Genomic DNA, 72089 nt, shown 5'->3' with positions numbered 1-72089 from the left:
CTCTGGGCATGTCTAGCTGAATGGAACCGCTTGTCAATCTGTAATCGTTTGCAAATTTGTAGGATTACAGTGGCAATAAAGTGTGGCCCATTATCAGACCAGATGACTCTCGGCAGCCCGAACCTAGGAAAAAACTCTTTCAACAGAGTCTTTGCTGTGGTTATGGCCATTGCATCTCTAACCGGGAAGGCCTCAACCCACTTACTAAAGGCACAAATAACAACCAATACATATTTAAGATTGTTACACCGTTCCATTTCGATAAAATCAAAGTGAATAACCTCAAACGGGATAGAAGGTGGAGCAAAACTTCCTCTAGGAGTCGAGGTACCTTTTCCTACATTGTGCTGCAAGCAAACCATGCAGTTCTGGACAAAACGCTCCGCAGTTTTGAAAATCTTATCATTGGCCCATACACTGTGTAGCATTTTTTTTAATTTCCGCGCACCAACATGTGTTGGACCATGAGCCATAATAACCATCATTGTAATGTAGGCGTCAGGGAGTAACCATTTCCCTTCAACATTGTCTACCCAACACCCATCATCATCCAATCTCTCTGCACCCTCGATCCATCTCTTAGTTTCCTCTATGGTAGCATCTGCTTGAATATCTTTTACAGCATTAATACTTTCACCCAAAGTGCAAACATTTACAATTTCTTTTACAGCGTACATTTCTGAACTGCAATCAGTGGCAGTTTGTTTAGCTATCTGATCGGCGAAGGCATTCCCTTTTCCTACATCATCTGTAACTTTTTGATGTGCTGAACATTTTATGATAGCTAACTGAACAGGGAGTGCAAGTGCTGAAAGCAATCGCACTATTAAAGTGCTGTGCTGGATTTTTGTTCCGTGCGAGGTCAAGAAACCTCGTTCTTTCCAAAGTCTACCGAAATTGTGGGCCACCCCAAAGGCATACTGACTGTCAGTATATATATTCAATGTACGCCCTTCAGAAAGCTCACAAGCTCGAGTTAACGCTCTAATTTCTGCGACCTGCGCAGAGTTATGCATAATTCTTTTAGTTTCCACAACCGTGCTGAAAGTAGTGACAGCATAAGCAGCCGTGGATGTACCGTCTGGAAGTTTAAAACAAGAGCCATCACAAAATAGCTCTCCTTGAGGGCTATTCAAAGGCGTGTCTTTCAAATCGATTCTGCCTTTAGTCTCTTGTTCTGTCATATAAAGGCAATCGTGTGATGTATCGTCATCATCGACAGTATTTTGTGAGACAGGTAAAAGTTCAGCCGGATTTAATACGCAACACCTCTGAATTTGAATGTGAGGGGCAAACCAGATCAGTTCATATCTGGTCAATCGTGCAGAAGTGAGGTATTGCGTTTGAGTTCTATTCAATAGAATATCTACAGAGTGAGGTACCATTAGGGTTAACGCACGACCCAGGACCATTCCCTCACTCTGTTTTACAGATGCAGCAGCAGCAACAGCGTGCAAACATCTTGGCAAAGCACATGCTACAGGATCAAGGGTGGAGGAATAGTAGCCGCACTGCCTATTCTTCCCTCCATGTTCCTGCGTTAACACAGCCAAAGCACATCCATCACGTTCATGCACAAACAATACAAAGGCCTTATCATAATTCGGAGTTCCTAAAACCGGTGAAGTGGGAGAATGGAAGACCAGGCTCCCGCCCTTCCCCTCTCGCGCTTGGCCTAAAGGATCACGGCCCAGACACCCGCCACGAGAAGAGTTTGCCTATCTACCGGATGACCAAATACCCTGGTACAGGAACATACGGATGTGTCCATCTGCCTGCCCAGCAGTCCGCCCTGTCCATGCCGACACCTGCGGCACGGATCAACTTGACTAAAACTACACGTCGTTAGAGATGCCATGACGACCTAGCCAACGGTCAGCACACCTGTGCAAATATACACACCGGACACTCCCGCACCAATCTACATGAAGAATATACTCAGTGCTATGACGTAGGTGACAGACATACTCACGGACGTGCATCTTTATTATTTTCCACATAGGCTCTCAAAATGCAGAAACGCAAGACGCATCATGAACTTATATAAAAAGGCTTGCTCACGCTTCTTTCAAGAGCCATGTACCATAATGAATAATGTAACAGGGACACGATACTGAGGATAAAGCAATATGATACCGTAACCTAAAGCACCCTGCATCAAACGGTTCCACCTATGCACCAGGCCCAAGTAGGCCGCAGTCAAAAGCTTCCATGGACACTGAATGAGCAAGAACTGGGTTGCTGACCCTGCAAAATAAGCCCGGCGAAGGCACCCCGCCAAGGGCACGATGTTGCAATCTCGCACGCTGCAAGCCAACGCCAAGGTCGCACCTGCAAGATAACCCAGGCACACAGTAGGAAAAACAATATTAATTGTGTTGAATTTTGCCTCAAACACGGTCCCACCTCACGTGACAAAGCCAAACCTGACAAGATGCCAAGCCCAGAAGGAAGGAGACGCCTGAATCCCACGTTTCAAGACACAGGCAGATACAATTAAAAGACTCATTGGACATCTGCAGCAGTGGGAGTATTCGACCTCCCAACATATGAATAAATCCTCACATTGTTTACACCTACCCATATTAAAACATTGTTGCAAATGACAGGTGCACCGCGAGCTGGGAACAGCGATAGTCCCAGACTGGGAGGCTCGCGAGCGGACCAATTAGAACATGGGGTTCTTATCACTGACGCCATTCACATTGACCAATCCTCAGAGGTCTTCATGTAACAATTTTCATGTATCAAATTGAAGGGACAGCCCAGGTATACCACCTGACTAACCCTCAGCCACTAACACCGTTCTCTATATGTGCGCTATACTAACCCTACCACTCGAGTAACCAATCCAGAGTGAAAATAGGTTTTTTATTAAATTTTGTAAGATGACGCAAGTAGCGCGTCACACTAAGCTAAAAAGGGCCTGCGAGCCCCACGATTGTGTGTGTGTCAGGACGGACGCGTACGCTCCTTGACCCATCCCTGCCGTTTTGTCTAATAAACAGCAGAGTCACTTTGCTTCTTGCGTGTGTCTCATACTCTATCTCTTTTGGGATATACGGGAGGAGTTGGGGCCTCCCTGCCCGGAGGTCTGCGGACGGCCCGGCAGACCCCGGCAGAATTTCCCCCCCGACAAGTTGGAGGCACTGCTGAGATCTGTTTAAGATCTGCTTTTTTATTTTTACTTTTTCCAGGTAATCGCGTTGTGAGGAGGCCCGGCGGCGCGGCCCCCTCTGCCGTTGCCCCCTTCTGAGGACTACAGGACCATCGCGGAGCTGCGAGAAGACCGGACAGCGCAATCCGGATATTGGCCCTCGGGAGCCGGTTGAGAAGTATCCCGCCCGCGGTTGGCGAGGGTCCAGACGAGGGGAGGTGGCGAGCCGCTTGGAGGGGTGCACGCAGTCGAGCGGCCCCGCATCAAGAGAACTTGGTGAGCATGCCACGCACAACAAGCAATGTGAAATTGTGAGGGAGGGGGGAGGAATTAAATACGGGAGGTGGGAGGTGTTGCACAGGTGCGCGGCGAAGGTTTGGCAATTTAGTGTTGGCAATGGAATGAATGGTAGCCGAACAAGTGCGAGAGCAGTCGGCTACGTTGCGCGAGAGAGGGGGGTGGAGCACGAAAACATCACGTGCGGCCACTCGTAGACACTGATTGGCCTAGGTCGCGACTACGTGTAAGGGTGGGTGTGTGTGTGGTTTCCTACGATTTGGCATTTATTGATCAATGAGTAGATGAGGATCCCTATTGTTCGAGCAAGAAACTCGATAGGTAGATGACGTTTCCCTGTAGGCGGTAGCTAGTTAGTTGCCCAATACGGAAGATAATTGGCTGGTTAAGCCCTCCTGTCGAGGGGCGTATCACACGCGAGGCGACGCAGTGTGCGCAGTCCGATTATATTATTGATTACCTTGTTCCAGGAGTGACAGGAATACAGCTGTGAGGTTAAAGGGGGTAGATTGCAAGTGTATTTTGAACTTAAAGAATATATGAAGAACTTACCAGTAGCTCGAAGAGATCGGTGACGTCACCAGTAGGGCTTTCATAGGATATCCCGAGCACAAGGCATCTTCCTTTCTGAGAGTGTTGGGGAAGAGAACTGTGGTAAGGGAGTGGAAACGGAGATAAACGGTAAATGAGTCGATCGGGGAAAGGTGAAACCGGGGACGTGGCTGCGCACGGAGAACGCCGGCCACGGCAAGTGTAGAAGAAGGAGGAGGAGCAAGTGAAAATAGGACGACTGTATAGGAACGTCATAAGGGGTACGCAGCCGCAGGGGGCTACGTGCGCCTCGGCCGCAGGGGGCCGTAAGGGTGTCGTGTAAAGAAAGAAAGACAGAAGAAAATATACAAATGTAAAATACTATATTTTATAATTTTCCTTAGCGGACTATCGCAAGTCCCCAACCTTACGGGGCCAGGTAACGATATAAGGCTGTATATTGCAAACTGCTAGTGAGATAACCGCTACCAGATAGGGGAAGGGTAACAAGTGGCGCGCTACTATGTCATACGGGACAGGATCGGGAGGGTGGGGGAACACCCTCACTACCCCACTACAACACATATGTACAACACTGTCACCCCATAGGGAGAAACTGATTAAGTATAGCATAGAATGGACCCAGGGGACGGATAACAAAATGATAACACCGTGGCCGCCTAACGGTAGCTTCGATCCATATGCACAAAATTTACTATTAAACCATCTGCACAATACATACAAAGGGAAGAAGTTGGCAAACCACGTGGAGGTGTTTAACTTATGGAGGATGTTCCAAGGGTCCCGACCAGGACCAAATGGAATGTTCACTGTGGGGGAAATATCGGAAGAAAAAGAGATTGAGGAGGAAGGAGAGGATGGGAAAAAGGGGAGTGAAGACCCAAAGAACACGGGGAACGGACAAGAGGGAGGAGAAAAGAATAATACATCAGATGAAATAAATAAGGAACAGAGCAACGATATACCCCTAGCAAAGGGAGTGAACACAGAGGGAGGGGGGTTGTACCCTTTAAGGGAGTTAGGAGAGATAGGAAGAGGTCAGCTAAGGGCGGCTGAGGGGTACTCGAACCCGGCATACAGCCCTCCACCCTATGTGGCTCATGGGAAGATGCCAGCAGGGGAGGGGAGGACTGGAAAAGAACAAACTGTGGAAGTAGGAAATGATGAGTGGGTAGCTGCACAGATATTATTAAAACTACGAGGTTCCTTAACAGGAGAAGAGAAGGAGATAGTAAGGAAAACAGACGAGGATAATACCAGGGAGAGTGAAATGAGGGGGGAAGAGCTGTTACGACAAAAGGAAGAGATTTTGGAGGAACGACTAGCAGAATTAAGGGATGAGCAGAATGAATTGATCAAACAGCTCGACAGGGAGGAAAGAGAGAGAGCGAGGAAAAGGAAAGAAGGTAAGAACGAATTGGAAAAAATAAGGGAACGAACTGAGGAGCAAAGGAGAGAAGCTGAAAGTGTAAAAGCAGCAGCAGAAAGGGTATCAAGAGCAGTGCTGCGAGAAAAGAAAAGGGAAGAAGAAGAGAAAGAAAGAGAAATGGCAATGTGGAAGAGGAGATTACTATCAGAAACGACTAAGAAATACGAAGAAGGGAGGGTGATAGAGAGTATATTAGAAAGGGAAAGGGTGAAATGGGAAAGGAAGAAAGAGGATGAAAGAATACTGTAACAGATGAGTAGTGAAGTAATGGAGGAATTAAAAAGGAAAAGAGATGAAAATGGTAGGGAGATGGAGGAGAGAAATGAAGGAGAAAGAGAAGATAGGAGAAGGGAGAGTAAAGTATGGGGGGATGTATATAGAGACACAGAAGTAGCAACAACATCAGCGCAAAGGGGAGCGGTTGATAAAGGAGAAAAAGGAGAACTGGACCTAAAAGACTTACAAACAGTAACAATCAAGGGGAAAAAGACCGAGTGGGGGGTGCCGTTTATGACTGACTTTTGTAGTGAGGAAGAAAAGGAGTGGAGAAGGAAGGAAGAAACAGTGAAAGGGAAAGCCTAGATAAGCTATACATCACCCGGACCAACACAGACTCACCATGGATCCGTAGGAGAAAGGATGAGCTGGAGAAAAGTGAGGAGGGAGAGCAAGGAATAGCTGAAAGACAGACACATGAGGCCGCACCGTCCCCATCACACCCTCTCCCATCGCACCCTACATGCTCAATCACCTCACGCTCGTTACGCACAATAAAACTTGCGCCCTTCACAGACGAACTGACACCCTATGCATATCGGCTTATGGACCTCCCCAGACGCAGGCAGGAAAGACGAATACACATGCCCACACTAAATACAGGAAATGATGGAAGAAGGGGAAAAGATGGAGAAGAAAGAGTTACGAGCAGGGGAAATACGGATGAAATTGACGATGTAGAAGAAAGGGAAGAGGAGGAAGGGTGTGAGGACTCGATCTTATGGAACACAAAGGGTAAAACGAGACATAACTTAACGCCACTTCTGGAGAGAGGAGGGGTTAGACCACAGTATGTCCCTTGGAAGCATACAGACAAAGAAAATATAAAATGCAGGCTCCCATCATTAAGTGGAGGTTCGGGTAAGTGGATATATGAAATGGAAAAACACACCGCAGGACAGAAACTGGCAGTAGGAGATGTAAAGGGCCTTCTAATATCGATATTAGGGGATGCAGCGGATGACATTTGGAAGAGAGCGGGATTCCCTGGGGTAACAATAACAAACATATCGCATGATGGGGCACCATTCGCAAACTGCAGACATGCACTATGGCAGGCACTGAGGGTACAGTACCCAGACACATCAGACATAGGAGCAATTACCTCCCGCAAGATGCGTGAGAATGAAGATCCTGTTGATTATATCCAGGAAATCCAAGAGAAGTGGCGCATGAAAACTAGAGAACAATGGGACAAAACACCAGCAATATTTTATCATATACTAGTACAAGGGCTCCCAGAAGGAGTTCAGAAACAACTAAAGAAAGTAGTGGGAATGGAAGCAAAAGCATGGCCGGAATTACAACTGACAATAGTGCATCATTGCAGAACATGGCAAGGAAAAATGAAACAAAAGGAAGAAGACAGGAAAAAGGGAGAGGCTAAACTAGTACAGAAAAAGCTTACTAAATACACAATGAAAGGGGCACTAATAACTATGCCTACAACAATGACCCAAAGCCCCACACAAGTAGTGGCTGCACAAGATTCCTCCCAAATACCACCTTCACAGACTATAACACAACAGGTGCCGCCACTCCAACCATACACGACCAACATGGGAGGAGGATACCCAATGCAAGGAGCTGGGTATTATAATTATAACAGGGGGAGAGGAGGAATTATGAGAGGGAGAGGATACGGATATAACACCCAACAGCAGGTGGGAGGACTTAGAAATTCCTACCCCACAGGGCAACCAGTATACCAGGACAACACAGGGAGCTTTCCATGGCAGAGTAGGGAACCACCGGTGTGTTGGAGTTGTGGATTAGTAGGGCACATGTCACGCACGTGTAGAGTTAGACCAGGAACACCATCATGGAGTGAACAGGGACAACCAAGGCCCTCACAGGAACAGCAGGGCGTACAGCAGCAGCAGACGTTGCAACAGGGACATGAACAGCAACAACTAATAACACAACAACAGCCACAGACATATTCACTGCCACAACAACAGGTAGCAACAACACAACAACCCCAAGCACAACAAACACAACTGGGTAGGGTGACGGTCTTGGGACACAACCCTTACACAGGAAATGGCCAATCGTTGTACCCTCAATAGGACAGCCCACAGACTGCCTTGGTGTGTCCCACCCTGTCAGTAACACCTAATAGTGCGGAGGAACCACGCATAGAGGTAACGATAGGTGACAAAAAATTATCATTCCTTGTTGACACCGGGGCGACCCGGTCTTGCATAAGGGAAGGTAAATTTAAGATGTCGGGCGAAGCCATGAACACCCAAGGATTCTCTGGGGCTAGAGGGTTGGTTTCTTTTACTGATAACATTCCCTTATCTATTGGAGATTATGACCTGTCAGTTCCACTTCTATATTATAGTGCCTCACCAGTAAATATACTGGGGAGAGACATAATGAACAGGTTGAATATGACGATCTCCTTTACTGAGGACGGCATAATTTGCTCTACTCCAGGGATTAACATGCTCACAGCACGACAGATTATGCAAGCATATTGCGGACAGACAGCGATTAGGGCGGAGCCAGTAGATGGCGAACTATTCCAGTACGGGACAGATATGGCATTTGCATGGATGCCAGGGATAGAAGGAAACATCTGGAGGAGGCCAGCAGCCTATCTGTTCAGACCAGAAACACCTGTTAATGAACCAGAAGGAAAGGTGGTTCCAGTGGACATTGAGAGCATTATAGCAACAGCTGATTACATTGCTGTACATGCCCAAGACAGAGAAGGAAGAGCATGGAGGGCACTAGCAGAAGGATGTAGGCTCACCCAGGTGTCAGATGAGGAGCAGTTCTCAGAAGAAAAGGAGGAGGTGAAATGGTGTTTATGATGAGTGTGGAAATATGGCTAAGAGTGGCGTACAAACAAGTAGCACAGAAAATTGCAATGGCACTTGAGGCACCCGCATGCACCCCAGTCCACTTCTTTAAGGAGGATATGTCAAAGGTACCCACATCATTGTGGACTACTAGCCCCTATGACGTGGGGTGCATAAAAAGCATAGGGGGAGTAAGGATAAAATTGAAAAAAGGTGCAATACTCCCCAGAGTGAAACAGTACCCACTATCAAAAGAGGCAGATGAGGGCATATATGAAACCATAACGGCCCTTATAAATAATGGCATATTGGTCCCCTCAGTAACACGGCTGTATACCCAGTGCGCAAGGCTAAAGGGGGGTCTTGGCGCTTCATACAGGATCTCAGGCCCTTGAACAACATAGTAGAAGCAGAATATCCCATAGCAGCAAACCCGGCCACAATATTGTGTGGCATTCCAGCAGAAGCATCACGATTTACAGTGATCGACCTTAAAAATGCTTTTTTCTCAATACTATTGCACCCAGACTCACAGGATCTGACAAGCTTTACTTACAGAAACACAAAGTGGAAGCACACCAGATTGCCACAAGGGTATTGCGAATCACCCTCAATTTTCAACAGAGTAATACAGATGGATTTGGGTAACATTGAAGTGGAAAGCACAGTGTTGCAGTATGTGGATGACATAATAATTTGCAGTACAAACGAAAGAACATGCAGAGAGGACTCCTTAAAGATGTTGACAACATTGGCTGAGAAAGGTTACAAGGTAGACATGGAAAAGCTACAGTACTGTCAAGAACAGGTACTTTACATTGGTCAGCTTATATCCCAACATGGAAGAAAGATTGCACCACAAAGAGCACAGGCCATTTCAAACACTCCAATGCCACAAACAGCGAGGGAACTGCAGCAGTTCCTGGGGCTGTGTAACTACTGTAGAGCATGGGTATTTGATTACAGTTCATACATAGGACCCCTGCTTGAGGCGTTAAGGGAAGCTAATAAAGGGGAGAAAAGCTGGGGTGGACGATGGAAATGAAAGAGGCTTTTGATGAATTGAAAGATGCGATATCAACTGCTCCGGTACTGGCATCCCCAGACTATGAGCGACAATTTTTTATATTTTCACATTGCGACTCAGCAGTAATGAAAGCAGTATTGGCTCAAAAAACAAGTATGGGCTACAAACCAGTAGCATTTTACAGTGGCCACTTAGATCCTGTGATGTTGGGTCATTTCCCTTGCGAACAAGGTCTCGCCGCAGCTGCTTTTGCGGTAGAAAAAGCATCAGCAATAACCATGGGGTGCCCAACTACACTGTTTGTGGAACATGCACTATTTGCAATATTGAATAAACCTAAGTCCACCCTAACCACGCAGAGGTTATGAGATCATCCTATCCAGAGCTGAACTATCAATTGTTAGATGTAGCATGGTCAACCCTGCAAGGTTCCTGGCAGAAGTACTTGAGGAAGGAGATTATGCCCACGATTGTACGCAAATAACTGAAATGTACTCATGTACTAGAAAGGTTGAAGAAAACGCACTAGAGGGAGGTGAGCTCCTGTTCATTGATGGGTCATCAACTATCGACCAAAGGGATGGTATAAGGAGGACTGGGGCAGCAGTGGTAAAAATGATGGAGGTACCGGTGTGTGTGGCCATGAAATGTGTACAATTACCACAGCATTACTCCGCTCAAGCAGCGGAATTAGTTGCACTGATCTTGTCGTTGAAGGAAAGCTTTGACAAACGAGTGACCATATACTCCGACAGCGCGTATGTTACATCCACTGTCCACTCAGGGCTGTCGAAATGGAGAAGAAGAGGGTTTAGGAGAGCTGATGGCACTCCAGTGCAACATGCCCTCCTATTGGCTGAACTAATTGAGGCAATAAATGACCCCCAAGAATTAGCTCTAGTCAAATGCACCGCACACACCAATGGTGAAGACCACATCTCAAAAGGGAATGCAGCAGCAGACGCACATGCGAAGTATGCTGCATACTTTGGTGAGATATGGAACACCCCAGAGTCACAGAGAGGGAGAGGGAGGGGAATGGCTAAGGAGATGTTCATAAGAGAAGGGTACACCCATCTCCCAGCCACACAGATTATGGAGCTACAAGCGGCTGCACCAATGGCCGAAAAAGAAATATGGGTAAAAAGAGGATGCACAATGTCACCAACCGACGCACTATGGCGCCAGGGTGACACTGGAAAGGTTGTAATACCATTGGCACTTTTGAACACCGCCCTGAGCCAACTACATTACCCAGCCCACACAGGCAAGGAAGCAATTGCAGCACGAATTAGGGAAGACTGGTTCTGCCCCGAGTTAAATTCTCATGTGTCAAATTTTATCAGCAATTGTCTCACATGTCAACAGTTTACGGCCGGCCACACCCTGAAGGTGATAAGAGGTACTATACCCCGGCCAGAGGACCGTTCCGACATCTCCATATTGACTATGTTGATATGATCAACGTATGTCAAGGAAATAGGTATATGATTGTAGTAGTATGCCCATTCTCGAGGTGGATTGAAGCAGGGCCCTGTTCACACCCAGATGCATTTAGAGCAGCTAAATTCCTAGTGAGGGAGGTCTTCCCCAGGTGGGGAGTGTGCGAGGTACTGAGGTCAGACAATGGCCCACATTTCGCAAACGAAATGTTCCAGCACATTACATCCTTGCTGAACATCAAGCATAAATTTGCATGTGCATACCACCCACAGGCCAACGGTATATGCGAACGCCTGAATGGCCTATTAAAGGAGGCAATTGCAAAGATACAGCAAACAACAAAGAAGAGTTGGTTATATTGCCTTCCATTAGCCCTATTTGAGCTAAGGAATAGACCAGGGTCCGACCACCACCTCACCCCTCACGAGGTGGTTACCGGACGTCAAATGCGCCTTCCCCTAACGCCAACATCAAGAGCATTTACCGACCACGAGAGTACTGCGAGTGTTTTTGGTGATGAAATGTACCAATATGTGTCTTCTTTGATTACTAGTGTAGTGTTTGTGTCTCAACAGCTCGAGCGCACGCGGGGCGGGTCTAACAGCAATCAACAAGAAGACGTGGATAAAGAATTGGAAAAGGAAAGAGTGTGTAAAATTGCTAAAGGTGACCACGTACTACTTCGCAATTTCAACAGGAAGTGGAACAGTCCACGATTCACTGGCCCCCATCTGGTAGAGGAGGTATCAATGAGAGCAGTAAAGCTACAGGACAGGCGTGCCTGGAACCACCTACACGACGTAAAGATCTACAAACTCCAGACCCGCCCCAGCGCCACCGACAGGGCCACTGGAAGAACAACGACAGCGTCACCAACGGAGGAAGAGACTTCAACCACAACTAATGGCCTAAGTGTCCCTATACCCTGCCACCCCCCAGATTTCCCAGAGACAACTATTAGAAAACAAAGGGGTGATCCCCATTCCACCCACCCCATGGTTACACGATCAAAGGGTAAAGAGACTTCCACCAGCTGAACCCCAAACCCCCTGCCCACTGACCCCCTGCCCACTGTAGTAACAATTGAATTGAAGGACACTGTTTTTGCACATATACACATGTAAACACCTGAATGTTCTTTCTTTTCTCTCGCACATGCAGGTAAAGCGTATTATTGCACTGTTAAGAAAGTAGATAACTAACTAATTCACTGCCCAGGAGTAGATGGTACCCTCAGACGATAATTACCTGGAAGAATTGTCACACCAATTTGTATATGAAATAAAACGGCCAACGTACCTGAAAGGAAGGAGGGTACGTGTCTACTATACAACATTCCTCTTGGCCATAGAACATTCAATGCCCCACCTCCAACCATACTTGCCTGCCCTAAGAGAAAGATCGCTTAGATTGGCGTGGGAACAGCTCTTCGCCTGGGCACTGAATGACTACTTGATAGGGAGAGCTTAATAACAATAACTAACTTTAATAACGAGCATATTAAGAATTTTCAGGCGGGCAACTGTAACGTCGCAAGAATAAGCTGCCGGACTGCAGCAAGGTAAGAGCAAAATGCTGGTGAAATTAGCATTTGTAATAAAATTGATAGGGATTTTAATGATCACCGAGTTCTTGGCTGCCTCTGTATGGCAGTACAGCTATGCTATTGATTTTATTGCTGTACCCAAACCTAATATACCCCCACCCCCAGCTGCAACAGGTGTTATGTCAGGTGGTACTAGTAAAACCCCGCACCAGGAAAATAGAGTTAAACGCAGCACATACTCAGATAACAAAGGCATTGACAACTATGTACAAGATTCAGCACACGTCTCTAACAACATGTGGTACCAACACATGACCATAATAGGCAAGCAGACAACAGGAGACAGCTGCTACGTTTGCTCATTGATCCCATACGCCATGAGCGCGTCTCGAACATTTGTTGCTACGGAGATAGATGGAAAAATAGCACGATGTATAATATACCTGGCACTGTTCCAGACGAAAGGAAGATTTCAAGGCACAATGGTGCAACTGGTGTGGAAAACACGAGATACATATCCATATGAAAATAACTTCCTCAAGACTTATTTGAGTTACCACAAGAGCAGTTTACATGCTGAAGGATTCAGATACATAACAAGTGGTCCTGAAAAAGGAGAAACAAAGAAAGTAACACTGCAGTACCTACCATGTGATTGGTACGCCACTGAAGTCCCTGGTAAAAACGGATGTTGGGAAAGATCACTGATTACAATAACAGGGAAGGTGTACATGAACAACAAATGGGACATAGGAGTGGTTGGCAGCAACATGGTAACAAGAGAAAATATTTCAACTATTGATGGACATAACCATAGATGTTGGATGACTTGGATCAAGTACGTACCCATGCTCACGTGGATGGAGAAGGATGAAGACCCAATAACAATACTGCCTTTAACTGCGCCTAAGGTATGCTACCAACATAAAGGAGAGGTGGATGTAGGATACAATACCAACTGTGAAAGCGTGATGGAGTTACCTGAGGGGGGAGCAGGAACAGCAGTAGTAATGGACCATTACTGGGCCTGTGGAGACAAGGCGTATCACACACTGCCCCCTTTGTGGAATGGTGTATGCACTATAGTACACGTTAATGTACCATCACTAGTGGTACCCCAGAAGCATGTGAATATGGCGAATTTCCCCAAGATGGATGAAGGAAACAAAAGGAAGAAGAGATCTGCACAGCCTCGGAAAGGATCAGAGAACAGACGCAACGGCAACGACACTGTCCTCAACAGAAGGAAAAGACAAGGAGAACCTCTGACAGGAAATTACCTGTGGGGAAGGTCGGAAACAGCACTGACCTCAATACCGCCGGAACACAGACTATTCAGCAGAGCAGCTATGTTCTTCTCCTCAATAATACATCCTGGACTGCAGGCTTACGCAAACGCAAAATGGCTCCAGATAACTAGGTGGGAACTAATGATGACAATCAACTCTACAGTAAATGGATTCAATGCAATAAAAGAGGAATTGCGAGCAGTAAGAATGGTTGCACTACAGAACAGATATGTACTGGACCTCCTCACAGCAATGGAAGGAGGAGTTTGCGCAAAGATAGGACAATCATGCTGCACATTCATTCCTGCTAACGATGCTGACAATGGTACACTCACGGAAGCTGTATCACAATTGGCCCAGATGCACTCAAAAATGATGGATGAAAGTAAAGGTGTGAAAAAGGATGAGAGCAGGTTTTCAATATTATGGTCATGGATGCCATCGTGGCTGTCAGATGGACTGAAGATTATAGTTGGATGTACTATTCTGGCTGGAGCTACACTGATCATAATAAGATTTTGGAAAGCCCGAAAGGCACGCACCACAGACGAGATGATCGAAATGGTTGGTATACACCTCTTGATGCCAACAGATGACTGCCAACACACAGGTACAATAATAAAAGAGAGAGAGAAGTTGCGCAACCAGATCATCACCAACCACCTGGACCCACCATCTGTGAAGCTCGAGAACCCATGAAACCCCAGGAGCTACATAGGGAAATGGGTATACTGCACTCCTGGAGGAACCTGTGAATATATGTATTGGTCATTTGAAGACCATGTTAACCACTATGGACATTTAGGAGGAATAACTAAGATATGGAGAGTAAGAGGAGATAACGAAAAGGATATGTTTGTGGTCGACAAGTCGACCAGAGGGGGGACTGAAGTGGGAGAATGGAAGACCAGGCTCCCGCCCTTCCCCTCTCGCGCTTGGCCTAGAGGATCACGGCCCAGACACCCGCCACGAGAAGAGTTTGCCTATCTACCAGACGACCAAATACCCTGGTACAGGAACATACGGATGTGTCCATCTGCCTGCCCAGCAGTCCGCCCTGTCCATGCCGACACCTGCGGCACGGATCAACTTGACTAAAACTACACGTCGTTAGAGATGCCATGACGACCTAGCCAACGGTCAGCACACCTGTGCAGATATACACACCGGACACTCCCGCACCAATCTACACGAAGAATATACTCAGTGCTATGACGTAGGCGACAGACATACTCACGGACGTGCATCTTTATTATTTTCCACATGGGCTCTCAAAATGCAGAAACGCAAGACGCATCATGAACTTATATAAAAAGGCTTGCTCACGCTTCTTTCAAGAGCCATGTACCATAATGAAGAATGTAACAGGGACATGATACTGAGGATAAAGCAATATGATACCGTAACCTAAAGCACCCTGCATCAAACGGTTCCACCTATGCACCAGGCCCAAGTAGGCCGCAGGCAAAAGTTTCCATGGACACTTAATGAGCAAGAACTGGGTTGCTGACCCTGCAAAATAAGCCCGGCGAAGGCACCCCGCCAAGGGCACGATGTTGCAATCTCGCACGCTGCAAGCCAACGCCAAGGTCGCACCTGCAAGATAACCCAGACACACAGTAGGAAAAACAATATTAATTGTGTTGAATTTTGACTCAAACACGGTCCCACCTCACGTGACAAAGCCAAACCTGACAAGATGCCAAGCCCAGAAGGAAGGAGACGCCTGAATCCCACGTTTCAAGACACAGGCAGATACAATTAAAAGACTCATTGGACATCTGCAGCAGTGGGAGTATTCGACCTCCAAACATATGAATAAATCCTCACATTGTTTACACCTACCCATATTAAAACATTGTTGAAAATGACAGGTGCACCGCGAGCTGGGAACAGCGATAGTCCCAGACTGGGAGGCTCGCGAGCGGACCAATTAGAACATGGGGTTCTTATCACTGACGCCATTCACATTGACCAATCCTCAGAGGTCTTCATGTAACAATTTTCATGTATCAAATTGAAGGGACAGCCCAGGTATACCACCTGACTAACCCTCAGCCACTAACACCGTTCTCTATATGTGCGCTATACTAACCCTACCACTCGAGTAACCAATCCAGAGTGGAAATAGGTTTTTTATTAAATTTTGTAAGATGACGCAAGTAGCGCGTCACACTAAGGTAAAAAGGGCCTGCGAGCCCCACGATTGTGTGTGTGTCAGGACGGACGCGTACGCTCCTTGACCCATCCCTGCCGTTTTGTCTAATAAACAGCAGAGTCACCTTGCTTCTTGCGTGTGTCTCATACTCTATCTCTTTTGGGATATACGGGAGGAGTTGGGGCCTCCCTGCCCGGAGGTCTGCGGACGGCCCGGCCGATCCCGGCACAATTTCCCCCCCGACACCGGCGCTGAACACAGCGCGGATTTCAGCAAATCGAATGCTTTCTGGTGTTCCAAGGTCCATGGCAATGGCAAAGAAATGCCCTTCTTTGTCAAAGCCAGCATTGGTTTAATCGTTAACGAAAAATTAGGGATCCACAATCTACAATAAGAAGCCATACCTATCAAGGCTCTAACTTCCTTTTGCGTATTTGGGACAGGCATACCAGAAATGGTCTTTATTCGTTCAGGTGTCAACCGTCTTCCCTCCTTTGACAGGAGATAGCCTAAAAAGGCGACCTCCTGGCAACAATATTGGAATTTCTTAAGTGAAGCTTTGTGGCCATGTTTTGATAGATGACAAAGCAACAACACAGTGCCTTTTTTACAGGCACTCTCAGAATCAGCAGCCAAGAGGAGGTCATCTACGTACTGCAGTAACGTGCAAGTAGTAGGCAACTCGAGGGTATCAAGCTGCTCTTTCAATGCCCTAATATAAATAATTGGAATCTCAGCTTACCCTTGTGGTGCACGAGTGAATGTAAATGAGCGTCCACCTAGGGTAAACGCAAACAAATACCTGCTATCCTTGTGTATGGGAATACTGAAAAACGTGTTTTTAAGATCAACAATGCTAAAATGAGTGGCAGAAGCCGGAATCATAGTTAGTATCGTTGTGACATCAGGTACAATAGGAAATTGAGGAGCCACAATTTTGTTAATAGCACGTAAATCAATTATAAAAAGAAAGGGAATCGCATTATCACCTTTTTTGTATACTGGCTAAATAGGGCTGTTACATATGCTACCCGTAATCTCCTCAATTACTCCACGATGTACAAAATCAGAAACTATACATTTCAAAGCCTGTTCGCCTTCAACTGAGATCTTATATTGCGGGATGCGAGGCAATTTTACTCCATGTTTCAAAATAATTTTAACAGGTTCAATTTGGAGAATGCCCACATCATTATCATCAATTGCCCATAAGCATTCTGGAATATTACTAAATTCTGGCGGTAAAGGTTGAGTCAAAAACTGAGAGGTGAATGATTGCTGAGGTGAAATTGTTAGCCGAATTCCATCCGGAGAACAATGAATTACTGCGTGTAATGCCTTCAACAAATTTAGCCCCAGCAGGTTCTCCCCACAGTTTGTGGTAAGTAGAAATGGACACTGTTCCGTGAAGGGACCCAGTGTTATCGGTACCGGCAAAGAGACCGGGCAAACTACAGGTGTGCCTGAAAACCCTACGGAAACGTTGGATTGCCCTGACAGGGGAATATTTGGAACCCGTGAATGATCAATGGAACATTTCTGTGCTCTCGTATCTACTAAAAACAGATGCTTCCTATTTCCCACCGCCATCTCAACGTAGGGGCCTTTCTGATGAACGGGAATAGGCGTAGGTTCCAAATCCTGCTTCGGGCAATCCTAGCGGAACAGAATATTATCAAAAGGAAGCTCCTCGGAGAGGTTCGCGGCAGAAGGGTGATCAAAAAAGTTTCTATTATCCACATTTGAAACTTGCTTATCTTGTGAAGGAGGTTGCTGTGATTCTGGTGTAAACTGACCTCTGCCAGGGCCCCCTGCACCTGGGCGACCTCTGGATCATCTACCCATGTTCCCAAATGACCTTTGCTGCAAGGTCGGACATTGTGCACGCCAGTGGCCTTCCTGCCGGCAATAGGCACACTGGTTAATGGTTACCGGAGCCAAGGGCGCACTTCTCTGTGGAATGTACTGACCTCTAAATTGATTACCACCTCTAGGGTTTCTAACAATCTGCTGCAATAAAACTTTAGTTTTCAGGTCACCCTTTTTTTTCTCAAGTTTCTCTTTTCCAGTATTTACACGATTTTCATAGTACTGAGCCATATGCAATACTTCTGATTGGGACTTTGCCTGCCAAGCGCTTTCAGAGGACATAATCTGTAAATGGATGTCAGGCAGCAATCCACGTACAAATGTGTCGACAAACAACCTTTTCCCTGACTCTGTGCCCAAGTCTTGTCTACTGAAATCTGAGAATACCTGCTCAAACCGATTGAAAAAATCGGTAGCACCCTCAGACTTTCCTTTGACACAGCCATAAGCTTGTCCCAAATGATTCTTTTTTCTGGAACCATGCTTTTCAATTTTACAATAATTCTATCAGGCAAGGTTAATATCACTTGAGGTGGTCGTTCGCCAGCTGGTCTTTCTCTGTCCAGCCTAGTCATGTTATCCCATGTATCTTCCAACCCAGGTATGTCATCTATAGTCCTAATCTGCTTCCACAAATCAACTGGCAGGAGTACGGGAAATAATAGGTCAATATCACTTAAAGTGAATACCGACGACTGTAAGACCGACTCTATTTCTTTATAGAATCCGGTCGGATTTTTTCTTATATCAGGAATAGATTGCTTTATGGTGTTCATATCCTGTCTTGAAAATCGGACGTGAACAAACTGTGAAACGTAATGTGCAGGAATTTCTCCGGCTACTATACCTCGTGCAGCATCAGCCGCAATCTCAACTTTTGGGACAAATGTCGGAGGGACCTCTCTCATAGGCAACTGAGAAGTAGGCAGCTCTGAATGCTTACTAAGCAACAGAGCCAAATCAAGCGCTAAGGCAGTCGAAGAAGTATCAATCGAAAAAGCTCTCTTATAAACACTCAACAATTCTGCGGGACAACAAATCTTTCTTCTTACACACTCATTCTGCAGGTGCTCTACCATCACCTGTATCACTCTCTTTTGCATTTCTAACATATACTGACTATATGTGTCATATACTTCATCTGGAGTTATCGACATATCCGAAATCCATCTTATCACGTCCTTTGTGCAAATTCATGCTTCCTCACCTTTTAATTCTCGACGAGGAGAAAACCGTTTCTGTAAGTTCACAATACCTAAACTATCACCATCTACTTCCTTGTTCTGTAACTCTTCCAACTCCTTCCTATATTCAAAAGTCCTCTCAACATGCGCATATACCTTCTCCACAGTATCTCTGGACAACGCTAAGGCGTTCAAACCCTGTAACCCTTGTGGGAAATCTACATCATTTAGTCTATTCCACATTATACTTAAATGAGTCCCTAATCCTTTGATAAAAACATTTTTCTCAGGCATATCTTTTAAATTTTCGAGTGTGGAAAAAACATCAGCTTGTTTACCCTTCTCCATACAATGTTTAGCCCAAGCAGTCAATTCAATCCTCTTGTCTGGGGACACAGTATTACGAGTCACAACCCTTGGTCTTTCTCACTGGTCTACTACAAGCGATGCAGGATCACTTGGAAGAGGAAGAGTAGGCACATTCTGAATAACAACAGGTGAAGGCAAGGGGGCAGGCAAAGGGGCGACAGCTGGCAGAACAACAGGAAGAACAACAGGGGGGACCGGAGGAACTATAGGAGGGGGAACCACAACAGGAAGGTGTAAAGCGCCAGGAGGAGGGACGTATGGAGGTGGCGCAGAGGCATCGGGCCTACGTTCATGCAAAAGTTTATTAATCAATTCGTCTGACGTATGAAAATCTTTTGAAGGGTAGATTTTCTAAATGCCTAATTGAAATGCCCTGTCCGTGTTCCTAACTGACTCCAATTGTTTATTTTGATCATATAACTGTGCCTTTTCGACACTCGTCATATGTCGACACATATGTTTCTCTCTACTCTTTTGGTGCTGCAAAGCTTCTGTTTTCCAACTGTGCAACGCGTCAAATGCTGCAGGCCTAGCCTTTTTCTTTACTAATACAGACTCTAAATATTCTATACGAGGGATTTCAAAACTACCATTGGTTTGTCTGTGCCAAATGTCATTAAATGCTATACTACCAGAGCCTTTCTTACAATACATAGTACATGCCGGCGACCCCTCCTGTGGTGCGGGACGGCTATCTTCCAAAGATTGTCTGTCGCTGCGGAAAAATGCCCTAAAGCAGGCAGACAATTTCCCAGGCATATCAAAGTTATGGTGTTACCTGGTTAAATAATTGTGCTCGCGAGTACAATGCTCCAAATTCAAATTTGTCAGGGTTAGATTAAGAATCGGGACACGATTCACCTGACCAAAGGACTGGGAGGCCCGATCGGGTTACTAAGGATAATGCAAAGGACCCACGTGTCTGGTGATTTTCGGCAAATTTACCCACCTCAAATATATGGACCCTCGTCAAGACGTCGTCTCAAGCTACAGCTCACCGTCTAGGGATCGGATCGTGCAGTTTCGTCGAGGAATTCTCTTCTCGTCTTAGAGTGGCCGGTTCTGTTGGCACCGTCCGATCCCGGTCCGATAGCCGAGCCAACCTTCAACGAGACGAAGTCAATCTTGAGGGTCCCTATTCAGGCGCCATCTGTGGAATCAGAAAAAATACAATATTACGGCTGTTACACCGAGCAAAGGAAAATACACCGACATGGGCTTATAAACATTCCCAGAATCTTTATTACAAAACTGAACAGTATTCAACAAAGTACACAAATAGCTATTTGGCTGTCAATACATCACAGAGACCACCAGCAGGGTTCAATGTGAGCAGTGACAGAATTTCCTAGCAAGTTAATCATACACTGGGCTAGGGTCGCGCCAGGTTCACTTTCCTAATTTACATATCTTGTGTATGCGGTTTACTTTTTTAATACATTTACTAACACACTCCATTATTCTTTAATTTAACATTTTCACTCTTTACATGCTGGTTAAATACAGACCAAACAAATGTTTCACTTATTATATTTGGATAGCATTACTGTCCTTATACACTTGTAGTTTAACTTTGCTAATTCAAGTAATCCCCTGCTCCCGAGGTCAACAAAGGACAAGGTCTACATGACCCTAACATATAGCCTGAGGGCAGGTTGGACATTAACTCCCCTACAGAGGTTGGAGAGGTTAAGGCAAGAACAAGGACACACGAGACGGCCATTTTAGATTACAGGGTGACTTTGTATAAAACCCCAAAATGGCGGTTTCTAACCTAAAATGGAGGCTTGATTCAAGATGGCGGCTTACATCAATTTCTAAGGTCAAGACCTGGCCGTAGAGTGTTATTTGCGTACAATTTTAAGCAACTTGGCGTAGGCCAATATGCATACAAATCGTTTGTAATGAGAGGCATAATTTTATATCCGGTTTGACACCCCTCTGACATACAGACATGCAGTGCCCCAGCCAGCATTTCCAATGAGCTATGCAATGCTGGTGAAGCAAAACACCCCAGCATTTGCATGGCTCAGTGAGCATGTGTGACTGGGGAACTAAACTGAACTGTCAAAGGGAAACAGTGTTTCCCTTTGACTGTTCAGCCAGCCAGGAGCACTCCATCAGCTGTAAAAAGCAGCTCTGGGAGTGCTCATTGTTTCACTGGGCTGGCGCCTTAGCTCCTCCATAATGGGTGAGGGGCCACTGGGTGGGCGTCCCCTCGCCATTATGGATGAGCTGCCAGGCTCGGACTGGCCTATAGGGCAATGCCTGTACCAAAAATGTAAAATGCTAGTGTGGGCCAGTCTCAATGGGCCACCATTTTGGCCAATGTGGACCAGTTTGATGGGTTAATTAACTATGCAGTTAGTAATTTTGTCCATTGTTGCTGAATATATCACAATTTACTTACATTTTAACACAAAGCACCGCCTTAGGTGCTATTGAAACAGTGGGCCTCATTACAACCCTAGCGGTAACTGTGCCAGTAAAACCGGCATGGCTGCCGCCGGTGTTGCATCCGGGTCTGGCACCCGCGAATGGGCAATTACCGGGTCATGCCGAGTTAGGCGGACCTGATAATTTCCCTTTCGCGGGTGCCGGTACCGGCAGATCCCCATTCCCATTGGAGCCCCATAGGGCTCAATGGGAATGGGCAGCTCGGATGCACCGGCACCGTTAATAACGGTGCCGGTGCATCGGACGAGCTGTGCTCGCGGGTGCTGCTCGGCCTGCCAGGTCAGACCTGGCAGGCTGTCAGGCATCCGTGAGCACAACTCTTACTATGGCGGTACGGTAGCAACGGTGCCGGTAGCTTACCGGCACCATTGTTACCGTACCGCCATTGTTTGTAATGAGGCCCAGTCTGTGACTAAAGGAATGAATATCCATTTACAACTGCGGGCCACTTTTTCATTCTTGCCTGAGACAGTTTCATGCTTCAGCCCGACCATGTAAGCCACCCCTGCCCATTTCTTACAATTTAAAAAAAAAAAAAAACATTTAAAAAAAATATTTCATGATGTGCTCTCAGAGCCCCCCAGGGATGCACCCGCTGTGGGATGTCTTAACCCACTGGTCCAAGCCCTGCAACATTTCTGTGCATTGCTGGCAGCAGAAACCTCAGAAATGGCCAATGGAAAGCATGCTGCTCGATAGAAATCACCAGAAAGTGCGCAGTGAAAATCTGAGAAATAGGCCGCCATCCACTTTTGCCTATGTCAGTGGTAACACAGGAGACCACTGCCAAAACCCATCATTTGGCTGCACACAGAGCAAAATCATTGCAAAAGGAATACAGAGCTGTCTCAAAAATCTGTTTTTTATTTGGTGTCAAATTTGCAAACATCATGGCTCACAAACCACCCATAAAGATCCAACCTCCTTGTTGGGTGGTCAACATCATTCTCCTTCAAGAATCTACATAAATATAAGGTCCACAGAAGTATATGTTATCTGAACAAAGTCCACTTTGAGGATTGCTTGCTGGAAGTAAAAAAAAAATGGGTGTAATACGGTTACTCACCTCTATCAGAAGCCAGCGATTTAAAACCATTTTGTGTGAAGTTGTACATTGAACCCAAACTGTGCCAAAGAAAGACTTGCTATCAGAAGCCTAAGAGGTGGATACAATTCAAAACTATATTCTGAAAAGACTTGAAGTAAGAACAAATGTGAGTTATATTTTAAGATAAGACACTTTTTAGACATTGGGTTTAGGAGTTAAAGTTTCCCACACTGTGCTTCAAACAAATTCCCCACACCTCCCTGAACAAAGGAAACTTTCCCCTGCCCTTGGCTAAGAAATTGACAGGCTGTTGTTAAAAGGAACTAGGAGAGGCACCCTGGCTTGTTGCTCTGAGTAAAGACAAAGGAGTCCTTGGGCTGAATAGAAATGCTAATGCGGGTGTGACTGACAACAAACTGCTGGCAGGAAGAAGCACATGTGACCCTCTGAGTCAGCCCAGCTCTGGAGGCGGATCAGACTGAAATGTGGATTTAACATTGGAGTAAATATATGTTTTAGAAAAATGCTTATAACAAATTGCACTGAACTGCCAAAAATGTGAAACTTTGAGATTGTTAAAATGAAAAATGTGCTCACAGTTTAAGACTGAGCTGGAATATGGGCGATGTTCTGTGACTGAACCCCAGAATTCATTCATATTGTCGCTACTGTGTTTATGCTAGGAACACGAAAAATTACAGAAATGTGCTCAGGTGAGATATGCATGCATGTATAAAAATTGATGCATAACTGATATTGAGAAACCTACCAAAAGCACAAAAAAGTTATCATTTCTGAACCAAAGCTCTTAGGAAGATGAGAGTTGAACAGAAATGTACCTTAGGCAACCTGTCATGTAATTTATGTAGTATTAACAAGTTGTGCATATTGTAAATGTGTTTTTTTTATGAAAAATAAGATATACTGTACAGAGAAAAGGGGAGGGTATTTCTCCTAAGCCATAAAGAGGACACAGGATGACACGCTGCTCCTTTCTCCAATCACGGCACAGGGAATCCTCTGTCCTATCAGATCCTTAGAGGATTGGGCATAGAGAAACAGCCTCCCCACCCACTTTGGAAATTCATAAATAGGGACTGCTGAGGACAGGCAAGACACACACTTCCACTCCTCAACTGATTTCTTGGTGAAGCACCCTGCAGGAAGATCCAGGCTCCAGGAAGATCCAGGCATAGATCCAGAAACCAGACTGCAGAACCAAGCTCTAGAACCAAACTCTAGAACCTTGAAGCAGGGAGGCCTAAACCACAAGCTGAACCTTTTCCAGAGGTTTCAGAATATTTGCAACCTGATTCTAACCCCTAAACCTCCAGGGGGCCCCCCAAAATCCAACAGCCTGGCTGAGCTGTTCTGCTTCTACCTAAGAACCCTGTGCTAGAACCAAGATCCAGACGCAGGGAGCAGAGCTGTATCCAGAACCCGTCAGATCCAGTCCAAGAGGCCGCACAGACCAGAGTGCTGTGCGGAGAGCAGAACCCAGTGCCTGATCCTGCCCAGTGGCGAGAGAATCCCAGCCATATCCTTGACCAGATCTTTGACGGGGCCCAATCCATTCCAAAGCCATAGGAGTGAGTATCTAGTCTAGAACTGTCCATAGTCATCTCTTAGTTTATAGTAATCCTATTCCAACCATTTCAAGCTATCCAGAACTGCCTTATAGAATCTTTTGTCGATCCTGAATTCTTCTCATTATATTGTCTGTGATAATTGTAGCAATAATCATCTTTGCGCTGATATTTTTCTGAAGAGGGACAAGTGTTTTGATGGACAGAGGTCAAAGCATAGGCACCGCTGTTCTGGTGGCTGCCCATTGAGTGTCTTGCTTCTTCATAGCTCCTTAGTATAATCCTATCCTTGTTGGTAAATCTTTAAAGCGCATCTTTCATTTTTGAAATTTTGATTCTGTTTCTGAAAAATCTACCTTCACAAAAACCTCTCTAACTTTTGAACCGCACGTCCTAGAACCGAAACAGAACAGTTTTGCTGTAATCGCATTTCCCGCACGTGGAAAAGTTGCCGCAAATTGCAATTTAGCTCAATTTCACCACTTGTCAAAATAGCTGTTTCTTGTTTTCAACTGCTGGAATTCATTTGCAATCTAATAATCATTCATGAATCATTGCTAGTGTTGACCTGAACCAATTCAAAGTAACTCTCACTTATCCTGAATCTTCTTTAGTGAATTAAAATCATTTTAGCATATTTTCCCATTCATTGCAATCACATGCATAAGCATATTGGCCTGTTTTAAAATCATACCTGTTCTCTCTAAGCTTGCTGAGGGAACTGGGATTGAACTGCATTATTGATTGTATTCCTGAAACCTGTGTGCCCTCATTTCCAACTCTTTATATTGGGGGGAGTGAGTAGTCACAGGGGAAAAAGTGATTATATTTTCTTTTGTGGAAATCATATCAAGTTTTATTTATGTGTTGCATTCTTTCCTATTATTGCATTTCCTTGAATCCATATAAAGTATTCTCGGCTACATTATTCTTCCCATTCCTACTCCTAATTAATTAAAGAGATTGTTGATATTGTAATATTACCCATTGCTGATCTTTGTTCATATTTATAAGTGTGATATTCAGATATTATTCATATTCATAAAAGTGTAATTTATATATTGTTCAATTCTTCAAATGAATCTTTTAATTTGCAAAACAAACCTACTTCTTGGCTCAGTGAGGTCGGGGAGATTCAAAGAGAGGGGCGTTATATAAGGGTTCATCATCCAGATTTAAAGAACTTTTGACATAAAAATATATAAATAAGGGTTTCCATTGGGCAACCCAGACTAGGCATTGACTTAGTTGGAATGCTGGATTGATGTCACTTACACCGTGACCTGGGGGGTCGCGCCCCACATTTTGAATACCACTGATCTAGCGACTTTATCAGCATGACACAACGGACTGCTCTGACACAGGTGTGAATTCCTGGTGACACCTCTCCTCAGCTATACACAGGCAAGTGTTTCAAAGTGCTCACGGAGGGTGAGAACATGGGGAAAAACAACAGTCGCTCAGTGCCCTGGAACATCTGAGACGATAATAGTCTGCACAGGCAGATTAAGTGAATATAATACATTTAGCAATTGAGATACAGCAAATGGGCCTGATGGCGATTCTGCAGTTTCACCAAGTGCACATTAAGGGGTGAAGGCAAGGGAGAGCAGACAGACGATCTTCAGGCAAAGGTGTATTTGGATGGTGCAAGTGCTCAGATGGCCAAGTGCGCCAAGTCAGTGGAGACTGGGGTAAGTGCAGAGAGGACTTTCATTTGCAGTGATTTACCTAAAATTACACTCAATACAATCTGTGGGGTATATTTACCAGCCCAGAAGAACTCCCCTACATCACCCAAACTGCATTTTCAGTAGTTACAAGCAGAATGGCTGAGCACTATTCTGTTGCATCAAAACTGCATTTTGCAGCTACAACAATAATGGCTGTGCTGTCTTTTCCAGGCCCATATGGGGCAAGATAAAACAAAGAACACCCTGGGAATTGCTGCAAGTTATTTTCTTCATGTGCACCAAATAAAATCATTCAAAGGCAGTGCTGCTATGCTGCCAGCTTAAAACTTCCAATTGAAAAAGAAATGTTCTGCGTTTAAAATGGCTTTGCACTGGTGGCATTCTTAATCCTTCAACATTAAACAGTTTAGTTCCAGATAAGACACATTCTTGCCCGTCTATCTTCAGGCTATACACCGGCAAAGTAGGGCAGTCATCTCTGAAAGGCATTATGTGTCAAGTAAAATCTGGGAAATAGCAGAGAAATTCACTACAGATCGTACGGCAAGTATTTTACTTTTGCAACAATCTAACACAGTCCAAACTCTTCACAAAAAGCTCTCTCTCTCCTTTTGCTTGATGTCAGTTTCAAAGAAACCTTGTGTTGAACAGATTCCTGTGCATTAGAAATTGACTAGGGCTATGTAAATATTCAGAATAAAGATGCGAGGAAAATCCGCATTTTGTAAAGTGACATCCAAGAACAATTAACCCACTTGTAAAATGGTGCTTTTGCTAAGCAAGAAAATGCCTTTTGAAAGTGATTTGTGAAATTGAGGCCCTGTGCTTGCATAGAAACGTGATGAGAGATGGGGATTTGCTCTAAAATATACATTATATGTATTCCCAAAAAAGACTTAAAAGGGCCAAGATGGAGAATCTAGCAACTTCGTCAGATGGAGCGGCATTGCTGCAGCATGACACATTGGACTGCTCTGACACAGAGTTGTGAATTCCTGTTGACACCTCTCATCAGCTTCAACTGACTAGAGATCAAAGGTGAATCCATGGCAACCCTGGGCTAAGCTGACCAGAGCCTGACATGTGGCTGGGGTAGGAAAGCAGCCTCATATTTGGAAACAAAGCCAGCCCATTTGAATTCAGAGACTGTTCAGATCATGACATTTATTTCAAAATCAAACAAAACAGCAAGGTGAAATTATCACCATTTTAAATGTCATTTCGCACCGTTAAAATAAGACATTGTAGGTTTTTCTAGCATGTTGGGGACGCAACTGCCAGTAAAATGGCATTTCGGGGGAAAGCACACATGGTACAGTTTGATAATGTAATGAAAATATGCCCATTGATAATATGTATACATATAGACAATTGTAGAATTTTAGGTGAAATGTTTTCCAGGGAAATGGCAAAAGATTGCCAGAATGACTGACAGCATTGCACCATCTTTGGAGTTGGATCAGCATGTTTCTAGTAAAATATGGAGTTTGCCTATCTAATTTTCCTGATGATGACATTTGTGTATATAAGTGTTTTGTGTAATAACTTAATTTGGCAAAAGTAACTTTGGTGAAACAAAAGTACATCATAAATCACCCACCCTAAAACTGAGTCACCTTCTTCAGTCCAATCTGCTTACAGGGAGGCGGCGACTTCCATAGGCTGCTCTATCCAATTTAGAGGTATGCCTAGTTTAGTTCTGCCCATATAGTAAAAATACACCGATGCCATCCGGCCTATAAAGGTGGAGACATTCAAAGCTCAGGACACACAGATTCCAGAACACAGATAGATATTCAAGAAAATCCAGCAGTCATAAATCAACATCCAGAGATCCAGGAATTCCACATTCACCCTGCAAGCTTCCAGGTTCCAGTGCCAGTCCAGGGGTAGCTGATAGCAGATCCAGGCAGAACACCTTTCCCAGGCTGAACCTCTAATCCAGAATTAAACCCTACAAAAATCCCAATAATTCAGGGAAAAAGGTGGGAAGGCTGCTGAACCCTTTTGGGATTCTCCAGATACCTGTTTTGCCCAGCTGATGCACCCTCTGTCCACTGAGACCAGACTTCGGTTGTCCCGCTGTGTCCCTAGAGGAGAGCCCAGCTGTTGCCCAAGTGACCAGATCTTTGTCCCATGCCCAGAAGCCCGCTGGTTGTCCAAGCTACCCCATTCAAGTGCTTTTTGTAAGGCTTACACTTCCCCAATATCAAAACACTGCATCCTTTAGTCTGTTACGTTGCCATTGGTCCAACCCTATAAGGAACCCTATTAGAAATCCTGTAAGTGTCATTTTGCTCAACTACAAGGGTTTTCAATCCGATTCTGCCTCCCTGGGGTGGAAGGTTTGATTGTCATTCTGTGTGTTGCCTAGTATACCTGACTCCTTGCTACTCCTCTCTACCCACACAACATTTGGTTAACAGGGGTTTGAGGGAGTAATGCAGGGGAAATACTAACTGTGGTGCTATCTGAAAATAATACCCGAAAAGTAATCTTGCTTTTATTCAATTGCACATTGTGTATCTTATGTTAAAAGGTCAAACTAAGTGTGTTCTATCCTTTTACAGTGTAATTATCACCACACTGGTGATTGCTGCCCTATATTTAATGTGTTTGATGTTTATTCCAAAGTAAAATAAATAAATATTTCATTATTACACACCGGCCTAGTTCATGGTCCATTGTGACACAGGGTGTACGTTAAGGGGTGTGTGAGACGTGTTGGCTGCCTTCTCAAAGCTGAATCCAAATTCATAAATGAGCGTTTTAATTGGACAGTATCAAGAGTCTGATGCCTCTTTCAAATCCTTAACAATGTCCACATGGCTTGCAGCGCTGCGTCTGTGCAACTCTGCTGAAATACCCAGGAATTCAGGTAACAATCCCCACAATAAGCACCTCACAGTAGCGCTCCTGTGATGTGCCAAGGGACACGGAATCACAGAAATCTTTAGGATCCTTGTCCCTGAACGTCTCTGACTCATTCCAAAAGAGGTCCTTTTCTCTACGGGCCTCCTGCAAAAAGACAGCGCACCCCGCATTCGAGGCACTCACCAACCCCTCAGGTAACAGACATGATGTCACCAGACCAACACTGGACTCCACAACCAACTGAGCTTCTCCAACAGCGAGCGGCCAGAAGTGGACCCACACCAGGTAAGACCATTGGTCATAGTTCTCCATGTTCAAAGTTAGCAGGGTTGCCACTGGATTGGCGCCCCATTCTCCATCTACAACCGTTCGTCGCTACCCATGCCACCCATTTCTATAACCTCTCAAGTGCTTGCAGCTGTTTGGCTCCTGTGTGGTAGAAGATCAGGTGCTTCGGGCAATGCGCATTTTATTGCTCTCCTGACGACTACTGGTATAAGGTCTCCTCTGTAACCACTACACAGACAAACTGGAGCAGACAGACCATACTGCAATGAGCTTTCTTCGCTGTGGGCACTGCGGGTGCTGTCAAGCTGGGTGCAATCCAACCCACCTGTGCACTGACAGGTCACCAGCTTCATTCGCTGCTGTGGTGACTGTTTTTTGCCCCTTTTTTTTCCTCTCCTGGGGGCTGAGTGGTCCACACCCACTCAGGCCAGTACTCAATCTTGGGCTCAAATAACAGTCTCTCTTCTGGCACTCGGTACTGTAGCGCAACCAGCATCCTATCTCCTGGTAGCACTGTGCCTGCCCCCTGCCCTGGGTGGTGAGACATTTCCATGGGGGGCAGTGGGTCTCCCTCTTCCTTCAGATTCATTCAGTTCCTTCCTCCTGCACCCTGCCTTGGCATTTCCATATGTATCCTTCCTCACCGTCACAGGTACATGTTTCTTCTTTGACTCCTTTCTCTGCATGCATCCATCCCGAGACCAGCTTGTCGGCACTTGTTATGTTTGAAAGTACTCTGGAGGCAGTGGGTTGGTTAGTCAAGCTACTTTATTCATGCTCTTCAAGTCAGGTGTCATCAGGCACATTAAGTATAGGAGATATGAAGGATGCTCAGGAATGGAGCCCACTGGCTCCCACCACCCAGGATACATCATGGCAACTGCCACGGGTGCAACATTCAGGATCTCAAGCATACCAAAACATTCCAGCACTCAACCAAACATTTCACCCATGACCTCACACAGAAAGACCATGAGGGACATGGTAGCAGGAGGAGATGGCAGCTCCAAACAAGGAAAAGGCAGATGCTAACACACATGGGGCCCACAAATCATAGGTGTTAATGCTGGCGGGGCAATTTGCAATTTAAGGAAAGTTACCCTGCTTGTCTTCATTGACTTTCACGAAATGATCATTAATGCCATGAGCCCACCTGATGCAGAATGTAGTATTCACTTGCCTCTCTGAACAATCTTCACATTTATTTTTTTGCTGAATGCCGAATTTGTTGAAATATTCCCCCCCCCCCCCCCCGATTATACTGCTTTTTTTCACAATAAGCGAGGGGGGACCCCTCCACAACTCCCTTCCACCCATCACCCACTTAATATATACCTTACACGATCTCACTTGTCTTGGGAGGATAGCTCAGGGGCAACGTGTTTGCCTTGTAAGCAAGACGACACAGAGCACCGCAGGTTCAATTCCCTGGGCCTGTGCTTGGAAACCTCTGGGTATTAAGCATGTTATAAATAACCTATCATATCACACCAACTATATTTCTGTGGCACAAAAAGCAGCAACAAATGCGGAAAATTTAAATTGGCAAAATTGATGTTCAGCAGAAATAAGCAATCACAATCAGTCCACTCCTCCTGTTTCTGGTTTGCAGCACAGCAATGTGACATGTTGTGACCTAGGAGTGGCAATAAATGAATTGATTGTGTCTCTCTTACCCTGATGCTATAACTTGCAGAACATTGGTATACGTTGACACTATGTCATGCCCGCCCCCACACACACCCTGAAGTATGATCTTTTTTCGGAACCGAACCCCAAGGCCAAGTCCAATGGTCCAGTCCAGTCAGTCACAAAATAAATGCGACCCATCCCAATCAGTGACGGGGGCATCAAAAAGTGATAACCACCATACCCAACAGGAGAGAGGGGTTGGCACAAGGCCAGACCATGCGTCGCTATTCTTAGCAGATACTATAAACCATTAGCGAGAATGCAAGGTGCCTTAATGTTTGGCTCAACCTGTCGCCTTCTTTCTGGTCAGGCTCTCAGAGAATAAAGGCTTCCAGTTGCACTCAAAAAGCAACACGGTTTAGAGCATGATGTATTAATGTTATCATGACAAGGCACATCTGGCGAGGCCATTTTTATATTCAGAGCGAAACAAACACTCAGCGAGATAATAACTCAGGGAGTTCTGGGCACTAAAAATGACATAAAACACCCTGGATTGCGGGTTAGTGGGACAATGCAGTGTAAGAGGAACCAAAGCAAATAAATATATGGCAGTGTCTAGAAATAGACACTGTTTCGCTTTCGCCAAAGGGAATGTAGTGATTCACGGTCCGCTTGATGTGTGATGCTTCAAAGTGTTAATAGGTGCAGGAAACCTCACAATTGATGTGCAATTAAAAGATTGAAACATCCTGTTTCAGCCAAAGGGATACATTTCTTGTATGTCTACATATTTTGCACAATGGCCTCCAACAAAACGAATAAAGTAGTTATCTATACGATATGATATGGCATGTGTAACGTGCATATACACAAGTGTTTCCAGGCGGGACGAGGCAAGGAAGGGAGAACAGAGGAAGGACAGAGACAGCAATCTTACTAGGCCTAGTGACATTGAGGTAGTGCAAGTGCAGGGGAGAGGGAGGGGAAAGTGCCAGGGGAAAGGGGAGGGGGCAGTGCTGTACATGGGATCACAATAATAACAAGAAGTATGGCCAGCAGGTGGCAGGTGCAAGGGTAAGTGCAGACAGCAGGTGTCCAAATGTGCAGGTAGGGGGACTGTAGGGTTACCGATACAGACCCAAGTGCAAGGGTTACTGGGAGGCAGTGCAGGTGTGTATCTGGCCGGGCAGTGACCTGGGATAGAAATCAGAGGGTAGCCAGGTGACCAGCGCAGTATCAGACAGGAAATCAGCAGGGGAGAGGAAGAGAGAAGGCAGAAGCAGAGGAAGGTCTTGAGGTGCTTGCAAAACAGGAGATGGTTCTCCTCAAGTTTCAGAGAGGCAAGGAGGCTCTTCCAGAGGGAGGCCACAGCCGACGAAAGAGATCTGCCACCAACTCGTTGCTTGGAGAAGTGACTGACCCTGAGGGAGTTGGAGGCGGATGAACGAAGAGCTTGAGAAGGAAGCCATTTAGGAAGAGAGAGTTGAAGGTATTGAGGCCCCAGGCCCCAGATGGCCTTGTGGACAATGCAGAGGGTTTTGAACTTAATCCTCGCAGCCACTGGGAGCCAGTGCAGAGATTTCAGTCCTAGAGAGGTACGATCCCTGGGCTTGAGGCCAAGGACAAGTTTTGCAGTCCTGTTATGGATGAGTTGCAGAGGGCGGAGAGCAGAAGCAGGCAGATTTAGCAAGAGGCTGTTGCAGTAGTCCAGCCTAGAGCGAACTAGGTCCCTGGAGACAGTGAGCTTCTGGGGGAAGGAGAGGAAAGGAATAATACCTCTGAGGAGGTGCAGCTGGTAGTGTGACTACTAAGAGATGTCAGAGATGTGAAGAGAGAAGAAGAGTGTGGAATCAAAGATGACCCCAAGGTTTTTGCCTCACAGGTGGGAGCAGGAAGAGGTCCAAGGGAGGCCGGCCAGAGCATGACAGGAAAGGAGGGAGAAGGTGTGCCTATGAGGAGAATCTGTCTTACTGGCATTATGGCAGATGTCATTGGCGGCACACCACTCCTGAACAGCAGACAGACAGAGATGAGAGAGGGAGAAGAAGTGGTGAAAGGTAGCCTGAAAATGAGTTGAGTGTTATCCTTATAGCACTGAAATTTGGGACAGAGAACAGCAATGCGGTGAGCAAGAAGTGCCAGATATTGGTTGAAAGGCAAGGGAGAGATGTTAGACCCCTGTGGAACACCACAGGTAGAGATAGAGATAGAGGAGAGGAATGACGCAAGTTGGACCTGGGAGGGTCGATCGGAGAGGAAAGAGGTAATCCAAACAAAGGCCTGATCGGTGATACCCCGGTTATCACGGAGACGGTTTAGCAGGATGGCATGGTTGACGGTGTCAAAAGCAGAAGAGAGATCAAGTGAGATGAGGACACAGTGGGTGTTGGAATGAAGGTTTCAGAGCAGGTCTTCAAGGATGTTCAGTTGGGCCAGCGGGGAGTATAGAGAGTGAGAGAGAGTTGCAGAGGTCTTAAAAGAGTCTAGAGAAAGGACAGGAAGTATCTAGGTGGATTTTAAAGTTTCCATGAAGGAGGAGTTGAGTGGTCGAAACCAGGAGGGAAGAGGATAGGCCCGCCCACTCAGAGAGGAAGAAGGAGATCTGACCAGGTGGCAGATATATGGTAGCCACAGTAAAAGAATGGCAAGGAAAGAGAGAGAAAGCCTGCAGATGAGGCATTCGAATGAGGAGTAGGCCTGTGTAGGAATGACAGAGGCAGGAATCTACTTGGGGAAGATCAGGGCTACACCCCCTCTGGAACGGTTGGACCTTGGCGCTTAGAGGTTCTTGTAACCATCAGGGAGGAGAGTGTCAAAGCTCATGACAGAGCTGGCCATGAACCATGTCTCAGTGAGACCGAGGACATAGAGGTCAAGTTCTTCAAGGAGGTGGTAGATGTCAGAGGAGAGTTTGACAGCTGAATGAGAGTTTAAAGTGGCAATATGGAGAAGGTTGCCGTCCTTGAATGCCTTCTGGAGAGGGGTACAAATCAGAGGTACACCCTGCAGAGGTGTAGTGAAGCCCGGGGGTGGGGGGGCAGAAGAGGAAGGAGAAGAGGGCAAGGTAGCCAAGGAGGAGACAGCAGGGGGAGGCAAGGAAGGCATATAGGGAGGAGAGAGGACAGCAGGAAAAGGAATGGAATTAATGAGGTGTGGGAAGCATCTATCAAAGAGGAGAAGATTGGCCTGAGGGCCTTGGACCAAGACAGTACCCTTCAGGTAACCTTTAATGATGACCTTAGAGGAGTCAAAGGAGGTCAGGAGGGCCTCCCATCGGGTGCTACCATTAATGGGAGAAGAAGAGAAAGGAGAAAGCAGAGACACCATATTAAGAGTCCATACGTCTGACGTGGGAACGACAAAGAAGATGTCGGTGAGGGTTTGTCTAGAGGAAGCACTGGTATAGGTGTCAGCGATAGGGAGGCCTGGGTTGGTGAATAGGATGTCCTTTTTAAACTTCTTCCTACCATATTTAGTGAGGAGAGCAGGATAGTCGGTAGAGAAGCAGTTAGAAAAGATAGGAGAGACAGAGAGCACCATAGAGTAGGTAGGGAGAGGAGAGAAGAGGAAGGGGGGTAGGGACAGGGAGAACACTAGGGAAAGATGCAGGGAGGGTTGCACGCAGACGAGACAGTAGTAGAAAATTGAACAAAATGACAAGAGCTTAGACAGTAGTAGAATAGTTTTCTAGGTGAACGATTTGTTAAGAAGTCTGGGACTGGGAGTCCAAAAACATACTATTGAAGATTGTGAACTTTGTTAGAAGGGTCCAATCCCGGCAAAGGGAGACCCTTGTGAACTTTGTGAGATGGGTCTGAGCCCGGCAGAGGGAAACCCTTGTGAACTTTGTGAGAAGGGTTAGAGCCCGGCAGAGGGAGACCCTTGTGAACTTTGTGAGAACTGTCCGAGTTTGACAGAGGGAGAACCCTGTGAACTTTTGAGAGAGAAACTGGCACCATTGATAGAGTATTCTGGCACCACATGGGCGCTCATTTGAAGGTCTCTGGCTGGTGCCCGCTCTCCCGAATCAGGCGAAACAAGAAGTACCTAGTGGCCTTAGGTGAGGCCATCATGGGGTGTCAAGGTGATCATAAGAGGGGCAAACCAAACTCCCTGTGTCTTTGACACGTTGTGGAGGCAGACGACAATGTGACTGAGGGATGCATTCGAATTGGGGTGAACCCTAACACATCTTAGAACATTGTGATGAATGGACTGTGAGAAGCCTATCTGGGGGCTTTAGAGAAAGCCTGATGGTGGGCACAGACCGGGACTTGGGTAAAGGGAAGAACCTAAAGGGTCTAGAATGTCTTTTTGTTGAAATGTGAACTGTGACAAATGTGAACCCTACGGAGGGATGCCAAGTGAAATCTAGGGAACGGCAACCCTGCTTTCTGATGAGATTCAAGAATTGTGAACTGTGGAATGCGTGAACCAGACTGAGGGAATTGTGAAACTGGTGTTTGCGCCCAACTGAGGGGAACGCTGTGCGAACTGTGACATTGTGAAGCACACACTTGCCATAGATTAACAGAGTGACCCAACGAGATGTGCTCGCCCTTCCCAAGCGTCTGTTTAAATTGGCAAGTGCTTTAGAGGCTGATGCAGAAAGTAGGATGGGAGGCCGGTTGAGGGGGATCCTAGGGTGAAGATTAATCACCCGACGTGAAGGTTACCAGAAGGAACTCTTTGCTTCGTTGGCTTTGGCCTGTCAGGCCCTCTGAAGCAGGAGACTTTGCATTAGAAGAGACTTGGACACAGAAGGCCCTGATATAGAGATAGGAAACTACACGCTTGTGGCAGAGCTGCCCAGGAGTGTGCTGTGCTCCAGAGCCATCCTTGTCTCTTGCTAAAAATGTTGGGTAGAGAGACCGCGGCCATAACATCCTGATTTATCATTTTGTGAGCATTTCTTTCTTTTCTTATGAACAATATCCCACACCAATTGGTATCATAGCGGTAAGGATTGGCAATTTGTATTTTTAGTATAGGCCCTTTTTATTTGACTGGACTCCACTGTGACTGTATTATTATTATTTAAGGGTCGTAGCTTGCTCCTATCTTAGATTTAGGTTTAGATTAGGTGTATATCTCACCCATTTTTACAGCTTAATAAACACCCTTGAACTGTGATCACTTGTGTCTATCTTGCTTTGATACCATGCCATCCTTACAATATACATAGACATTTATAAAATATTTAATACAAAAGTAGTACCATTACAAATAAAGATAAAAACATGAACATTCATTATGTTAAAAATAACCCTAACATATTACAGTATATAATACTATTTTCTCTTGCAGAAATGAGTAATTCTGATTGGAGTTGGACATCCCAACGAATGATCTGAGGAATTGAAATGTTCAAATGTTTATATATTTTAGCATACATCAATGTTCCCTTACCGTTTAGAAACAAAACCACTTTATTGTGTTTTACATATATCTTGTACTTCACAATTTATAACAACATGAATCCAAACATAAGATGGCCCAATGAACAATAATTAAGACACATTAGCACAATTACCTTTTGACCAAAACTGCAAAAAATAGAAAACATAGTGCAACAACTATGTCACCAATCAAGAGAAATGATATGCAATGTAATAGACTATGTACGAACATGAACACATATTTTAAAACAAACATTCAATTCCACTGTGACACTTGCACTTGTGAAAATGTGATCAATGTCCCCAGTAAGCCCCAAATTCATGCACAGAGAAGATAACGGTATGTAGATTTCTATCCCTCCCTTTTCTTATCATGAACCTATATGACTTTTCCAATCTTCTGTTCTTGTTACCCATAGATCATTTCCTTCCTTAATTAGGAAGGAAATCTGAACAATGCATACCAAGTATTTCCCTGTTTGATATTGTTAAAAATAGATGTTTAAAACATTATCCTTTCTGTCTGCAACAAACTTACCATATTATTTTATTCACAAACTTCCAAATTAATGTGTTGTTATCTATAATAAACATTGTTAAATAATTACTACATGAAACACAACCATATTCTATCAATGCAGTAAATACAATATACAACACTTACATATGTTTATGAATGCCCCAGTCTAAAAGTTTCCCAGAGACTTTTGAGGGTAACTGTCTCAAGTGAACCCCCAATCCTTCTCTCATTGTGATGTAACTGTCATGGTCACTAGGCAGGAACCCAGCCCTCCACTACATACAGGGTCCCAATGGACCCAGTTTGGCGCCTATGGCACCAAGCACATTTCAAAGTGTGCTCAGCACACAAAATACCAGGAGCATGTGCAGCAGGGCCGGGCATGCCCCGAATATATCAGGGAAGGCACGTGCAGAAGACAGAAGGAGGAGCTAGGTGGGGCCAGCAGGCAGGGTAAGTTTGCTGACAGTAACGTAACGCTTACCGCCGACTCTTACCTGATCCAACACATGCGCTTCGAGCCTCCGGAACCCTTCGCCACCTACCTGGTTCAACACGCGAATCTTCAGCCACCTTGACCATCTTGACTGGAACGAATCATCGTCGGAAGCATTGTCACTCGCTTCCCTCTCTACAGTCACAGCGCACGATTTACCTGAGATCACACCATCGTCGGAAGCACCGTCATCTGCTTTCACTCTGCAGTCGCCGCGCAAGCTTTACCTGTGATTGCTTTGGTGCCGGAATCATCTCCATCTGCTCCCAACTCGACCGCAGTCATACTCACCTTCCCGAAATCCTCGACAGGTACAGCCCAGCAACCTTACCTGTTCTGAATTCAATCTACCCAGTACCTTCTTCGAGTGTTGCCTCCACGTGGGCCTTCATCTCCAACCACCATCAAGAGTTGGATACCATTCTCCAACCATCGCCGACCTGCCGCACCTGCAAAGAGAGTAAGAGATACTAAGTGAGGGATCACACAGACCTTAATTCGCTAAAGCAACACTATTTAAGAACTTGGTGCAGTTTCAGAAACCACCGCTTACCTACTAGGTACCAGTTTCAGAAACTCCTGGAGCCGCTTCCTTGTCATCACACGCACCTGGATCATCATCTTCATAGCTACAGGGGAGAAAGAACAATACACCATTACGAACAATATCCCTTGGGACAGTATCATTACAAGAATACGAACAATAAGAAAGTCATAAAAACTTACCTTCAAGACGGAATGGTTGCAGCAGGACTGGACCACCGCAATCAGGACCAGTGATGTAACTAGGTCTATCCGCAGTGCCCCTGCTGAAGGAAAAAAGGACGGAGAGCTTGCCATTACATATGATCAGGTCCAGCCTTACAGGCCTATGAAAAGGCAGCCGTTGAGGGAAAAGAAGCGACCTGAGGCAGTCAGCTCCAGGGAGGGCTCCAACCATGCCCCAATGCCGCCGCAGAGAACAGGTGAGCGTAACAGAACGCAAAGCCTATCCCAGAACCTCTGCCTGGGCGTTATGGGTACCTCTGAGTTCGACCAGTTGGCACAATTGCTGGGAGATTCACGGGCTGAAGTGCATGCCCCCAGACAAGACACAAGCTCCCTAAGAGGGGATTTAATCATTAACCGAGAACAAACCGACAATCTGGCAAGACAGCTGCTTCAATCACATGCGGGACAGGTTACGTTACCTGGAAGTGCACCAACCCCTGCACCACCATCGCCACCAGTTCAAGTAGTACTCCCAGGGGCAGTACCACTAGCCCCACCAGAACGGTTTACTGGCGACCCCAATAAATTTGCAATATTTATGAATCAGTGACGCCTGCATTTCCTGTGCCGCCCAGGTGCATTCCCAAACGATACTTCTAAGGTGGCTTTTGTACTTTCGTATCTAGGAGGCAGTGCACCTGGTCGATACCTTTGGTCAACCAGAATGACCCTGTGCTGCACAACTTTTGGGTATTCCAACGAGAATTGGAGAAACTGTTTGCAAGACACACCCAGGGACAGGCCTTAGATAACAAACTTTTGTCCCTCAGACAGGGGAAGCAGGATTTACTGACTTATATAGCCACCTTCAATCATCTTATCGCACAAACCAACTAGCCTGAGGAGAAAAGGACTATGTTATTTTACGGAGGTTTATGAGGGGAACTAAAGGATGTGTTAGCGCAAGTGGTCAATCCTCCAGAAGCCTGTACCGAATACATCAACCTAACGCTGCAACTGGATCATAGACTACAAAGCCGAAAGATGGACTGCACTAGGGCTGAGGGGAGACCCGTCTATGTGAGATCCAGGAACAATCCAGGCAAGACTCACAAAACCACTGAACCAATGCAAATAGGGGGATTACAGAGTCCTATATCTAAAGCCGAGAGAGAAAAACGGAGGCAGGAACAACCATACCCATACTGTGGCAAGGCAGGATATTTCCTTTGTGATTGCCCCTTTAAACCCCCTAGGAGAACTGTTGGTGCAATGGATACCACCGAGAAGGAACAGGACATGGCTCCGGCAAACTCCAGCGCCTGACAAGGGTAGGGGGTCCCTTTGTCCAGCAAAAACCAGAAAGTAGTTCAGACCTCACATCTAGTCATTCCAGTACTCATAGTTCACCACCAACAACCATCTAAGGTGCACGCCTTGGAGGCATATATAGAAAGTGGAGCAGTTGGTGACTATATCGATCTGGCCCTAGCCGCACGAATTGGCCTCCCACTTTGGCATAAACCACAGACGGAGAACGTTACCACAGTGGATGGCTCACAACTATCCTCTGGGCCAGTAACGCAGCACAACGAAAAGGTTATGTTGATTTGTCAGGAAGGTCATTGAGAGGAAATTTCTTTCGATCTTATTGGGGCACCACAGTTCCAAATGATCTTGGAGATGCCATGGCTAGAGGCTCATAACCCCAGAATTGACTGGAGAACAAGTGTGCTGACCTTTGACCTTTCTGCAAGAATGCGCTTAAACTTGCCATTTGCAGCAACCCAAGATCGGGATCAAACCTCTTCTGGCCCTTGCTGGTGTCCTGCCCCCAGAATACTTGGACTATCAAGATGTATTTCAGAAATAACAGGCAAATACCTTGCCTCTTCATAGGCCCTATGACTGCCAGATTGACCTGATACCCGGAGCCCAAATCACGTGCAGTCGAATATATGCCTTGATAGAACAAGAGAATCAACACTTGCAAACCTACCTAGACCAGTACCTAGCCAACAGGTTTATTCGCCCATCTAAGTCTCCTGCTTCCTCTGTGCACCCAAGAAGGAGGTTGACCTCGGAACGTGCATCGACTATAGGGCATTGAACCAAATAACAATTAAAAACAGATACCCATTCCAGAATTACTCGACCAGTTAAAAGGTGCTCAAATCTATTCAAAACTGGACCTTTGGGGAGACTATCACCTCGTAAGAGTTAAAAGTGGTGATGAATGTGAGATAGCTTTCCGGACCAAGTACGGACTCTTCGAGTACCAGGTGATGCCCTTTGGGCTATGCAATGCACCAGCAGCATTCCAGTATTTCATGAATGATGTGCTCCACGAACTGCTGGATGTCTGTGTCCTTGTTTACATTGATGATATTTTAATCTATACGTAGTACAAGGAGGAACATGTTGGCCACGTAAAGGCGGTGTTGGAAAAACTCTGTCAGCACCGACTGTTTGCTAAACTAGAAAAATGTTCCTTCCAGGTCACAGAGGTTGAGTTTTTGGGCTTCAGGCTTACCCCAAGAGGAGTTCATATGGACACACGTAAGGTTGAAGCTATTCTTCGATGGTCTTCCCCAACATCTATCAAAGGGGTACAAAGTGTATGGGGCTTTGCTAACTTTTATAGGTGCTTCATACCACAATTTTCACAAATTGTCCACCTGATCACGTCTCTTTTAAAGGAAAACAAGAAGTTATTTTGGTCAGCAGAGGCTGAGCTTGCCTTCCAAGAATTAAAACAAGCCTTCACCTCAGCGCCAATACTCCGACACCCTCGGCCTGACCTACCTTACTTAGTAGAAACGGATGCCCCCAGCATTGCCATGGGGGCGGTCTTATCACAAAAGGACCCTGAGATGGGGCAGCTTCACGCATTCTGGTCCCGCATGTTTTCTGCACCTGAACAAAATTACGCGATAACCGACAAAGAGCACCTGGCAATCAAAGGAGCCTACAAGACTTGGAGGCATTATATTTTGGGGGCCAAGCACACAGTTACTATTATTACTGATCACCGTAATCTACAGTATCTGAAAACTGCCAAGGCGCAATCCTCATGTCAACTCCGTTGGGCGTTATTCTTTGCGGAATATGATTTTGTGATCACCTACCGGCCTGGACTGCGCAACGGGAAAGCCGAAGCCTTGTCTAGAATGGGAGAGGACCAGGATGCCTTTAACCCATCCGATCCCATAGCTATTATCCCTGAGGAACGGGTTACTACCTGCTGGGAGGAACTACAGACTGACCTCCAAGCCCACATGGACCCAATTGCCCAAAAGGAGTGGCTAAGTAAAGGAGAACAATACACCATCAAAAATAATCTGCCGTACTTCCAGGGAAGGATGTAAGTTGCGGACAAGGGATTACATACTAAATTTATAGCAAATTACCATGAGTCCTTGGTGGAAAGACACCCAGGGATCACGAAGACTAGAGCCAAAATTCAAAAGAATTATTGGTGGCCCTCCTGGAGAAAGGACGTCACCCAGTCCATTACCACTTGTGTCTGTGCGCAAAATAAATCCCAAAAACAAAATCTGGCAGGGCTACTGAGGCCTCTTGAAGTGCCACCAACACCATGGCATACATTATCCATGGACTTCATCACCGATATACCACCCTGCAAGGGGTTTAACATAATCCTGGTCGTGGTAGACCTGTTCTCCATAATGGCACACTTTATCCCACTGAAGGGACTTCCTACCGCTGCTACTTTGGCCACTGTATTTCTAGAACAAATCTTCCGACTACATGGATTTCCATCCGTATTAGTCTCAGACAGCGGGTCCCAGTTTGTTTCAGCCTTCTGGAAAAGGTGTTGTAAACTAGCCCACATCAACCTTTGGCTCTCTACTAGTCACCACCCCCAGACCGATGGTCAAATGGAGAGGACGAACCAAACTCTTGAACAGTACCTGAGGTGCATGTTACAACAAACAGGGGACTCCTGGAAAGACATTCTATGGTTAAGTGAGTTTGCCTACAACAACTTAATTCATACTAGCACTGTACAGACCCTGTTCTACATAATGAACAGTCGGCACCCAAGAGCATCTTCCTTCGACCCTCTGGATGAGTTGGAAATGCCAGCAGTTACATCATTGCATAAGGGAATCACACAATCTCTTAAAGAAGCCAGCGAGAACCAAAAGCGAGCCAAGGAGCAGCAGAAGAAATTTGCACACCGGCAGAGGAAGGAGGCTCCACAATATCGTGTCGGGGATAAAGTATGGCTGGCGTCTAGAAACATTCCTTTAAAAGGACCTTGAGCCTTTCAGCCACGATACTTGGGCCATATTCTATCAAGGCTATCATAAATCCTGCGGCCATGAAATTGGATCTACCACCCAACTTGCGAATCCACCCAGTTTTCCATGTCTCCCTTCTAAAGCCAGTAGAACAAGACACTCGAATTCTAACACCACCACCACCGAAATCATTGCTGGTGAACCTGAATACGAAGTGAAGAACATCTTGGACTCCAAAAAGGTACGCTCAAAACTCTACTATCTCATCGACTGGGAGGGCTACGGACCCCCGGATCATACATAGGAACCCGCCAAATTCGTCCATGCCCCATGACTCATCAGGCGATTCCACTGGGACCACCCACCAAACCAGGACCAGAGGGAAGACCCACATGAGAGGGGCCTTGAGGGGGAGTGCTGTCATGGTCACTAGGCAGGAACCCAGCCCTCCACCACATACAGGGTCCCAATGGACCCAGTCTTTGCGCCTATGGCACCAAGCTCATTTCAAAGTGTGCTCAGCACACATAATACCTGGAGCATGAGCAGCAAGGTCGGACGGGGCCCGAATTTCTCAGGGAAGGCACGTGCAGAAGGCAGAAGGAGGAGCTAGGTGGGGCCACAAGGCGGAGCCTGAAGGGAGTGGCTGGGGCCAGGCTATATAAGCCGGCCCCACCCGAATACTGGTGCTTCGCGTTAGTTTGCTGACAGCAATGTAACACTTACATCCGACTCTTACTTGATCCAACACGTGCGCTTCCAGCCTTGGGAACCCTTGGCAACCTACCTGGTTCAACAGGTTCATCTTCAGCCACCTCGACCATTTTACTTGGAACGAATCATCGTCGGAAGCATTGTCACTTGCTTCCCCCTCTACTGTCACAGCGCACGACTTACCTGAGATCACACCATTGAACGGAAGCACTGTCATCTGCTTTCACTCTGCAGTCGCCACGCAATCCTTACCTGTGATCGCTTTGTCACCGGAGGAATCTCCATCTGCTCCCGACTCGACCGCAGTCATACTCACCTTCCCGGAGTCCTCCACAGGTACAGCCCAGCAACCTTACCTGTTCCGAATTCAATCTACCCAAGACCTTCTTTGGGTGCTGCCTCCACGTGGGCCTTCATCTCCAACTGTCATCAGGAGTCGGATACCGTTCTCCAACCATCGCCGACCTGCCGCACCTGCAAAGAGAGTAAGGGCCTCATTACGATTTTGGCAGCAGCCATGCCGCCAGTAGCGGCATGGCTACCGGGTCCGGGTTCCCAGAATGGGGAATTACCGGGCCATTCCGAGTTCGGAGGGCCCGGTAATTCCTCCTTCCAGGAACCCGGGCCCGGACCTTCCCCATTCCCATTTCAGTCCCCATAGGGCTGGATGGGAATGGGAGAGGGAGCAAACAACGGGCTGATTCCGAGCGGCCCGTTGTTTGCTACCTCTTCCCCTCGCGAGACCCGGTTTGACCAGGCGTTACTTACCGGGTCCCGCGGGGGGAGCTTGTAATTAGGCGGAATGGGTTTAACAGGTCCGCCTCCTTTAGCGGGTCCCATTAACCTGTTCCGCCTCACTTGTAATGAGGCCCTAAGAGATACTAGGTGAGCAATTGCACAGACCTTAACTCGCTAAAGCAACACTATTTACAAACTTGGTGCAGTTTCAGAAACCACCTGCTTACCTACTAGTGGTGGAATATCCCGGAGCCGCTTACTTGTCATCACGCGCTCCTGGATCATCATCTTCATAGCTACAGGGAATATGAACAATATACCTTTACAAACAATATCCCTTGGGACAGTATCATTACAAGAAAACAAACAATAAGAAAGTCATAAACACTTACCTTCAAGGCGGAATGGTCGCAGCAGGCCTGGACCACCACAATCAGGCCCAGTGACGTAACTAGGTCCATCCGCAGCAGCCCTGCTGAAGGAAAGCAGGACGGAGAGCTCTCCCTTGCATATTATCAGGTCCAGCCTTCCAGGTCTACGAAAAGGCAGCCGTTGAGGGAAAAGAAGTGACCTGAGGGAGTCAGCTCTAGGGAGGGCTCCAACCGTGTCCCAATGCCCCCACAGAGACCAGGTGAGCGTAACAGCAACACAATACCGATATGGTATTTGTCACAAATGTATTACCTTTGGCTCCACTTATCGAAGGCCTAACACATGACTGGTTCTGCCTCCTCTTTCGGCATCCTAAAGTGAAAGTCTGATATGTGGAAGTTTGTGCCACCACTGATCTTCAAAGGAACCAGACTGACATATCGAGTGGTAACTGGGCTCCACCTACCATGACTGAGACTTCCCCCCCGCCTGCTCCACCGGCCACCCTGGGAGAACTCTAACAGTGTGTGCAGTGTTTATTATTCCTTTCTTTCTTTCACTTCTTTTCAGTTCCAGTGTCCCCTGCCCAACTTAACACTGTGTACCATTTAGACATTGAAAAATGCAATTTGTAGGTAAATGCATAGATAAAGAAAAAAATGATTTTGTGGAGGGGCTATTTGAGCTGTATTGTTTTTTTAAAGGATTCATTCCATCCCTATCTGAGGAAGTGGTGAACTACCGAAAAGCTTGCAAACAAGCAAATTAATGACTTTGCTAGCTTAATTATTGTATATACTTGTTTCCTTTTGAATCAATACTTTATTCAACTCTTGGTAAAATGGTGCAAGAAAACTGAACAATAAGGAAGAGAGAGAGAGAGAGAGAGAGAGAGAGAGAGGAGGAGAGAGAGAGAGAGAGAGCAAACAGCAGAAAAAGTCAAATGCTCCAACCACAAGGCTGTCAGGACTATACTGCACCGATGATCGCTAATAATGGTGAAACCAGGTATATAGTTGTCCTGGCAGCTTACTAGTAAGAATAAGGCTAGAATGATCATAGCAGCAATATGTGTAATTGTTCTTAATGTAGTGTTTGTAGTATGAGGTATTATGAAATGAGGTCATTGGTGAAAACAAAACAGTACTAGATAAAAAATAAAAAACATAAATACAAATATTACAAGTAGCTGCAGGTAAACAGTTGTGAGACACTTTTGTAAGTGCAGTACACGTTCAAACATATACGCGTATTGTTACATTGTGGTGTGCAATAACACATTCATTGGTGTATGGCACTCGCCTTGCCCTCTCACATTCCCTCCATCTAGTATAAATGACAGTTGGCAGCTGTGATGGTGTGCTGGAAAGGGGGCAGGGTGGATGGAAATGCTGAAGGAAGGTATCTTATGCACAGTGACTATTGTGGAAATGGATAACACAGTGCTGGTGTGTGCAGACTCTTTTGAAGACCTTGTTTCTGCAATGAACACATGCATGAGTCCATTGAATGTTGTCCCAGGCCTATTGTCCTTACCCTATAAACTGAGGAGCAGTGATGGCCCCGTGGGGTTCTTGTGTTATTACCCCCTACTCCCAAATATGTTAGGTTGCTTGTCCAACAACTACTGACAATTTGTAGGTAGTGTTGGCAATGAAAGCCTGTGGATTTTACTACAGAATTACATATATGATAATACAATTTGATTGATAACATTTTGCATTAAAAACAAGAAAAAGTCATTGTGAGCACAAGGGCAGTGGGTGTAACCCTTGACACATGTTGTTTTGTTTTCCCATGACTGTGTGACAATGTTTGTTGTACTTTCATTGTTTTTTGGGTCTGTGTTTCATTTTGTATTCTTTTTTTTGTGGATGGGTGGGTTGTGTAAAAAAGTAGAAAAGTAGAAAAGTGTTCTGAGGTTGCAGAATGGCTCGTTTGTGCTCCGTTCGGAGTGATGTGCAAATTGGAGTCTGTTGCTGGCAGGGCACCTTTTATTCACTTTTTGTGGCCTTAGGCCATTGTTTTGTTGGTGGCGCTGCTGCCTTTACCGTCAAGCGGGCGCTTAAAATTTTGCAATGCCTGTGTTACCCCCCGCCCTCCCATCCCCCTACGCCGCACTTGCTACCCTTCATTTGTTGTTCTGCAGAGTGACACCTGGGCCCTTTTGGCACCATGGTGTGAGATCCTAACGTGCCTTTTGCTTCCCCTGCTGGTCCTCTTTGTATTGTGGCTAAAGGAAAGGTGAGGGGAACAGACGAAAATTGAAACTTAGGCATGAAAAGGGGGGATAACGAGCACTGTCGGCATTGTGCACTTATGCTGTACTAATGTGCAGCTTCAGCATCCCTGTACTTGCCCTATGAATTTCTGCACCACCCGCTTATGTTCCCTTGTCTTCTAGCTACATATGGTGGCCTTATTTTGCTGCGCTGGTCCTTGTTATTTCTAGAGTTCTCCTCTAACTTTTATCTAGGAGCTGAACGTGTGCAGAGCATGATACTGTGGAGGCGGGCATGGTGGTTGAGTTAAGTACATGAAGGGTGGCATTGTTATGTGCCCTTCAAAACAGTGCACTAAGAATTTATGGGAGTAAAAGAGTCGACAGTCCACAAAGAAATGATAAGATTGACTGTATTAAAAGCAGACATTGGAAAGTACAGTTTGTATTTTAGAAAACTGTGTTGTGAAGCGATTCGTCGTGTACAACATTGGAAAAATTGATTTGCAAAATGCAATGTAAGCAACATTTTACATGAAAGCTATTGAAGTGTGGAAAGTAACTATCTATGATAATGCTGTGATGTATGAATGTTGAATTTGCCGGAAAGAGTAGACGTAGTACATGTTACAAGAAACTTTACATTATAGCCAAATTATGAATGTATTGTACATTGAATTGTAAAGTCTTTGACGAAATATGTTTTTTGACCTCTAATTCACATGGTTATATATTCCCGCTCTTTTTGCAGCAGTGTTTGGACAATAATTGTCAACAACCGATGTGTCGTCAACATTGTGTGGGATGATCGCCAGACAACAATTTGTCCTTTTGCTGTTGCAGTCCCAAGAAGCAACATGGTCGCATATAGGTTCTATAAAAGTGAGGATGTGAAAGTATTGCATTTATTTGAATTGGAAAGCAGTACTGTGTCCTGCATAATGGAGTGGCATGTGCACAGATTATTCATCGCTTATGGAAAATAATTTTTGTTGAAGAACGCAAAGACTTACATGGATAGATCGATGATTGGATTTGGCAGTAGAAGATTACAGTTGTGAGTTTCAGTGAAAATGTAAATGCTTTGATGTTCGGTAACTACGAACAGGGTTTGAAAAACTTAACAACATGTTTGTGGACTTAAGTGAATGTTTTCATCGTTGTGTCAAAATGAGAAGTATTTTTTATGGTCCCCACTACTGCTGTTTTATTCATGTTGTCATTTCTGTAAAAAAAAAATACTTAGGTTTTTCATTTGTTGTGGATATTTGTGTTTACCTTCCTTGTTCTGCGTAACATATCTTTATGACATGGTAATGGCCTTCTACGTTTGGCTACACTGCCCCACGAACGTCATAGAAGTAGGTGGAGCTCATTTTGAGCGTGTAGTGAAGTTAGTGTTAGGGGAATCCAAATGTAACTAGTGCCGCGCTGCTCTTTGAAGTTCAGCCAATAGAATCTTATTGAGTTTATATACTTTATTGAACATGCAAAGTAGATGAATTCTATAAGATGATTTTGCTAGTTTTATTTTTTAATTGTGAGGTGGTTCCTACCCGAACAATTTTTTGTGTGTTTTTCTTTCTCTTGGTTTTATTTTTCACAAAAGGTCACAATGTAAGATGGGGTGGGAAATGAGGGAATAGGCACCAAACACTAATATGGAGGGGTAGGAGGACAGGAGAAAATGTTGCATGTGTGTTACATCTAAGGTAGGGGGCAGTGTTTCTCACACTGTTGGATTACAGGTTGAAAAGCACTTCGAAATTGCTGCCCCCTGAAGAGTGGTGTGTTGAAGTATATACAGGGGGAGCAAAGTTATAAGCCACCCAAAAAGTGCTCTTCCTATGAATTGAGCAACTTAACCATAACTTAACCATAACTACACCAGCCCTGTAATGTATATTATATATATTATAAGGCAGCGTTTGCCACTGTATATGTAAGATGAAGCCTGTGTGCATAGACTTTTCCCAAAATTCTATTGCTAATAACTTTTGATTCACTGGGTGGATTTGGATGAGAATTTCCAAAAATAGGTTGGGTCCAAGACCACCCCCAACCTGGACTTTTGGCAACAATGTGTTAAAATGTGAAAATGTTATTACGCAAAAAAAAAAAAAAAAATCTGTTTTAGGCCTACTCTCATTCATTTTCACGTAAAGATAAAAGTGTATCAATTGATCACCCTTAGCATGAAAACCGCTGGTAGGATTTGGGCAAACTAAGAAGCAACTTTGGCGCCGCAGATGTGCCTCTTGCTGGTATGGGGTAAATCAGTGAAGATCCAACTAACAACATCAAAGAGGCCGAGGAGAGTCAGAACCAACAAGCAAGGCCTCAAACAAAAGAGGAAATAACCTTTATACAACAAAAATAAGGCTCGTGGTTATTTACTGTTATTTCAGGAGGAGAAGACTTTCACAATTGTGGCCTATCTATCTAGGCATCCGAAAAACAATTACATCAATCAATTTTTATAAATAATTACATATTTTAATAGTCATGTAACACAATTTAAGATTACCACTTTCTGCTATTCTGCCAAAAAATTCCATATACCAAGTCATTACACAATAGCCAACATGGTAAGTACACACCTCCTTTTTCAAGCAAAGATTATATCATTTTTTGATATTTAAAGTGACTTGTGCTGTGCAAATGTATACACTGGACATACCTCGTTCAACACACTCCACTCAACTTTCATCCCATTCATCCAACGTTCATCATCTCAAATACACCCTCAATGCATAAAAGAACATCAGAATACAATGTGCCCAACATGTTTCTTTCCTTAGATTTACAATCGATTAAATACTAGGAAATTCATCAGTGGCTAAAAAATAGTTAGTACACCACACATATTTGCTATTCAATATACAATTTGAACTGTGGTTTTCGTTCGATATGTCTAAATCACATTCGAGTACCAAATCTTCGGGCTTAGGTCACCCTGCAGTAAATGCATTAGTGGAAGTCTCCCCCGTTTTGTTAGCAAGCGGTCCAGGTTAGGTCATCAGCTCATGTCCTTGCGATGATCGCGGTATCAGTGCTCCCGATACATGTGAAGCATTTCATATTCTGAGCGTGTCTTGTGATTTCACCACGCTAACATTGAAATATTCCCTCTGATTAGCCAAACATGTTCTACCCCAAATGGGCTCCCCAGCCCGACGCCTAGACCCCCACCACACATGTCTCCTTCCCCCTTCCCACGTGTTGCCTGATGTGAATGCACACACCATTTTCTCCTCCAAATAGCATTGTGGGTACTTTTCATGTTTTTGCTTCCCTCTGTATTACTGCGGGAATCGCTCACATTGAGCAAAGGAATTGCAGTTTTTATTCTCGAAAACCCTCTCAGCCTCTCTGCTCTAAAGCATCAAGGAAAATAGATACATATTTTTCAGAAGCAGGGGCAACCACTCCTCCATTAAATATTTTAAAAGGACTTCACTGACCTCTTGAGGAAGCAATCGGCAGGGGGTAATGGGAGAGAGTCAGGTAGGGAAAAGACAATGGACGGGAGTAGGGGGACAAAGAAAAGAGGAGGGGGCACTTGAGAAACGTCAGAGAGGATGGGGAGGACTTTTTATGTTTCAAGCATTTGCCCATTACTGCAGGATTCATCACATTTTACATCACTGCAGGAATTGGCAGGCTCGGGAATGATTACCTGGATATTATCACATAAATAAAAATGGGTGGGGGGTCACTGGGACAGTCTTTTAAACCTGTACAGATCGCATTTTCTAGGCAGGATGTAATACGACTTTGGGAATAATTGGTGCAACATGTACAATAGACACATCAGTGGACAGTGGAACAAAGTGGACATGGCCATGGCCAGTGAACCCTGAGGCCATCAGCCATGGCTTGTGGACCACTGGAAATAACCAAAGGCAAATGGACCCTGAGGTCGCTAGGGGGCTTTGGACTTTGGCCAGTGGGCGTTGTTCTTTTAATATCACTGGTGCATCGTGCCCTGAGTAGTGGGCCCCAAAGAAACTATGGCATAACAAAAGTCTTGAAATTCAGTGAAAGCAAAATTTAGTTAATGGAGAGTTATGGTGATCAGATTTATAACAACAAACCCCTTGAAATTCTGCTGGTGATGGAAGTGACAACCGTCTTAACTTGGTGTGCACCCCTTCCCCTTTGGAAAGCCCATGACCCCATACCCAATATCACAGAATGGATTCACGTGGCATATAAAATGGCAGCACAGGGACATCAAAGGGCAGTGCAGAGTTAAGGTGGCAATCAATTCCCACACCAGCTGAAAATATATATCCATCTTCCCCCCAATGCTGCTATGTCCTTTCCACCTTGAGGATGCAACCATTCCTGCATGGGCTGCTCACACAACACCCTTGTTCAGAATTAACATTATGGTGACTGCCAGCTATGAAAGCAGACCTCCGAAGATGTCCACTGTGATGTGCCTCCTGCCTTCCTCTGCCCCCATTTCAGTCTCTAGCACATTCCTTTAGCTTTCTCCTTCTCACATCTCCACTATGACTTCTAATCCCCAGTGGCATCTGACATACAGAGCAATGTCTGCAGGTGTGGGTTATCCCATAGCCGGGCTCAAATTCCTGATTTTAATTATATAACCTCCCTTTACCTGAACCGTCCTTATGCCAAGCCATCCCATACCCTACCCCCGCAAAGAAACTCCACAGGCCCATGCCTATAAGTGCCTCATGCCAACACCATCAGATGGCAAATAGCCTCACACCTACCCCAGAGTGGTCGCGCTGCGTCGAAGATGGAATAGCACCAGTGGCACACCAAAAGAATCTCAACCACTGTGAACAAGACAACAGCCTGCACAATCCTTAGCAACCCCTGCAATGCATTGTGTCTTTGTCGAAATGAAAAACATATTCTTCAGGTGTAGGTAGATGTAGTCCATTTATTCAGGTCTTGGATACATATAGTTCAAGTGCATATCATGAGAAGAAGACACACCGGTCCTCACCACCCAGGTACCTCTTGAAGTAACTCTGTTGGAAGCTCGTGCTAGGAACCTACACTCAAAAGCACACATTTTACAGTCACTCTGGCATCACACCTAATAGCAGAGTGATACACACAAACAGGGAAGGGAAGGACATACAAGACCATACACATCTCCCTTTCCACCAGAATATTCGAAACTCAAACAGGGAAGCAGGGCAAGACACTTAGCGCCCAGATGCCTCAGGGTAGGGTGTGCTCTATAAATGACAAAATAAATAAATAAATACATAACTACAGTCTTCAAAATAAGCTGTGCAACACAGCAACCAGTTAAGCTAACTTAACCCTGGCCATGCATCTGTTCACCACTGCATTCATACACGTATTGCTACAACAAAACCCTTGTTACTCCATTGTTGGCCTCACAGTATCACCGGAAGCGCAATTAGACGGCATTCTGCGATATTGTCTTGCCATCAGTAGCATTCTTCCAGCCACTTCTGTGCCTCTCTAGGGCAGCCAAGGTAGGACTCACATCCCACTTGGCCAGTGTCATCAGACTGTCAGCAATCATGGAGATCTCCAGCTGTATTCCTCCAAGGAAACCGTGGCAGCCCCGCATCTCCCACATTGACCTGGACACAGTGATGGTGGGGGTCTCACCTGGGACAGTTACAGACACATATCAGGGGACCCTTCATCTGTTCCATCTTCTAGTTCATCTGCCAAGAAGACTAGGCATCCTGAGTCCAGCAGAATGGTCCAAAAGGTGAACATTGAAGCAAAGCCCTGTGTCTGCTCAGGTGTCAATGGAAATCCCAATCCCACACCATCCTTGCACAGAATCCATGCTCTATGACCTGGCAACACATAAAAATCATCAAAATAGCACAGAACCTGCTTCAATCCCTCTGCGCCTGAATAGGTGACTGTGTTCCTCACAAGTTTTCTTGGGAACCAAACTCAAAGGCGACATTATTGAAATGTCCAATTGTGCAACTGGTTAAGACATGCCAGCCTCCCTTCCAAATTTTAATTATCGGGTTTTGCTTTTATTACTGCCAGATGGATCTGCGTCTCTGGGCGACCTTCGTCTCTTTCTGCCTGGGTAAAAATGCAATGTTTCGACAGAAGAAAAAAGCTTGGTGCCTTTTCACTGATTCACTTCTAATTCCCTCTGCCCTTGGGATTAGACAGTCCACCTCTTTTGGTGGTCTACTCATCACACTGCTGGCCGGATACCTCTTCCCACATTTAAATGACTCATGCCAGAATGTTCTGTGTGCTGTCAGCGGTGATGTTCTCTGTGGAGAAATCATTACACTCAAGCATTGGGAGGCAACGGTTCCCTTCCACAACTTCCTGCCCCATCCCACTTTGTGGAGTGGCCAATATAGGGCTGCAATGGTGCTCGGTAGCCCACTGGCCATGTGCACTGCCACTATGGACCTCCTGGAAATCCCCCACTTAAATCAGAGTCATTCATCCTTCATAACCTGGTGTGGTCTTCACCCACCCAAGCCCTAAACTGTTAGTATGTTAGTGCCAGGCCATTACGCCAACATGGATGTTGGTGCTAAGCATGTCAATATATTTAAACAATGCAGCACTCTGCTGCTGGAACCTCTACCAGTGCATACTGGCACAGATGCAACATGGCAACACACACTCAATGGCACACTTGGTCATTAAGACAATCCCCTCTCCTCTTCCATGGAAGACTCTTTGCACAGAGTGCCTATGTGTTGCAAAGTAAAGTGATCCATGAGTTTCTGTGTCTTTTGGTGAAACCTTCATATTCGGTGTCCATGTTTTTTTAACACCCTAGCTGGCAAGTGCTGGGGTGCCATGCTACTCCATGTTTTTCCATCTCACCCTCTTTGCTAGCCATTCCCCTTGCCTACTCTTTTAACCCCACACCTGCCTCTGATGTCTGTGTCTCCGTCAAGCACACTTCTTTTGTGATCCCTCGTTCTATATCACCTGGTCCTACCTGGTCCTGCCCCCGCTAGCCCTGCTTCTAGAACCCCCTTTGAAATCCTGCTCCAGAATCAATCAATTCTGAACCTCGATGCCTCGGGGCTGTAAGCGCGCTATGCAGATGCAAATAAATAAATAAATCTAGTCCCGCCCGCATTCACTGATTGCCTTCATGGATCGTGCTAGAATCGCTGCGCAATGCTGCTATCAATGATGCCCTGCTCCTATCTCAAATTTATGCCACCCTGTTCACCCACCTCTTCCCATCCCTATAGTTCCCTGTTGCCCTTCCCTGATCAGCTGTTCCCATCTCTGCTTACAACAAAACTAGATAATTTCCCCCTGCTTATGGTCCTACCTTGCTTTGCGGAGTCCCCTGCTTATAGTATTACCTTGCTTTGCAGAGCACCCTGCTTATAGTATTACCTTGCTTTGCAGAGCACCCTGCTTATAGTATTACCTTGCTTTGCAGAGCCCCCTGCTTATGGTCTTACCTTGCTTTGCAGATCCTCCTGCTTATGGTCTTACCTTGCTTTGCAGAGTCCCCTGCTTATAGTATTACCTTGCTTTGCGGAGTCCCCTGCTTATAGTATTACCTTGCTTTGCAGAGCACCCTGCTTATAGTATTACCTTGCTTTGCAGAGCCCCCTGCTTATGGTCTTACCTTGCTTTGCAGATCCTCCTGCTTATGGTCTTACCTTGCTTTGCAGAGTCCCCTGCTTATAGTATTACCTTGCTTTGCCGAGTCCCCTGCTTATAGTATTACCTTGCTTTGCGGAGTCCCCTGCTTATAGTATTACCTTGCTTTGCCGAGTCCCCTGCTTATAGTATTACCTTGCTTTGCAGAGCCCCCTGCTTATGGTCTTACCTTGCTTTGCAGAGCCTCCTGCTTATGGTCTTACCTTGCTTTGCGGAGTCCCCTGCTTATAGTATTACCTTGCTTTGCCGAGTCCCCTGCTTATAGTATTACCTTGCTTTGCAGAGCACCCTGCTTATAGTATTACCTTGCTTTGCAGAGCCCCCTGCTTATGGTCTTACCTTGCTTTGCAGAGCCTCCTGCTTATGGTCTTACCTTGCTTTGCAGAGTCCCCTGCTTATAGTATTACCTTGCTTTGCAGAGCCCCCTGCTTATAGTATTACCTTGCTTTGCAGAGCCCCCTGCTTATAGTATTACCTTGCTTTGCAGAGCCCTCTGCTTATGGTCTTACCTTGCTTTGCAGAGTCCCCTGCTTATGGCATTACCTTGCTTTGCAGTGTCCTCTGCTTATGGTATTACCTTGCTTTGCAGAGTCCCCTGCTTATGGTCTTACCTTGCTTTGCAGAGCCCCCTGCATATGGCATTACCTTGCTTTGCAGAGCTTGTTGCTTATGATATTACCTTGCTTTGCAGAGCCCTACCTTGCTTTGCAGAGCCCCCTGCTTATGGTATTACCTTGCTTTGCAGAGCCCCCTGCTTATGATATTACCTTGCTTTGCAGAGCCCCCTGCTTATGGCATTACCTTGCTTTGCAGAGCCCACTGCTTATGGTCTTACCTTGCTTTGCAGGGCCCCCTGCATATGGCAATACCTTGCTATGCAGAGCCCGCTGCATATGGCATTACCTTGATTTGCAGTGTCCCGTGCTTATGGTTTTACCTTGCTTTGCAGAGTCCCCTGCTTATGGTCTTACCTTGCTTTGCAGAGCCCCCTGCATATGGCAATACCTTGCTTTGCAGAGCCCCCTGCTTATGATATTACCTTGCTTTGCAGAGCCCCATTCTTAAGCACATCTTCCCACCCATCAAACGGATGCTGGACCCTAACCCTCAGTTTCTTCAAGGACTGTTGGTTGAATTCCTCCACTATGTCACCTATGCTGTCATTTTATTGGCCTCCATTTTGCCACGCCCTCCCCTGAATTTCCATCTTTGGTTTGATCCTATTTGTTTTCTCCATGGGATGGCATGGCGGTGGAGAGGCCATCAGAATCACCACCCACACACCTGCAAGCACTGCATGCTCAGCTGAGCAAACAGGTGTGGAGGTCCTCATCTCCATGAATAGATCACTGCGCTCTGCAGCGTATTGGTTGTCAGTGGTGCTCGAATTGATAGAATCCTTGCAGTGTCGGTGTAGGCACCCACATGGATGCAACACCGAAACCCATCATGCTTTGCACACAGCGGGCCCACTGACCAATCAGCAGGCTTGGAACAAAGAAGAGCATGAGCTGCACATAGCAGGCCCACTGACCAGTCAGCAGGCTGGGCTTGGAACAAAGAAGAGCATGAGCTGCACATAGCAGGCCCACTGACCAATCAGCAGGCTGGGCTTGGAACAAAGAAGAGCATGAGCTGCACACTTGGCATCCCGCGCATGCGTACATGCCCACATTATTAATTCCATGGAGGAGCCATTAATTCAGTCCTGGTTGTAACTTTGCATTGTGGGACTTGTAGTCGTGGACTTCCCCATTATAATCCAAGTGCCTTTTGAACGGAATGGATAATGTTGGCTTATATGCCTATGGCTAAGGAGAGCCGGTCTCCCCTTCCCTGTGGCACCCAAGCCTAACGGAGGGCCCACCAATCAACATATTTCCTGTTCAAGGATACTTTAGAACCAATTGTTTGTGAAAAGCAAGACCCAGGCGGTGACAGAGCACAAGGCTTCAGTCCACTGTAACCCTGCTCCATTGGACTCAATGGCGTGGACTAAACCTGAACCAATCCAAAGGATTCCTGTGGATTAGGTGGGGGTTTACTCCGATTTGACTCCATTGGTGATTATTACAGTGCCAGCGTGCAACATATCGCACCTCAGCACTTCCTATTTTTTGCAGGGATTACGAACGACATATAGGGCCCGAATCCGGACCCAAAACTAAAACCAGAGAGCTGATTCCCGGGGGGGGGGGGGTGGGGGGGGGGTGGCCGATGATGGGTGGCGACTCTGCACATGTTTCCTGTGATTTTTTGGCAGTTTCGCCCAGCACTGCCTTGAAAGTTGCTTGTATCACTATTTAAATAAGAACAACTTACCGTGTTTGTTAAATTAGCCATTGAATCACTGAGAATCGTGTGTATTGGTTTTGTTGACAATATAGCGAAGGGCTTGGTTGGGGGGGCATTTGTGCCGTTACCTGCCATGTCCGCCCTCTCCCACCCTAAACCCCCTCCCCCCACTCCGCGACAGGGGTGAAAGCCGTTCGTAGTCCGTGGTTTATCTGGGGTGCAAATGTTTTCTTTTTTTCACCTCAGGCCAAACCCGGCTCCAGCAGGGGGATCAGGGGGGCCAGGTCCCCCCAGAGCCAGCATCTGCCCCCCTCCTCCCCCCCCCCGAGAAAGGAGGCCATGTCAGTGGTGTTATACACCACTGGTAACCAAGGGAGTGGGGGTGGATGCCACTCTAAACATTCAGCAGCACCCTCAGAGACATCATTCTGAGAGGCAGAATTGCAGGAGGCCTGGCCAGGATTTGTTTTCTTGCCCTAGACAATGGGCCTCATTCCGAGTACGGCGCTAACCAATGGCGCTATTAACGCCTTGGTTGACGCCGTACCCGGACCGGCAGCGCCTTGGTGGTTGGCGGAATTACCGCCCCATTCCAAGGTTGGCGGGGCGGTAATTCCCCAATCCCCATTTACCCTTCCCCATTCCCATTCTTGCCCCATAGGGCATAATGGGAGTGGGGAAGGCGTCAATTACGCCACCGTAAATTACGGTGGCGTAATTAACATCAAGGTCCCTTAGCGCCATGGTATTTAACGCCTGCTAAAAGCAGGTGTTAAAAGCACCATGGCGCTAAGGGAACTCGGAGTATGGCGGTAAGGGATTACCGCCACCGCTCTCGTTAGCGGTGGCCGCTATCCCTTACCGCCATACTCGGAATGAGGCCCAATGATTTATGACCCACAGCTATGAAAGTACAAACGACCAGGGAGATGGAGCCATTCACACCTCCTTGTGAGGTAGCACTTATTCAAGCAGGCTGCCTACAAATATTTTCTCAAACCTAAAATCACAATTTTGGTTTCTGTAATTTAAAGTATGTTTGTTTTTTGGGGGGAATATAGTGGTTTTTCACATCATGCTTAATAAAATGGTTAACTGTATCAAACAATAAATGACAGGTAAAAATGCTTGAACACAGATTTCTGCAAGAAGGTGTGTCAACTGACAGGGGGCCCTTATAAATTACATTCAAAGTATATATTCTGCTGAATAAATATGTTGAGTATAAGTGAAAAGATAAGGTTGGTAGTAAAAAACATTTAATTCTGGAGGGGAGAGTGTAGTAAAATCAAAAAGTGATAGATGCAATGCTTTGAATTAAACCTTACCACTACTGTTGCTCTGCTCAACATTCCATGCATAATTATGTAGTATGCCTGTGGGATTAGAGAAACGGACAAGCCATTAGCAAATCACTTTTGGTGCTCCGCCAAAAGGTGCAGTTCAATCTCAATTGCTAGGTCGTTTTCCATCTGCACTGGAACACAAGCAACCCCATGAATTCTTTGGCCTGTGGTCTAGCAGTTTTGGAAGGGCTTCTGACATTAGTTACAGGGCCAAGACTGATTTGCAAACCAACCTAGTAAAGAAGGTTGGCCAGAGCAATGACGGTGGTTCTAATTGATTCAGAGACTTTTTACCTATTAGGTACAACCAGAATGCATGTTGTGGAACACAGATAGGATGGGAATACAATGTGAGGAGAAACACACACCCTAGGGTGTGTCTTGTCCTTTACTCACCTAATGACTAGCCATGGCTATATTAATGCCTCACCACCAAAACCTAACCTTTCTAGAACTCTTTGAGCAAGCTCTATCACAAAGTAACACCAAACGTGTTGCTGTTTAGGGCCTGCCAGTGTTATATCTAGGGATTCTTTTGAGTGTGTAATTACCTCTGTAAATGAGTTCCTGGTGTAGTACAATTCTCTTAATGTGTGTCTTCAGCCAGTTAATTTTATAAGCAATGTATGTGTCAATGCCTCTGTGACTTGCACTGAACAAGCAATCACAAAGCCAGCAGTTTTGGCATTCATATATGTATATGTATTAGCAGACATGTAAAATGCCATTATATGCCCAGTTGCTGAGCCCAAGTGGTTGGATAGGCCAATGTATGTTGCCTTGAGTTTGTCTCCCTAAGTGAACGTGTACATGCCCAGGTGTGGGTGACTTGCTTGCTGTGCCTAGGGAATCAAGCTGCACCTCTCTGAGCTGGTTCAGCAAGGCCCTACCTGAAAATCATAAGGCTAGGTTGGCAAGTATCAATCCGTTTCAGATCTTCTCATGCATACTTACCAGTGGGGCTCCGAGCTAAATAGAATGTATCTTTGTAGGAAACCTAGTTTACTCTGCCAGAACGTTTCATGATTCAAACTGAAGGAAGTGACTGCACGTTGAAAGGCAAAGGAGGAAGATATATAACAGAAAGCGGATAGCAGATGGGAAGGGACGATTTATTGATACTGCAACACTATTTTCATTGCTTCTCTTTTGCACTGTTTTTTAAAGAGGGGTGCAAATGTATTTTTGCAGATCTGGGAAGACATTTGTTGCTGGATCACATATCTGGGAAATCTGCATCAATGCCAGCACTTTGTTGAGGGAACTCCTAGACCCACACCCAATGGAATGTGGGCCCCCCTGATCACAACCTTGGACCACCCAGATGAAAATTCCTGGAGCCAGGCCTGCCTCAGGCGATTTGTGCTGCTTCTGCAGCGAATCTCCCAAGGGCAAAAAAAGGAAAAAGAGATGGCCGCCACCGCTGCCATAGGTAAATTTGATGGCAGCAGCTGGGATGAGAAGGAGTGTGGGGACCGGTCTCATGGGTAAGTTTGGAGGGGGAACAAAATGAGAAGGGGTTTGTTTGGTTTTGGGGGTGAGGAAGAGGTGAGGAGGCAACAAGGAGAGGGTGCCTGTTGCCTTCTCATGTAAAAGAAAGCAACAAATGGCACCCCAAGGGAAGAACCTCAAATGGTTGGAACAGCGGACAGAGAATCTATTTTCTCTGCCACTGTTCCAGCCACATTGTTAGAACTGATATAATATTGTTTCGTCCTCATTGTATATGTTGGCCTATGCCCAGTCGCTTTGCGAGGAAACTCGTATTACAAGGTCGTGACCTCAAGTGAATCAAGCCTCCATTTTAGGTTAGAGCCGCCATTTTAGTTTACTGTATAAAGTCACCCTGTAGTCTAAAATGGCCGTCTCGTGTGCTCTTGTTCTTGCCTTAACCTCTTCAATCTCTGTAGGAGAGTTAATGTCCAACCTGCCTTCAGGCTATATGTTAGGGTCATGTAGACCTTGTCCTTTGTTGACCTTGGGATCAGGGGATTACTTGAATCAGCGATGTTAACCTACAAGTATATAAGAACAATAACGCTATCCAAATACGACATGTGAAACACTTGTTTGATATGTATTAAAGCAATGTGTAAAGAGTGTAACGTTAAACTAGAGGATAATAATGTTTGTTAGTGAATGTATTAAAAAAGTAAACCGCATGCACAAGATATGTAAATTAGGAACGAACCTGATGTGACCCTAACCCAGTACATGTTTAACTTGAATGAGGCTGGACATTGTTATAACGAAAATGTATAAATATGCTGATGTCCAGCTAGCAAATCCTGCTCACTGCTCACATTGAACCCTGCTGGTGGTCTCTGTGATGTATTGACAGCCAAATAGCTATTTGTGTATACTTTGTTTTATAACTGTTCAGTTTTGTAATAAAGATTCTGGGAATCTTTACAAGCCTGTGTCAGTGTATTTTCCTTTGCATGGTGTAAAAGCCTTAATATTGTATTTTTCTGATTCCACAGATAGCGCCCGAATAGGGACCCTCAAGATCGACTTCGTCTCGTTGAAGGTTGGCTCGGCTATCGGACCGGGATCGGACGGTGCCAACAGAAATGGCCACTCTGGATGAGAAGTGAATTCTTCGACAAAACTGCACGATCCGATCCCTGAACGGTGAGCTGTAGCCCGAGATGACGTCTTGACGAGGGTCCATATATCGAGGTGGGTAAATCTGCCGAAAATCACCAAACACGTGGGTCCTTAGCATTGTTCTTAGTAACCCGATCGGGCCTCCCAGTCCTTTGGTCAGGTGAATCGTGACCCGATTCTTAATTTAACCCTGACAATTTGAATTTGGCGCATTGTACTCACGAGCACAATTACTTGACCAGGTAACACCAGAACTTTGATATGCCTGGGAAATTGTCTGCCTGCTTTAGGGCATTATTCCACAGCGACAGACAATCTTTGGAAGATAGCCGTCCCGCACCACAGGAGGGGTCGCCGGCATGTACTATGTACTATAATAAAGGCTTTGGTAGTATAGCATTTAATGACATTTGGCACAGACAGACCAGACATAATTCTAATCTTCGGTGGCCAACCAATGCTAGTTTTGAAATCCCTCGTGTAGAATATCTAGAGTCTGTATTAGTAAAGAAAAAGGCTAGACCTGCAGCATTTGACGCATTGCATAGTTGAAAAACAGAAGCTTTGCAGCAACAAAAGAGTAGGGAGAAACGTATGCGTAGACATATGACGAGTGTTGAAAACGCATGGTTATATGATGAAAATAAACAATTGGAGTCAGTTAGGAATACGGACAGGGCGTTTCAATTAGGCATTCAGAAAATGTACCCTTCAAAAGATTTTCATACGTCAGATGAATTGATTAATAAACTTTTGCATGAACGAAGGCCCGATGCCTCTGCACCACCCCGTACGTCCCTCCTCCTGGTGCTTTGCCCCTTCCCGTTGTTATTCCTCCTCCTATAGTTCCTCCGGTCCTCCCTGTTGTTCTTCCTGTTGTTCTTCCAGCCGTCGCTCCTTTGCCTGCCCCCTTGCATCCACCTGTTGATATTCAGAATGTGCCTACTCTTCCTCTTCCAAGTGATTCTGCATCGCTTGTAGTAGACCAGGGAGCGAGACCAAGGGTCGTGACTCGTAATACTGTGTCCCCAGAGAAAAAGAATAAATTGATCGCTTGGGCTAAACATTGTATGGAGAAGGGTGAACAAGCTGATGTTTTCTCCACACATTCGAAAATTTAAAAGATATTCCTGAGAAAAATGTTTTTATTGAAGGATTAGGGACTCATTTGAGTATAATGTGGAATAGATTAAACAATGTCGATTTCCCACAAGGGTTACGGGATTTGAACCCCTCAGCGTTGTCCAGAGATTCTGCGGAGAAGGTATATGAGCATGTTGAGAGGATTTTTGAGTATAGGAAGGAGTTGGAAGGGTTACAGAATGAGGAAGCAGATGGTGGTAGTTTAGGTATTATTTACTTACAGAAACGGTTTACTCCTGGCCGTCAATTAAAAGGTGAGGAAGCGCGAATTTGTGTAAAGGATGCGATAAGGTGGATTTCGGATATGTCGATAACTCCAGATGAAGTATATGACACATATAGTCAGTATACGTTAGAAATGCAAAAGAAGGTGATACAGGTGATCGTAGAATACCTGCAGAATGAGTGTGAAAAAGAAAGATTTTTTGCCCCGCAGAATTGTTGAGTGTTTATAGGAGAGTTTCAATTGATATTTCTTCGACTGCCTTAGCGCTTGATTTGGCTCTGTTGCTCAGTAAGCGTTAGGAGCTACCTACTTCTCAGTTGCCTATGAGAGAAGTCCCTCCGACATTTGTCCCGAAAGTTGAGACTGCGGCCGATGCTGCGCGAGGAATACTCGCGGGGGAAATTCCTGCAAATTACGTATCGCAGTTTGTTCACGTCCTGTTTTCAAGACAGGAAGTGAACACCATAAAGCAATCTATTCCCGATGTGAGAAAGATTCCGACCGAATTCTATAAGGAAATAAAGTCGGTCTTACAGTCGTCGGTATTCACCTTAAGTGATATTGATTTATTATTTCCTGTACTCCTGCCAGTTGATTCATGGAAACAGATTAGGACTGAAGATAATGTACCTGGGTTAGGAGATACATGGGATAACATGGTTAGGCTAGATAGAGAAAGACCAGCTGGCGAGCGACCGCCTCAAGTGATATTAACTTTGCCTGATAGGATTATTGTAAAATTGAAAACCATAGTTCCTGAAAAAAGAATCATTTGGGACAAGCTTACGGCCTGTGTCCAAGGAAAGTCTGAGGGTGCTACCGATTTCTTCAAACGGTTTGAACAGGTATTTTCAGATTTCAGTGGACAAGACTTAGGCACAGAGTCAGGGAAAAGGCTGTTTGTCGACAAATTTGTACGTGGATTGTTGCCTGACATACAGTTACAGATTATGTCGTCCGAAAGTGCTTGGCAGGCAAAGTCTCAATCAGAAGTACTGCATATGGCTCAGTACTACGAAAATCGTGTAAATAATGAAAAGGAAAAACTTGAGAAAAAAAAGGGTGACCTGAAAACAAAAGTCCTATTACAACAGATTGTTAGAAACCCTAGAGGGGGTAATCAATTTAGAGGTCAGTAATTTCCACAGGGAAGTACGCCCCTGGCTCCGTTATGCATTAACCACTGTGCCTATTGTCGACAGGAAGGCCAATGGCGCGCACAATGTCCAACCTTGCAGCAGAGGTCATTTGGGAACATGGGTAGATGATCCAGAGGTCGCCCAGGTACAGGGGGCCCTAGCAGAGGTCAGTTTGCACTAGAATCACAACAACCTCCTTCACAAGATAAGCAAGTTTCGAATGTGGATAATAGAAACATTTTTTATCCCCCTTCTGCCGCGTACCTCTCTGAAGAGCTTCCTTTTGATAATATTCTGTTTCGCTAGGATTGCCCGAAGCAGGATTTGGAACCGATGCCTATTCCCGTTCATCAGAAAGGCCCCTACGTTGAGATGGCGGTGGGAAATAGGAAGCATCTATTTTTAGTAGATACCGGAGCACAGAAATGTTCCATTGACCATTCACGGGTTCCAAATATTCCCATGTCACGGCAGTCCAACATTTCTGTAGGGTTTTCAGGCACACCTGTAGTTTGTCCAGTCTCTTGGCCGGTACCAATAACACTGGGTCCCTTCACGGAACAGTGTCCATTTCTACTTACCACAAACTGTGGAGAGAACTTGCTGGGGTTCAATTTGTTGAAGGCATTGCATGCAGTAATACATTGTTCTCCGGATGGAGTTCGGTTAACAATTTCACCTCAGCAATCACTCGCCTCTCAGTTTTTGACTCGACCTTTACCGCCAGAATTCAGTAATGTTCCGGAATGCTTATGGGCATTTGATGATAATGATGTGGGCATTCTTCAAATTGAACCTGTTAAAATTATTCTGAAACATGGAGTAAAATTTCCTCGCATCCCGCAATATAATATCTCGGTTGAAGGCGAGCAGGCTTTGAAATGTATAGTTTCTGATTTTGTACATCGTGGAGTAATTGAGGAAATTACGGGTAGCCTATGTAACAGCCCCATTTTGCCAGTATACAAAAAAGGTGATAATGCGATTCCCTTTCGGTTTATAATTGATTTACGCGCTATTAACAAAATTGTGGCCCCTCAATTTCCTATTGTACCTGATGTTACAACGATACTAACCATGATTCCGGCTTCTGCCACTCATTTTAGCATTGTTGACCTCAAAAACGCGTTTTTCAGTATTCCCATACACAAGGATAGTGGGTATCTGTTCGCGTTTACCCTAGGTGGACGCTCGTTCACATTCACTCGTGCACCACAAGGGTACACTGAGAGTCCTAGTATTTATAGTAGGGCATTAAAAGAGCAGCTCGATACTCTCGAGTTGCCTACTACTTGCACGTTACTACAGTATGTAGATGATCTCCTCTTGGCTGCTGATTCTGAGAGCACCTGTAAAGAAGGCACCGTGTTGTTGCTTTGTCATCTAGCGAAACATAGCCACAAAGCTTCACTAAAACAATTCCAATATTGTTGTCAGGAGGTCGCCTATTTAGGCTATCTCCTGTAAAAGGAGGGAAGACGGTTGACACCTGAACGAATAAAGACTATTTCTGGCATGTCTGTCCCAAATACGTAGAAAGAAGTTAGAGCCCTGATAGGTATGGCTTCTTACTGTAGATTGTGGATCCCTAACTTTTCGTTAACGATTAAACCAATGCTGGCTTTGACAAAGAAGGGCATTTCTTTGACATTGCCATGGACTTTGGAACACCAGAAAGCATTTGATTTGCTCAAATCCGCGCTGTGTTCAGCGCTGGTTTTAGGAACTCCGAATTATGACAAGGCCTTTGTGTTGTATGCGCATGAACGTGATGGATGTGCTTTGGCTGTGTTAACACAGGAACATGGAGGGAAGAATAGGCCATGCTGCTATTTTTCATCCGCCCTTGATCCTGTTGCATGCGCTTTGCCGAGATGTTTGAGAGCTGTTGCTGCTCCTGCTGCATCTGTAAAACAGAGTGAGTGGATGGTCCTGGGTCATGCGTTAACCCTAATGGTACCTCACTCTGTAGATATTTTATTGAATAGAACTCAAACGCAACACCTCACTTCTGCGCGATTGACAAGAAATGAACTAATCTTGTTTGCCCCCCACATTCAATTTCAGAGGTGTTGTGTATTAAATCTGGCTGAACTTTAACCTGCCCCGCAAGATACTGTTAAAAGTGACGAAACGTCACACAATTGCCTTTATGCGACAGAACAAGAGACTAAAAGTAGAATCGATCTGAAAGACACGCCTTTGAATAGCCCACAAGGAGAGGTATTTTGTGATGGCTCTTGTTTTAAACTTCCGAATGGTACATCCACGGCTGCTTATGCCGTTACTACTTTAAGCACGATTGTGGAAACCAAAAGAATTATGCATAATTCCGCGCAGGCCGCAGAAATTATAGCGTTAACTCGAGCTTGAGAACTTTCTGAAGGGCTTACAGTTAATATATATACCGATAGTCAGTATGCTTTTGGGGTGGTCCACAACTTCGGTAAACTTTGGAAAGAACGAGGTTTCTTGACCTCGCATGGCACGAAAATTCAGCATGGCACTTTAATGCGATTACATTCGGCACTCGCACTCCCTGTTCAGCTAGCTATCATAAAATGTGCAGCACATCAATAGGTTACAGATGATGTAGGAAAAGGGAATGCTTTCGCTGATCAGATGGCTAAACAAACTGCCATTGATTTTAGTTCAGAAATATATGTTGTAAGAGAAACTGGAAATATTTGCACTTTGGGTGAAAGTATCGATTCTGTAAAAGACATTCAAGCAGATGCTACCATAGAGGAAACTAAGAGATGGGTCGAGGGTGCAGGGTGACTGGATGATAATGGGTGTTGGGTGGACAATGTTGAAGGAAAATGGTTACTCCCTGACGCCTACATTACAATGATGGTTATTATGGCTCATGGTCCGACACATGTTTGTGCGCGTAATTTGACTAAAATGCTATACAGTGTATGGGCCAATGATAAGATCTTCAAAAACTTCAAATGTTTCGCTCCACCTTCTGTTCCGTTTGAGGTTATTCACTTTGATTTTATTGAAATGGAATGTTGCAACAATCTTAAATATGTGTTGGTTGTCATTTGTGCATTTAGTAAGTGGTTTGAGGCCTTCCCGGTTAGAGATGCAACGGCCATAACCATGGCAAAGACTCTGTTGAAAGAGTTTTCTCCTAGGTTCGGGCTGCCGAGAGTCATCTGGTCGGATAATGGGCCACACTTTATCGCTGATGTAATCCTACAAATATGCAAAGTATTACAGATTGATAAACGGTTCCATTCGGCCAGACATGCCCAAAGTGCCGGATTGGTGGAAAGGCATAATGACATTATAAAGAACAAGCTCGCTAAGACGTGTGCTGGCACCAAGTGAAAATGGCCGATGCCTTACCGATCTTGTTGCTGTCGATGAGAACAACGCCTCAAACTAAGACTGGGCTCTCTCCCTTTGAGGTGGTAATGGGGAGACCTGCTAATATTTGGGGTTTGCCAAAGAGCAGTTCGTTGAGGGATATAGAAAATGTGCTTCTTTGTAACCAGTTGACTAAAAATCTGTTTTCAATTTATCACCAGGTGCGAGAGGCATTACCTGTACGGTACGAGGGTCCTGGTCACAGTCTACGACCGGGGGACTGGATCCTCATGAAAGTTTTTGAGAGGTCGTCTTGCCTTGCACCTCGGTGGAGGGGTCCCTACCAAGTCCTGCTAGTCACCCAGACTGCTGTGCGGGTAGCAGGTCGTAAGAACTGGATCCATGCGACGCACACCAAATGGATCCCGCAGCCCGTGCCATACGATACAGAAGACACAGAATCCCTTCCCACTGCTGTAACTAACGTGCCTGAAACAGCAACAACCGACAAGAGAGTATCGGAGACCGCTCCGGAATTCGCAAGGCCAGACAAAACGGCCATCTTGTCTCCGCACTCTCCAACGGTGGAACTTCCAGATCAATCCTTTTCTGATCCCATTTCCGTTCACTCGCCACCTCCAGGAGGAAGTGACGACACTTTGTTCTCACCAGAAACTGTGAAATATAATTTACGTCCAAGGAAATTGATGTACAGCATGGTCTGACTGTGCGATTGAGAAAATCATTTGAGGGCTTGCATTTTGGCCTGACTGGACGGGAGGATTCTGTTGGCTAAGGGTTGTGGGAAAGACATTAAGAAGACGTGAGACTGGAGTCGCCAGCAAACGAACAATTGGTGTTTTTTCCATTGAAGACTACAATGCCTGCACCCGCTACCGCTCGTACTGAACTTTTAGATAAATATGTGACTAGCAGAGACAATGATCAAGCATGCAATGGGACCCCCAAAGTGTATTGTTGCCTTTTTGTAATAATAACCAGATTTTTAGTAAGTGTTGGTTTTGGGTTATGGTATCTGGAGGAAGCATATCCGTTAGAGGACTTTTTTTACCTATTAAAATGTGTCTGTTATCCCCACTCCTTCCGTGCAATTGCATACTTTATCACCTAGAGATTCTTCACATAGACGGAACTATCAGAATAATACCCTTTTGTAAATTATGAATGCCACTCATGGAATTTTAAATAGAACCAATTTCTGGATCTGTTCACATCTACCGCAACATGGGGATAAGGGGCTAGGTTGGTATATTCATCCCCTACCTTTGACAACTGCCTGTTATGCTTCTCAAAGAGCACTATTCTTTGGCCGATGGAATGGCAGCATCTCAGGGAACTTTGATGGTACAAATTTGAATAGTTTTGAAAAACGTGTTTTGATGCGCCTGGGATGCTCGCTGTTTGCAAATAGGAGTAAACTGAACGTTGCTTTCGTTAAACCCTCTGAAAGATTGTCTCGTCCTGTTCAGCCTTTGATCTCTTTCAAATTGCTCCTATAGGCAATAAGGATGCCACGCCTCCATCTTATTCTGTTAATCAAAGCCCCGATTCAGTATCCTTCTGCATACAGAGGAATGGAACAGGGTCAATGGGTAATTTTAGAAAGTGCGCCAATGTTGCGTATTTGACTAGTGAGAACAGACCTCTGTACGTAGGCGAACCTGTCTATTTTGTTTGCGGTAATGTGGCATTTCCATGGTTGCCCAGGGATTGCCAAGGAACCTGTTATTTAGGGATTCTATTACCTGGGGTATTTATTGCCAGTACTGCAGACATTTTGAAAACTCGTCCACGATGAGGTGTAAAAGGGGATACTCCAACGCAAACTCTAGGGGACATTATGAGATCCTTTGTGCCATTTCTTGGGCAAATTACGAATTCAGAAGATATCAGGGGACTAGCGAGAGTATTGGAGAGAACCATCAACCGGACCACTGACATACTCTATAATATGACGTTGGAGCAGAGAGCGATAAGATTAGTGGCTCTGCAGAACCGGATGGCATTAGATGTCATTCTGGCTGAGCGTGGAGGAGTATGTAAATTAGTGGGGTCCGCTTTCTGTGTTTACGTACCAGACTCCTCTCCAACGATCTTTAGGGCTATCCAAAATCTACATGTTCTTAGTTCAGAAGTGCATGTTCCTGAGGGAAATTGGGAACTTAGTGCATGGTTTTCGGACCTCCTATGGTCGTGGGGATGGAAGTTGTTTTCGGCCCTGTTGATTATCTTGGGAAGTTTTCTATTTCTTTGTTGTTGTATACAGTGTCTCCCTGGTATATGTTCAGTATTAGGAGGGTGTTGCGTGCAAGCAACAAGTGTATTATGGCATAAAATATATGCCCCCGATAAAGTTTCCAAAGAGTATGTGTTGAAAGAAACTCTAGTGTCTGATCTAATGGCAATAGATATGTCCGACAATGATTCGGGATGTATAGACGTTGAAATGTGGAGTTAAAGGCAAAATGATTGAATGTAGATTAGCGCTTGGCATAGGCCAAAAGGAGGGTTTGTTAGAACTGATATAATATTGTTTCGTCCTCATTGTATATGTTGGCCTATGCCCAGTCGCTTTGCGAGGAAATTCGTATTACAAGGTCGTGACCTCAAGTGAATCAAGCCTCCATTTTAGGTTAGAGCTGCCATTTTTGTTTATTGTACATAGTCACCCTGTAGTCCAAAATGGCCGTCTCGTGTGCTCTTGTTCTTGCCTTAACCTCTTCAACCTCTGTAGGAGAGTTAATGTCCAACCTGTCTTCAGGCTACATGTTAGGGTCATGTAGACCTTGTCCTTTGTTGTCCTCGGGATCAGGGGATTACTTGAATCAGCGATGTTAACCTACAAGTATACAAGAACAATAACGCTATCCAAATACGATATGCAAAACACTTGTTTGATCTGTATTAAAGCAATGGGTAAAGAGTGTAACGTTAAACTAGAGGATAATAATGTTTGTTAGTGAATGTATTAAAAAAGTAAACCGTATGCACAAGATATGTAAATTAGGAACGAACCTGGCGTGACCCTAGCCCAGTACATGATTAACTTGAAAGAGGCTGGACATCGTTATAACGAAAATGTATAAATACGCCGATGTCCAGCTAGCAAATCCTGCTCACTGCTCACATTGAACCCTGCTGGTGGTCTCTGTGATGTATTGACGGCCAAATAGCTATTTGTGTACTTTGTTTTATAACTGTTCAGTTTTGTAATAAAGATTCTGGGAATCTTTACAAGCCTGTGTCGGTGTATTTTCCTTTGCATGGTGTAAAAGCCTTAATATTGTATTTTTCTGATTCCACAACGTGATTGTTCTATGGCCCCTTCCCGGGTGTGAATGTTAAAGGAATAATTGGAAAACTGTACAGATAGGAACACATAGTGGTGGAATGTTAAGACACGCTCCGTTCTATATTGGAAATACTGCCTACTCTGCAGGGTGTATCCGAACGACGCAGACACAGGAATCCGTCCTTGCTAACTTCAGGTCCTAGGTTTGCAAGTAAGGTGGGGCTCTCAGGCTTAGCCTGTGGTATCCTAGAGTCCAAAGTCAGGTGGGCACCAGGGAAAGGCTGTGCTGCTTCCCCTAAAGGTCCTCCGGCTCCCATGGCTGTGATGGACAGAGATGGTGCAGATGATGGATGCAGCAGAGAGCTAAGCTTGTTATGTCGGAGCATGAGGTTATTACATGGCCTTGGCACCACTTTTGTAAACAATGACTTTGGCTATGCACCACTTTAATGTTACAGAAATGCACCACAACCTTTAGTCTTAACTGCTGCCTCCAAACCAGGCCTGGCTGAAGATGTGTGGGGCCCATTAGAACATGATGGCCGGGAGGCCCCTGCTGAAAGCTTAAACAGTCTGAGGCACCCTTGGGGCCCATATATTACAATCTCGACTATGATAAGGTTAATAGCCATCGATTATCAGGAGACGGCCAGACAGCAGGGAGCTTAAACACTAATGTCCACTGAGCTATAAACCCTCCTTGTCAGCAAGGGGTTGATGTGGAGGAACCAGTGTTAGAAGGCAATGAGGTGATAACACTTCTGTATATCCCGTGGTAAGAGAAAATACAACTTGTATTGCGACAGAATGAAAATAGAGATATGAATATTTTGCCCTGTTACAAGACTGCTGACTGGTAAAATTAGACCAGTTGCAGGGGGCAACCCTGAAGCTCGAGGCCCCTTACATTTGAAAATAGTTGAAAGGCCCTGAAACCTTCCCTGCTCCAAACTGTAGGGCCACATAAAAGTAACCAACCTGTAGTATAAGTGGGCAACTGTTGCTTTTTATCATTATTAATTCATTTATACAAAAGGGTCACTCATTGAGAACGGCAACAGATGAAAATGTTTGGGCCAACACTAATCCACTGGACATTCCTCTAGTCAGCATTCCATTGTCCTGTGTCTCTGGTCAGCATTCCATGCTATTGCACTGTGCCTCTGGTCAGCATTCCATTCCATTATATTATGTCTCTGGTCAACATTCCTTTCTATTGCACTGTGTCTCTGGTCAACATTCCATTCTATCGCACTGTGTCTCTGGACAGCATTCCATTCCATTATACTGTGTCTCTGGTCAGCATTCTATTCCATAATACTGTATCTCTGGTCAGCATTCCATTCTATTGTACTGTGTCTCTGGTCAGCATTCTATTCTATTGCACTGTGTCTCTGGTCATCATTCCATTCCATTATACTTTGCCTCTGGTCAGCCTTCCTTTCTATTGCACTGTGTCTCTGGTCAGCATTCTATTCCATTATACTGTGTCTCTGATCAGCATTCCTTTCTATTGTACTGTGTCTCTGATCAGCATTCCATTCTATTGCACTGTGTCTCTGGTCATCATTCCATTCCATTATACTGTGTCTCTGGTCAGCCTTCCTTTATATTGCACTGTGCACTGTGTCTCTGGTCAGCATTCCTTTCTATTGCACGGTGTCTCTGGTCAGCATTCCATTCCATTATACTGTGTCTCTGGTCAGCATTCCTTTCTATTGTACTGTGTCTCTGTTCAGCACTCCATTCTTTTGTACTGTGCCTGTGGTCATCCTTCCATTCCATTATACTGTGTCTCTGGTCAGCCTTCCTTTCTATTGCACTGTGCACTGTGTCTCTGGTCAGCATTCCTTTCTATTGCACTGTGCACTGTGTCTCTGGTCAGCATTCCTTTCTATTGCACTGTGTCTCTGGTCAGCATTCTATTCCATTATACTGTGTCTCTGGTCAGCATTCCATTCTATTGCACTGTCTCTGGTCACCATTCGTTTCCATTGTACTGCGTTTCATTGGAGAAGGAAATTGACGGTATTCAAATTAGTCTTGACCCACCTCCAAAATGGTGCAGTCCAGTTGTGCTGTGTCCCCTCTGCACCCATCTTCACACATCGGTGATCACTGGTTTTGAACAGACACCCCACAATTTCAATGTGTACTCTCAGCAACTGACTCTGGTTGCTTTGGTCAGTAACACTAAGGCGACAACAAAACCATTCCTTTTTCCGCAAACGGCACCAACGTACTTCTTATGTTCAAAACGACGTTCCTCGTGGCGAGAATACTCCCACATTCAGAGAGTCGTGTTGTGCGTGTCCCAGGCTGTCAGGAAGTCTTTGAACTCCCTCTTGCTCCCAGTCCCTCTTGCGGAATTCCAAACGCGCCGGAGTCCCACGGGCGCTGGTGACCCTCACCAAGCGTGCAATGGGGGCCCCTCACCCTGCATATGACCGCGGCCCATTTCTCACGTCCTGTCAGCGAGGACGCGGCTGGGGGACTGTTTTGAAATGGGCTGCCTCTGAGCAATGTTCCCGAGAAGCTATCTGAATCCCTGATCATCTCCTGGAAGAAAACACAGGCAGTAAAGGGCAGCATTCGCACAAAGGCATCATGGCGCTAAGGAGGAAA

The sequence above is a fragment of the Ambystoma mexicanum genome, chromosome 5p, assembly GCF_040938575.1.
Source record: "Ambystoma mexicanum isolate Mex_15411 chromosome 5p, UKY_AmexF1_1, whole genome shotgun sequence".
In the NCBI taxonomy this organism is placed as follows: domain Eukaryota; kingdom Metazoa; phylum Chordata; class Amphibia; order Caudata; family Ambystomatidae; genus Ambystoma; species Ambystoma mexicanum.
Note: the sequence above shows the minus strand (reverse complement) of the source record.